The sequence below is a fragment of the Accipiter gentilis genome, chromosome 16, assembly GCF_929443795.1.
Source record: "Accipiter gentilis chromosome 16, bAccGen1.1, whole genome shotgun sequence".
Lineage (NCBI taxonomy): Eukaryota > Metazoa > Chordata > Aves > Accipitriformes > Accipitridae > Astur > Astur gentilis.
The window spans coordinates 1,417,251-1,478,198 of record NC_064895.1 but is presented as its reverse complement, the minus strand read 5'-3'; the positions used below and the strand labels follow the sequence as shown (position 1 = coordinate 1,478,198).

Here is a 60,948-nt window from a genome sequence, read left to right as displayed (position 1 = left end):
CATGCAGAGAGCCACGCGATCCTCCAACATCAGCTCAAGTATTTGTGGGAAAGCGATGTTCAAAACTGCGGTTAGCAACAAGACAAACATTTATGGTAGGTTTTGTTTAATCTGTGAGCAAAACAGCCTCTGGAAAAATCTGTGCAAGAAGGTGTTAGAAGGGCAGAGGTTGAATTTGCCTGAGGGTGTCCCTGTCTGAGAGCATCTTCCCCAGAAGGGAAGAGATGTTTCACTTGGTGTTACTTCTAAGCAGCAACAAAACTGTCTTGGTCCCTTGTGCTCCTGCTCACAGCAAATCAACCAGAGATTCAGGTTCAGGAACTAGGAGGGAGTGCAAACAGGGGAAAAAAAATGTGGGTTTTTTTTCCTGGAGGCAACCAGAGCCGGGCCTGTCCCATCCAGGGAAGCAAACAAGGAAGACACTAATGAGCACACACATTTAATAACAGTTTTCCTTGGGCTGTTAACTAAATACCGCAAAGCCTACCAGCAGGATAAGGCCACAAAAGCACAGAGCAGACAGACAGACGGATGATACCGATGATGCACATCCCAAAGAACGCCGAGTTATTTTTATGTGAGCAACTTTGTAAGCATTCAAAGCTGACTCAGTTTTCTGCCTCTCCTCCCTTGGAGCCGTGGGCCAAACTGGAGCCACGCCAACCCAAGGGACGGAGGAAAAAGGGGTCTCAGAAAAGCCAACACGCTGGGTCTTCTTCATACGGCTCTGCGTGAGAGTCCACGCTGTTGCAAACCGCTAGCATCTTGGAGCAAATTAGTAGCGCATATTCACAGCCCGGTGGCTTCCCACGGCTCCCAGCTGGTCCATGCTTGGCAGAGCAGTTATGAGCAACGTCTTAACACACACTTGGGTGGGATGGGAGAGGACAGAAAGGACCCTCCCCCAGCGTCTAGACCCATTAGCATCACCCTCCATCACCATCACCTCATGCCCTGGTCTGTTATCAGAGTCCCAGAGGGCCAGAAAGAGGAGGAAGGACTTTGGACAAGTGGGACTCTGAGTGCTGGAGCAGAGGGTGGTAGAGAGCTTGGAGGCTTCCTCACAACACTGATATTTTCTTGCCAGTGAGAACTAAACTCCATCTCTGCAACCTGTATAAACCACCTTTGCTCTCCTCTCAGCACAGTCGTGGGCAGAAAGCAGCCCCACCGAGCCCAAAGACCCTCCAAAAGCCTGGCAAAGCAGGGAGTAGCGTCTCTGCCTCCATCCCGAAGAGCTCCAAAACCTTTTAAGCTGCCTAGGCAAGAGACTTTGCAGAAGCTCAAAACTACCAGGAGACCCGTGGGACAGCATGTCCCACAGTGCTCAGGCCATGGACATCCCCAGCCCCTGATGCCCCTTGCTCTTCATGACCATCCGGGATGAAGATGGTTTATAGGAACGCCTCCAGCTGGGCATCTCCCGAAGGGAAGAACACTTTTCTCCCATGCTGCTTTCCACCCTCTCCTCCCTCCCGGTCCCAAAGCTGACACCACTCCCAGCCCCAGCAGCACATGTGGGAGGACCCTGCAAGCCTTCAAAGCCCTGTCTGGGGAGAGACGAAAGGCCGGTTAAACTCCTGGCTGGAGATGAAAGAAAACTCTCCCCTCCACGGCTGGAACGAGTTGCTGGTGCTTTGGAGTCGGGTTTGAGGCCCATTTCCTGAGCGCCATGGCAGGAGCTTTCATTTGCAGAGGGACTTTTGCTAACTAGCCACGGGGCTGCCGCGAGAGCAGATGTCCGAATCACCCACGGCACTTCGGCACGTCCCCGAGCACGCCGGGAGGACGCCGGGCTCTGCAGGAGGGGCAGCCTGGATGCTCCAGCAGCTGAGGCTGGTGCTCGCACCCTCTGTACTTCCGCAGGGGAGGGCTCCCGGCACAGCTCAGTGGGACCCCACCATCCTTTGGGGGTGAAAAAGCCATGGGCAAGGATGGGCAGTCCAGCCGGGGCTGGCAGCAGGACGGGGGTGAGCAGAAAGGGGAGATTTTGGCTCCTGCGCCAAGCGCAGATACACAGCCCAGGGCTGAGGAGCGGCTGGCTGGGCGGATGCGAGCGACAGATTTTACTCATTTTGTCAAAGGAAATTCTATTCCGATTAAAACCCGTTTGATCTTGATGGAGAAGGGGGGTAGGGTGGGGGTAGGATTGGGTTTCTCTCCAATTGTTGGGCTTTATTGGGCTAATGTATCAGCTAAAAGCTTCCAAGTAAGATTTAAAGGAGGGAAAGGCAAGGGCATGAGCTGCAAAATCTGGAGATGACTTCAAGGGGTTTATTAAAAAAAGGGATGAGCTGTGCAGGATGGAGGAGGAAGGGATCGAACCTCTCGTCCAGGGTGACACGGGCTGCAGAGCCAGTTGCCCTGGTACCCAAAAACACCCCAGGGCTCTCCCCTGTCCTCCCACCGTGTGCCTGTATGTCACTGCTGTGCTGGGACACGGTTACCCAGCGTCAAACCTGAGCTGAGCAGAGCCCAGGGTGTAGAGACAGTCAATATCAAATGGGTTTATGAGTGTGTATTAAGCTGTGTGACTGCCTGAGGGACAGAGATAAAGGCAGGGAAGGTGTTGGGTAATGTTTGGAGAAATAATGTCAGAGTTGGGGAAACACGCAGACCTGAACACACCGTCCTGGGCAAAGGCAATGGAAAAATCAGGGATGCTACGGAGCTGATTTGAGCATCAACAGGCAGAGCTGCAGGGAAAGGTGCTGGCTGGGAAGCTGGGCTGGCCACGGAGCCCCTGCAACCCGGCGTCTTCGGCAAGCGGTTCCTACACTGACGCATCCCGCTTCATCCACTCCCAAACCAGTCATGAGTTCAAACTCAGAAATTTTGGCTAGGATAAAAGGTCAAGTCATGGAAAATTGCAGCTGAGAGGACTTGGAGAGGTCGACCCGTGCATCCTCTGTCCCCAGGATGGATCGATTGTGCCTCTGCCATGTCTGCAAATCCCCATCCAGTTTGTCCGCCCAGCAAAGGGGACCAGGCAGTCCACACCAGCAACCTGCTACCCTCACTAATCCTTCCCAAGATCTAACCTGCATCTCTGCGGCAGTTTAAGCCTATTCCTTCTTTTCCCACCTGGACTGGACAAGAAGAGCAGAGCATTCCTCTCCTCTGTAAATCAGCCCCCAAAGTCCATGACCAGGTCTCCTCTCAATGGTTCCTTCTCCAGATCAAGCAACAAAGACACTTTCAGGATCACCGTAGGTTGTGCCTTTCTAGAAAAGCCATACCTGCTGCTCAACCATACCTGTCGTTCTCTGCAGGTCTCTTCGCACTGCTGCCGACTGCCACTAAGCACATTACCTGGTGAGTCCAGGCATGTAGAGTTGAGCAAGGACGGATGAAAGCTGGACAAGGCAAGGAAAAGACCATTTTAGTGGAAAAATTCCTAAAGGAGGAGATGCCACATTACTGCCTCACTGTGGGCCGGGTTGCTTGTTGGTTTGGGCTGGGCTATCTGCTTTCTGCTGGGGCAGCTGAATGCCCAGGCTGATTCTCCAAAGGGTTGATTCCTCTCCGTCGAGGAACAAGAGTCCTCCAGTTCCTTACCTTCTCCTCCATCAGCAGAAATAGAAGGGTTTGTCCAGGCTGTAATGTAAAAGGGAACGTGTCCTGGGATGCAAAGCACTGCAGGGTTGGGTGTTATCAGGGGAACCAGGAAGGTCTTGTTGAAGTTTTGGGTTTTCTGAGGGTTGGAGAGAGCATTGTGGGTTGGGGGACATGGGCAACGGACCGTCTTCCAAGGGAGGCCATGATAAAGCATAATCTGAAATGAGTGATCATGAGCTGACGTGGGTTAAGTTGAATGGATAGCTGAAGTATAAGTGTTTTGCTAAGTAATCACCCTTTTTTCTTTTGAGATAGAGAGAGGGAAAACCCCACCGAAAAGTTCCGTTAACAAGTAGAAAGAAAAGGAATCAAAAACATTTCTTTCTTGGAGATCCCTGTAGGGATAAAGTCAGAATTGTTCTAAGCCAGGTTGAATTAGACATGGCTAAAGAAGTTCAACTAAAAAGCCCTTTAGCTGTATACATAAAAAGAGGGCAAAAAAGATTACATCTGTGCAGTGCAGATAGAATTGAGCTTAGAGATAATTTAGACATCTCCCCAGATTACTCCACGATTCAATGAGAAGGACGAGGACACGGGAAAGGTGCATCACGAGGACGAGTTTATGGAGTGAGCACCTTGGAAGTGAAGGCAAATCTCCGTGAGTATTTTGTGCTGGAGCACTGAAACCCAGATCTGTAATAAATATCGTGACTTGGTGGAAAATAAAACCAACTGAGTAAAGATAGTAAATATGGAACTTTTATTGTCAGAAGGGCAAGAGAGGCGAGTGAGTGTGACCCCAGTGGTGTGCAGGGCTTGGAGGAAATCTGGAAGGCAAAAACTATCAAAGATAGGGAGATAATTGGATTAAAATAGCACAGAACAAGCTCACCTTGGGCTAACTCGATAATTGCCTTTGATCAAAAATTATTTTCTGAACAAAGGCTGTGCAGTAGATCTCCTCTGTCTGGACTTTATTAACACTCTTGATAAATTGCTCCATAGGTACTGGTAGGTAAACTGGAGAAAAGGGGGTTGCAACTGGGGAAAGAATGGGCTAAAAGGGGAGACACGGGCCTGTTGTGGAAGAGGGACGGCCACCAGCTTGGGGTCTCTCAGGGGCTGTTGGGGAGAGGCTTTCTTAATGTTTTCATTTGCCTAAAAAACAGGAGGGAGGTAAAAGCAATTTGCAAGTGATATAAAGTCGTTGCAACGCAGAGGCACTGGCAGCAGAGAGCAGGATCTGGGCATCTGAGTGCAAGACCTGGATGTAATAAAAGATGAGAGCAACAAAAAAAATGGAACCAGATCAAATATAAATTCAACATTTGAAAATATAAACCCCTTCTTGACAAAGTCTTCTTGCCACCGCTGGCACTTGCAATGTGGACATCCCATTTTTCCTAACCCCTTTCCTGGGGCAAGCTGCCTCCCAACCAGAATTTGGCTGATCCCATCCCACCGAGCAAATCTTCCCCAGGGTAGGAAAACTAACAAAAAAAGTCTTATTTGGAAAGGAGGAAGAGTGTGCATTGGTCTGGTGGGCTTTGGGCTGCCCATTCCAAACTGTGCATCCCATACTCTACACATGCCAAACCAACTCCATCTTCCAGGCACTGGGAAGATAGGGGAGAAATTTTTATTTTTTGAGGTTTGATCTTTAGCTTTGGAGCCCTTAGCTTCAGGCCCTAGCTACCAACCCGCAAGATTTTTAATATAATTATTCCCAGAATAATTTCTCCCCCCCAAGGCCTTTAAACCACTGAACTGTGTCAAGGAGCTGTGGGCCAAGAGACATGTCCTGGCACGGCGCTGGCTCAGCGAGATGTTTCCAGCCACATCAGGCGTGGAGTAAACAGGATCTGGTGGAAGATCTCACAGCCCAAGCGCTTGCAGGAGGAGGGGAAGGGCACCCGTTTCATTGCTCGCCTCTTTGTTTGCAGTCGTGTTTTACTCTGCAATGATTATTTCAGTTCATTCTTGCCTTTTTAGCCCTTTCTTCATTTCTTTGCTCTTTCATTCCTGGTTTAGGAGGAAGATAAGCAATGACCCTTCCATGAAAAGTTGCTGCCAGCCCAGCTGAGCTCCAAACCTGCAGCGTGGGCTGTCCCAGGAGAGGACCAGAGCCCTCCAGCCAGCTCCAAACTGCAGACTAACTTCCACGGAGGTGCCAGGACCATCCGATAACCTCTTTGCAAAGCTGCGGTTTGGCTCCTTTTGGCTGCACCTCATTGCTCTCCATAAATATTGTCTCAGAGGCTCTTCCTAGATACTCCACTTCAACCCGGCAATTTTCAGCCTGCTTGTTAAATATTGGAACCATATTGAACCATTTTACTCACTTGGTTGTTCTCCAAACTGAAAGATGTCCTAAAAATAACTATTCCCAGTTCTGTGTGTGATGCTCAACTCCCCCCCCCAGACCATGGCTGCCTCCCAGCTCCGTCTGCGCTTCAGTTAGCTTATCCCAACACTAAATCAGCTCAGCTGGGGACTTTTAATCCCACTGCTAGTTTTTACCAAAACCCACCTCTGCCTGCTGGCTTGTGAGAAGCACAAGGCAGGACCACGAATTCCCTTGGGAAGAGCATCAACCTGGCAGGACTTGGTGCTGAAGACGATGACCAGGAGGAACTGGTCTGGGCTCATGTCCGTGAGTCCAGCACCCATCCAGCTTGAGATATGGCATTTGGGAGGAAGGAGACGCCTCTGGGGTTACTTGCTCCAGCAAAGAGGTCTTAGGCAGGGACCCTTCCTTGCCATCCTCCCCTTGGGCAGGTTGTCCTGTCCTTTCCACCCCATCCAGGCCCAGAGCCACACTCAGGATTGGGGCTGGATGCAGGGCTACGCAGTGAGACCTTGCTGTCATCCCTGCCGTGAGGAGGGTACCAGACCAAAGACTGCCAACAGGTCCCTTCCAGCCTGATTTTATGCTTTACCCCACACTGACCGTGCCAAACACTATCCCTGCCTGCCACGTCCAAGGTCACCCCACCTTACCACGTCCACTGCTACCCTCTACCCATCATGTCCAGCACTGTCCCATGCCCAGGGCCACCCCATACCTGCCACCTCCAGCTCATCGCTGTATCGGCCTCATCCAGCACTGCCTCTGAAGCAGTGCTACCCCAACCTCTCATTCGTGTCCAAAACCACCCCGTGCCTGCTATACGTCGCTCCAGCCAGCGCATGATGGCATACAGCTCCCTCCTGCTCCGATCAGGACATTGCGTGCAAGGGCTGAAGTTATTAAAATGGTATTTGGGGGATTTTCTTTTTTTCTTACAAGCAACAGCCAGTAAACAAAGAGCAAATATGTGCTGAGTCGGCTCCCTTCTCGCAGGGCGGGCCGGCTCCGCTGCAAGGCTGGGGACTGCGCTTGCAGCAAACCGTGCATCGAGGCGGATCTGCACAGCAGGACTGCTCTGCCGAGTAGTGCCACCAAGTGTGGCTGAGGTCCCCCTTTCCCGCAAGGCTTGTAAAACCGTCCCCTCTCCCTTGCTCTGCAGACAGATACCCCTTCTCAGCACCCACACTGCCAGGCAATGGGTCCTGCAAGCACAGCTTTGGCCAAGCAGCAGGATGAGACCCAATGAGGTACCATCAAGGTGGACATCCCCAAGGGGACAGGAACCTCGCGTCTGGGCACACATTTGACCCTCCTGCCTACACGGCTGGTCCCTTCCAGCACCACGCTCCCAGCCCAGCCACGCTTGGGACCATCCATGGCCGCTTCAAGGACGGCTGAAGACCTCTGCAGAGGCTGCGCAGAGCCCCAGGCTCTGCCCCGTGCCTTAGAGCTGTTGGACTCCCCTAAGCACAACCCCAGAGCCTACTTAGAGGACGCACGGCCAAGATTTACAGACCCAACACGCTGAGGACAGTGTCACCCTGCACCAAGCATCCTTCTCCACCCAAACCCACCTTTGAAGGCCCATGTTCAGCAGCTCCAGCGAGGCTCATCTGCGGAGGCCTCCACGTCTGGCGGGGCTGAAGCGCTCGAAGCCTTTGAAACGCCGCTTCCGTCCTCCCCACATCTTGAAAGCAGATTGCTAAAATGCAAAAAATCTGTTGTTTTTGTTAATGTTGCTTTGAATATCTTCAAGCGCTGCTCAGGCAGGAAGGTGGGATCAGGGCCACCGATGCGGGCAAGCAACGGACCCTCTGGGATGGTGCCAAGACCCCAACAGCGGGTCCCAGTAAGCTGTCGGAGACCTGCACTTGTGGCGTGGCAGTGGGCTGCAGGTAGAGCTGTGCTTCACGGCGGGCTCCTTCCAACACCAAAGGTCCTCTGCAAGCCCCGACACACATGCCAAATCCAGCAGATGCTGCCTCGATTTCTGAAGACTTCCTTATGCTGCCAAGTGCCAGGTGATGTGAACATTGCTGCTCTTCCAACTAAATGAAAACTGGGCAATCGCATGAAAGAGGTCCTGTTGGATGGTAAAGCCTGGTCTACCCTGAGAATGGGGTTGGCATCGCCATGACTTTGGGCAGCCTGCAGGTAGAGAAAGGCTCTCATGGCAAGATGACAGACTCCAGTTTGCCCAGGGGGTTGCTCTGGCCCTTTAGATCCACATGGGACCACTGCTCCCCTAGTATCCCAGTGCCGGAGGGACAAGCAGGTAATTTGGGCTGGGGTGTTGCCCTGCCTGCTTTAGAGCAGGGGCTGGAAACGTTTCCCCAGGAGAGAAGGCTTTTCCCGTCCTGACCGGGGTAGTCAAAGGCTGTTCTACCCTCTCTTTGGAAGGTGTCTTGATTCACCAAGCTGCAAAACCCATCCCATAGCATGGGTGGGAGACTGCAGCTCAGGGGACTCGGATTCCTCACTGCAAACCAGGCAGAGAAGGGAGATCCCTCCCCTTCATACCTGCTCTGCTTTGGCCCTTACAGCCAGCCTGAGAAGCAGTTTTGTGGCTGTGAACCCACCGAGAGAGGCAGTGGGACCGGAGACCATCGCGTGACACCCAGCACCGCTATGTTAGCATCCAGGAGCAGCGTTGGTGATGCCTGGTGGGTACCTACATGCCCGAGCATCCTGTGATGGGAAAACCAGCAAAAGGCACTGGAGTGCATATGCATCCCTCGGGCTGAACCACACTGAGCTCCCCAGTGGCCTCCACCCAGTCCCCAGTCCAGGGCACATCCCAGATCACGGTGACACGGTGCTGGACCTGAGCTCTGAGCTCAGCCCCTGGACCCGACACAGGGAGCAGGGCTGGCAGAAGTCGTCCCCTCCGGTTTTCACCCTGGGAAGGGCTCACGTGGCATCGCCGGGTGCCTGTGCCACGGTGCTGTCAACCCTTGTCACCTCCTGATCAACGGCAGAGACTTGGTGGCTCCTCAGCAGAACAAAACCAGCTGGGATTTCATCATGAACGAGCCGGGAACGATGCCAGGAGCGACCTCCGGGTACAGAAGCAGCTCCCAGGGCTGTTTGCGACACCCCGGCGAGGGAAGGAGAGCCCCAAAATGTCCCAGGGTGGCTGCTGGCCACAGCTCACCGCTCTGCCAGATCCTCCTGCCACCCTGGGATGGGGCGTAGGTGTGAAACAAGGAGTTCTGCAGACCTTCTGGAAGGAAACGGGGGTCTTGGCTGGGACGGTGGGGTCACCATGGTGGGGGCTGGCAGTTCCCAAAGGGGTCCAGCCTCATCCCCCCCTCCCCAGCTCCAAGGAGACCCTCAGCTGGACGCACATCCCCGTGATGTGGGTGTCGTGGGGATGAAGATCTTGCTCCTGAGGGGGGCCCCAGCTCCAACCCCCCCCCCAACCACCACCCCCAGCCATGGCCGGGCTACTGCTGCCCTCCACTGGCCACTGCCCACCATGCACCCATGGGTGCTCCCAGCCAGGCTGGAGGCTCAGCCACGTCTCCCACATCCCTCCATCCCACCCTGCTGCCAAAAGCTGCTGGCACCAGGGCGGAGGGGACCCCTCCTGTCCCCTTCCCTTCCCCCGGAGGAGAATTCTCACCTCTCGCCCCAAAAGCCCCCAACGAAGCCGCTCCGGATCCCTATGGAGAAGGTGGCCAATGATGCCACCAAGGACGTGGCTGAGCCTGGCCAACTCGTTTCATTTGTAGTCGGAGTCGGAGCGGAGCTCACCGCGCAGCAATGCCGGCTGGCGCTCCCAACCACAGAGCTGCGGAGCCTTGGACTCTTCCCTCCTGCAGGAAAAGCATCAAAGGGGAGATGCCGTCCCAGCGCTTCCCAAATTTATTCCAAATGTTCTAATTACCGTGGCCTCCCACCAGCCGCCGCGCTCACTGGCTGGGCTACAGAAAACCAGATGATTAGGAATAAAGATGCAGGGGCCTCCCCCTACCCCAAACCTCGCTGACCCAGGGGACTCGGTCACAGGTGGGGGCACGGGGTCCTGGTCCCAGCGACAGGGACGGGACTCACGCCACCAGGCAGAATTGGGAGGGGAAGAGCCGGCAGTGCCCAGCTGGCAGCAAGGTTTGGAGAGGAGGGATCTCCACCAGCATCAGCCCACGACAGGGACACACGGCCACCTCTGTCAGGTGCTTGGTTGGAAGAGCTGAGCAGTGGTTCCCACCAAATTTCCAGCCAACCTTCAGCACTAAGTCGAAGACATCGCCTTGCGTTTCCCCTCCCCGCTCAGCTTCCGAAAAACTGCCTTCTCTTTCCCAAAATCCTAAGAGGAAGAAGAGATGCAGGATTCTCGTTTCCCCCTCATCTGCGCAGGCGCTGGACGAGCCGGCTCGGAGCACGCTTACCAGCTGAGACCACACGGGAGACAGGCAGCTTGCTCTGAGACCACAGCTGGCGTTCAGGCAAGAGCTAATTGCTCATCCAACCCCGGCAATTTTTAGACAGGCCTAATACCAGAAGCACAAGCACGGAGGAAAGCTTCTGTGCACCCAGAGCTAGAAGGGATTTGGGAATCTCACCTGCCAGTGCAGGGATTTATATCTCCCATGTGAAGCCAGGCGAGGTTGCTCAGCCGTTGGGAGCGGGTGGCGACAGTGCTGGGGCTGCAGGACGGGTGTCTCCACACAGGATGGGTGCCTCCACGCAGGACCTTAGCCCACTGCTTCTTCCCTGCTCCCCGGGGCAAGGGCAGATTTCTCTGGCAAGGGCTGTGCAGGAGACGCTCACGGTGCAGCAGGAGGCTGGGCAGTGCTAATTCACGCTTAGAGATGGCAAGAGCAAATACCATCATCCCCACCCGATTGAGCCTGGTTAGGTATTACCAAAGCACTAACCCTTGCCCCGTCCACGGGACCAAATCTGCTGCTTGGCAGAAGCAGCAGGCTGTTTATCCTCCGTCCAGCCCAGGTACACACATGTGCCTATTACAGGGACTCATTTGCAAAGGAACGATCCTACTCATCTCTCTCGGCCCATTCCTAGATGGGCACCAAGCTCTCACTGCAGCCAGCGACACCTGAAATCCCGCAAAGAGGGTCTCCATAGGCTACAGTGTCCTTTTTTTCCTCCATCCTTTAGGAAACCAATGGCTTAATCCAAACTCCTCTGCATTCAGATGGACACAGCCTGGCTGAAACGTGTCTGATCCACCTACAAGATTAGATAAGCGAGTGCCCGCACTGTCTCTCTTCAGGCTGTGGACAAGGCAAGAGAAATCCAAGGCCAAGAGGGGAAAATAAAACAAAGAGGTGCCTCAGATAGCTGGGACCACCACCAGGTGAATTAGCACATGCTGACAGCAAGTTCTGGCCAAACTGCTGAGAGGGTAAAAGGGACTGAGACAGCTAAAAGAATCATAGAATTGTTTAGGTTGGAAAAGACCTTTAAGATCGAGTCCAACCATCAACCCAACACCACCATGCCCAGTAAACTACGTCCTGAAGTGCCTCGTCTACGTGTTTTTTGAACACATCCAGGGACGGTGACTCAACCACTTCCCTGGGCAGCCTGTTCCAATGCCTGACAATCATTTCAGTAAAAAAATGTTTTCTAATATCCAATCTAAACCTCCTCTGGCACAACTTAAGGCCATTTCCTCTCATCCTATCTCTAGTTACTTGATAGAAGAGACCAGTACCCACCTCCCTACAACCTCCTTCCAGGCAGTTGTAGAGAGTGATAAGGTCTCCCCTCAGCCTCCTTTTCTCCAGACTAAACAACCTGTTTCCTCAGCCGCTCCTCATAAAACTTGTGCTCCAGGCCCAGGACTGTCTCATTCCAACAGCAAAAATAAAATCTGGAAGTCCCAAAGAGAGGAGGAAAAAAAAAAAAGTCAGCACCCTGTCCCCAGGCAGTCAGCATATGGTTTTTCACAGGAAGATGAAATATTCTCTCCCTATTTTGAAGTTGCAGCCAGGTTTGCTAAAAAGGTGGCCGAGTTTTGGCTTCTGCAGACAGTAGCGGTGGCATGCCCGAGATTGGGAAGACAACGGCTTGGCCATCAGGAGCGTTCCCATCACAGCAGATTATCCAGCCACATCTCTTCCCCTCGCCCGTTTACTGCGGGTACAGACTACACGCACATTGTAGTTCAAGTAGAAAGGGGCTGGAAACAACATCACTTGCTCAAAAATTCCTTTGTGCTGAAGTCCCAAAATGCAAAGGGATTTGGGCGAGGGGGAACCACATTAGGTATCACTGCCTGTGGAGCTAGATGTTGAAGGTGCTGACAAAGATGCAAGGGACAGAGCATGACAGGGTTAAATGCTGGGCCTCCACATCACCCCAAAAAGCAAAATGTTTTGTACAATTCACCCCCATCCTTCCCACAAAGAGTGATACTCCTGCCAGTGGTCATCAAGGGAGAGAGAGAGACAGAATTTTAATAGAGAAAATCACTCCAGACACTGATTTGGTGAGAAAGACAACTGTATTTCTGCTCTTACTGTGGTGTCACATACAAGTTATAGTGTGGTTTAGTACAAGGAGACACTGGGATACACACAAATGAACCCCACTGTGAATTACACCATCCCACCGCAGGACCAAATCTTACACCATCCCACCGCAGGACCAAATCTTACACCAAGCGTGCAAACAAAGCATAAACAATGTAAAAATATATTATATATTTACATACACAATCTTTTAAAAAGCTGAGATGCAAGTATAAATTCCAGAGCTAAAACATGTCAGGGAGAAAACAGGGGTTAGATTCAGTGAGCTGTTTGTAGGCAAATTTACAGTCACAAAAATAAACTTTAAAAAACTCCAGGGTAAGCTGATAGGACTTTGGGACATGTGCCCAAGAAAGGAGCCCCTGATGTGCTGCTATGAGATGCCAGTGGCGTGCAGACAGGAGGGCTCTCTAATTTAGTGACAGACAGTGGTTTGCTGTAAGGCAGTAGCAGAGCTCCATCAGCCTGACCAGTGTCAGGATTTCTGCATCCCAAGCACACCACAATCTGGTTATCAGAGCTGGGGCTTGCACCGGCACAGCAAATGTGTGGGCAGTGTTGTGTTGGGGAAACATAAGACAAGAGATGGCTTATTGAAATGACCAATGCTCAAACCACTTGCAAACTCCACAGTGGGTACCGCTTTGGGCAGAGAAGCGAGATGAGCTATTCTATCCCCTGCCAGGCATGCTGGCAGCCTGACCTCAGCAGTAAGGGAGATTTTAGGAGTTAAAAGCCTGAGTATTAATCTCATAAGTAAGCGCATTTCACGTTCCCAGCCTTTGTTCGAGTTTAGTGACTCCAGCAGGTCCCCTGGCAAAAGCTGGCTGTAACCTAGGTTTACACATTCCTTGATCTAGTTAAGTCACTTGAGGATCTTCCTACCCAAGAAACAGAACGCTAATCAACAGGTGTTGTCAAACACTTCCAAAATCCCCTCAACAGCTCAAATGAATTACTGTGTGCTTGAACCACTCATCTTCCAAAGCAAAACACAGACCAGCAAAGGTGTGGATGGAGCCTTTGAGTGTGGAGAGGGATTCAAACACAGCTCGCTCAGAGCACAACAAAAGCAAGCACACAGAAAGGACAGTCCAAGATACTCCCCAGCAGACAGCTGCACAAAACCAGACTGGGAGTTTTGTGTGGCACGAGGGAAAGTTGGGCTGACGACAGAGCACACGGGACCTCCCACTCGCACCCCACTTGTCACAAGACCCTGAGCAGGTCCTGTCACCCACCCTCTGCCACAGACTGCCGAAAAGGCACTTCAGGGAAGGCTCCAGCAGCACCTAGAGAAGTGGCCAGGACAACCAGCTCTGGGAGACTCCTTCAAACATCCGCCTTCATCTTCCATCAGTCTGCAGGGAAAGGGGGCTTTTCCTGCATCTCTTCTCACCCACCTATAGAATTATTCATGGAAGTTGACATTTCCACTTTGTAGTAGCCATCACCGGCTGCCTGACATGGCAAAACTCCAGCCTGGATTCTGCCAGAGCAGCAGCCCAAAACCTTTAGCTGGTCTGAAGTACATACAGTTAACAAGGAAAGATGTAAACGCTTGAAGGTTTCAAGCTTCTCAGGGTAAGCTGCTGGCAGGGAGCAAAACACAGGGATTAAAGAGGTCACTAAATCCACTCAGGTTTTAGGTTTGACAGAGCAGTGCCACGCATGGCTGAAACACAGAGAAAGCTTCACTGCCATCCGGCAAAAGATGTGCCAGTCAAGCCCAGCTGTATCTGGCACACCAGCCCATGAATACAGACCTGTCACCTCTTAACTCACTGCATGAAAGCCCAACAATTTATCTCTGGTTGCATTATGCTGGTGGCACTGGTTACAGAGGCTTGCTGAAAGCTGACTCTGGATACATTTCTTGGTTTTGAGTACCATGCCTCCTCCCCTCTCTCATCCTACTGACTTTTACAGGGAAGCTGAGTAAAGAATAAAGAAAAGGAAACACAGTATTGCCTACAAAAAGATTTTTTTTTTTTATTGTCGAAGAATCATATTCATGATTCTCCAGAGGTTCAGGTAGGTAAGCCTTTGCCCAGCACATCTTTCAGCCAAACACCTGATTCTACATGCTATAAATGTGAGTGTTAAATATAGTATTAAGTTCCTTTTTAAAATGATCCTGGATAGCAGCCAGAAACAACATTCTCCACCTCTGACAGTGCCTTGAGATGACTAGTGTTTCTCTGCTGCTGACCCATCCCTTCAGGCACATCCAGACCACAGGAGAGCTGACCTCGTGTACAATGTGTAAAAAGAAAATACTGGAAGATGTGGGGTACTGGCTGGAAGGTACGCAGGGACTTCCTGCCACAAAGGAAGGCTCATCTCTCCCTTTCTTTTTGAGGAGCAGAGCAGTGCAAAAGGATCTGACTTTCACCAGCTGCTACACACATCTGGGGCACCCACCTGAAGCAAGCTGATGATGCACGCACAAGGACAAGATGTCGGGGTGCTGCATCCATGAGGTATGAACCTGCAGCTCCTGGAGGGCCCAGGACTTTCTCCCCACTTGAAAGCTCCCCTGGACTTCAGGGCAACACAAAGAGTGGATCTAGGCCTGCTGTGTGTAAGCACGTAGAGTCTTTCACCTCACTACCAGACACAAGGACTCCCAGGGAAGTTACAGAAAGACTAGATTGACATCATTAGCCAAACTTTAAATGGTTGAGTAAAAGCAATTAGGAAAAACCCCTACTGCAGACAGACAAACCAAGCAGCACTGGGTGGGTTCCTTCTCCGCCTCTCGTACATCTCTTGCATCTACCATGCCTTTGGGGGGCAATTCAAACATCCAGCACCTTCAGACAGGATTGGAAGTCCAAGCGTTAGAAGTCACTGAGGATACTGATGTCTGCAAACTCATTCCTGTACCGGTAAGCGTACAAACTGAGCAGGAAGGCCCATTTCAAGGAGATGAAACTCCAGACGCATGACAGGTAGTAACTTCTGGGATCAGTCAGGGCTAGGAGAGAAAAGGATACAGATACATTTAAAAATCCATTTATCCCTCATGCAGTCTGGCCAGGAAGAACTCAACTCAGCCCCCTAGTTCCTGGGAGATTTTCAGCCTGCATCTAAAGATCTTGTTCTGCAAGCAAGGCTTAATCAGTGCCTTATTATTCCCAGCTCTCCTGACTCAGATTGTAAAATTTCCTCATCTCTGCCACAGGAGAGTACTCTGGTCACAGTCTGAAGAAGGTCATTAGTATCTCTTGAGAGGCAGATCCTCAGAGCTGTAAGGTCACCCACTCAGCCACCCCAAACTCTCCTTGCTTAGGGCCCAAAGGATGGAGTTTGTGCAAATTCCTGGATGGCAAAAACACGTAGCTCCAGAAAACAACCTCAACCTGCAATTCTTAATTTCTCTCACCCTGCCTTACTACTACTCCCTTCTCCCCCACCATGGCAGGGAGAGAGGAAATCTGCACATCTTGGGGGAAAACAGGAAATAAAATATATCCTCCTTCTAAAAATGCTTTTACCAATCGTTGTGACCAACATTTAATATATAATACTAGTGTACCTGTACTGCAGGTCTTCAATACAGTGCTGCAATAATCACACACTAGTGAATGACATGAACAGCCTATTTTTAGAGAATCTTTGCAAATGAACACCTTTCTTCTTTATCTATTATAAAACCATCTCTACTTAGGGATTACTTTGAAGTCAAGTGGGTATGGTTCTGCTTTTTGAGTGCATGTCAGCAGTCTTCATGCTTATTTTCAATATTTAGGTTTTTTTGTTCTAGAGATGTCAACAGTTTTGAAATACACTTACATAACCTAATGAGTAAAGCAATTCCACCTCTAAGTGCAAGCTGCTTGGCCATTATTAAAAAATAAAGATAGATTTTTTTTTTTTAAGAATACACAAAGCAATACTTACTCAGTAAAACCCACTCATTAAATGTACCAGTCCTAAACTTTCCATACATAAATAACCATTGCAGATGTGCTACTTTCCCCCCAAATTAGGGCTTTCCCTAAAATACCTCCATTTCCCTCAAAAAACCCCAATTTTCCCAAAACCTGTTTTTCATCATGTCTCCAAGAAAGGAGGTGATGAAAAATATTTGGTTTTCTTTTTACATTTGTATTTCTAACAATTGCATACGAGTATTTTCATATCCTTCCACTAGGCCGAAGCACTCAAATCTCCACAGGGAATGTGTTTAGGCTAAGCCAAGTGCTTTTGGTGGGTTATGACCCCAACACAGCTTGCCCACCACCATGAATACAATAACAACAGGACTCTTAGTGGCTATCAGCCCAAATGCAGCAAGCAACAAACACAGACAACTTCTAAAAAAAACAAACCCCAAACTTTCTCTCTTTGGTCTATTGCCAAGCAAATACTGGGAGTGATTACGCGAACCCTCCTTAGACAATGTTAAATATTTTATAGCAACACAGCTTTATATGCTGACTAAGTGTAGAAGGCATTTTCACCCTGCTGACTTGTGTTTGGATTTCAATATCCTCACCCACCTGTTTTATGAGTGCTGAAGAGACAACGTTTAAGAGCACTCCCTTCATTTGTCATAGAAATAAGTAAATTCCAGTTCCTATAGGAAACAACGCTGGAAAACATGGACTGCCTGCCAGCAGTCCTATAGACCAGGCCTATCAAGGCAGCTATCATGCCCTAAGGGAGTGGCACTCATCAGGCAGCAGAATTACTCGTGGCATCAAGATATCACAGCAGAAAAATGAAACGCAATGGCATCCTTGCAGCCCCTCCACAAAATTATCTCAACACTTCTCAGAAGAGATGGCAGGAGCACCTCCAGATTCGCACCCCAACTCTGCTTTGCCGGCTCTTCTGTTCCTTCACATCCCATCCCAGTAATCCCAGCATCACTAGTCATTTCTCCCAGTTGCCTGCTGCAACAAAGTACTTACACTGGTGCTTGGTGATGGCCAGAACAAGGAATGTGCAGAATCCCACCACTGAGAGAGCTGAGAAGAGGATCCCGATGAAGAGGAAGAACCTCAGCCCTTTTAACCAGGTCCTCCAGTAATCCTGCACATACATCACATGCGTGATTAGGGCCCAGAGCGCCAGAACACCTGCTCAATTAGACAGCAAGGGGAATCAGTTCCATGCATCACACGGCAACACAGAAAGGTGTCTAATAAATATACATCTCATTAAACCCCATATGACACACCAAGGAACACTAATGCTTCATGGCCATGTCCCCCCCCAAAAGAGAGGCAAAATATCAGAATAAACGGCTGCCTGCACAAGCATCACTCCCCAAGACCACCCCAGACCCCCTGCATTCCGCACAGGCTTTAAGATACAGATCTTGATTACACAAGATGGCTGTAAGTCCTTTCGGCTGGCACAGAAAGGACTTCATTCACTGAATGGATTCCCCATTTAATGCATACTCAGTGCAGTTTTATTTAATCCTCCATACAGCTTTCGTGACATTACACGTAGCAAGCCAAGCACTTGGCAAGAATTAGTGCACCTTTTCACAAAGGCCAGGCAGCTCCTTTTACATATGGAAACGATGATGAAGAGCACCACTACATGACCACTGGTTTTAGACACCTAAATCAAGATATACAGGACCTGTTCAGTACTCAGCGTTTCACATCATGCCCTTTAGCTCCAACCTATCTCTAGTTAACTTCATAAAGAGTCCATTTATACAAATCCCTTCCAAACACTTCAAGTGTTTCAAGTAAAGGGATGTAGAAGTTCAGCTCCCAGATGATTCGTACATACAATTCCCAGTTATGGGAAAGCATGTTCACTAAGTGTTTAAGGTGGCCTAAATCTAACGCCGTGCTTTTGGGTCTGGCCCAAAACGTCTGGATTACGTAACCAGACAAATACCTGAGCATGTATAGTTTATATATACATTTTTTAAGAACAGCCAAATTCACTATGGCTTTAATAGGAACAGCAAAAGGCATTTCCCTAAGCTTAGGTGACTAGTCCATAACCAAGTTTCAACTCCCTTGTCAAACGGGAAGAATCAGAAGGAAAAAAAGGGGATGAAAGCATCCAAGTAACAGCTGTAAACAGTTTCTGACAGAGGGAAAAACAATGCATCCTTCCCTAATCTTGTTCTAAAAACTGCTACCTTTTCACCACACTTCAGAAAAAAAATTAGAAGAGACACCCAATACAAGAACTGTCCATTCACATGCTTAAAGCCTGTCAAAGTTTTATAACCCGCCAGAACAAGGCTGCCTGTCGTTCCCCATTATACAATCCCAACTACAAGCAACATCACCAACTCCAATTATAGCAAGCTGTTCCTCTGTTTAAGTCTCAGCGCTGAAGAGTATGACTAAATCTCTTTAAGCCGCTAACTCAACCTATAGTTAGAGCCACTTTACAGACTTCAAACATTTGACTCATTTTGGCAAAGAGCTCGGCGGCACTTCTGAAATTTGAACCTCCAGTGGTGCAACTAACTGGCTTGTATTTCTCCTTTGCTGCCACCTCCTTTCCAGATTTTATTTTAAGGGCAGCAGGGGAAAAAAATAATAATAATAATAAAAAAAAATGACACCACTGCTAAAATACCAGGCTGCTTTATATGGTATCCTGCAATAACACAGACCTCCCTCTGCGGCTACTTCTCAACATCAAAGGAAGCGAAAACCAGCCTTGCCCGCTACAAGATAAACATTTTAATACTAAGGACAGCCACAAGTCTTGCCAGAGCTCATTTGTTATTGGATACGGTCATTATACCCAAAGCTTCCCAAGGCTTAAAAGAACGTATTATAGCACAGAGAAAAAGAACTGCGTCAAAAGTCATAGATGAGCACAGTCGAGACTTGCTGTACAAACCCACTGGACTCGCTTTTCAGCTCCCAGGCAGCTTTCAGCTCATTTCTAGCAGGTTTTCTGACCTTGCCGCCCACATGGACAACAGATGCACTGCAGGTGCACATCAAATGAAGCTGAATACACACAAAGTCAGTTCCAGGCTATACAGGAGAACCCTGGCAATGCTTTTTGCCTCTTCAATGTCTTGGGATGGGGCACAGAAAGTCAAAAATCCCTCAGTGGTGGCCCGCAAAAGAGGTGGGTGGAAAAAGGACAACCTTCAAAAAAAAACCCCAAAACCATAAAAGTGAAAGCAAAAGCACTCAGAGTGAACCAAAAACCCCATGGTGAAGTGCTGATATCCAGGACAGATGGAGCTCACAGACTTTTTATGAGAGTGAACACGAAAGGCAGAATCAGTTTACTTTATCTGGTTGGACCCGCTGTACCTAAGGGGTATATAAGCATGTTTTCTGGCTCCAGGCAGTCAGGATTTTAATTCAGAGACTCTCGTCAAGTCAGCTACAGATATTGCTTTTCCATGTCTGATTCCACACAGGCTACCACTACGCATGCGTGCTAGAGATCACAAAGCTGGCGGAAGATATTTCAGAGCTCTGCAGATGCAGAAGACCATAATTGCGTTGGCAATGCTGTTCAAAAAGCCTGCCATGGGATTTGGTGGAAAACCCTATCACTCAGCTTGCTAAATCACCACTTCCTCGACTTCATATTACCTTTAAGCTTGTGCTCTAGCAAGTTCAACTCACATTTTTTTAAAAAATGGGCAACTTGTGGTTTTCAGTCAGCAAAACAAGCTGCTTCCCCCTCCCAGCGCTTTCAGATGACTTGGCACAATTTATTTGAACTGCTGAGTCAAGTTGCTGGTGTTTCCACACCAAAACTGCCGCTGATGCTCTGAAAGCTCTGCGGCGCGGGGAGAGCAGAGGCAGCACGTGAGCTGTCACTTGATCTTGCCCCCACTGCCAGGCCTGACCCTGCAGCTCCCCCTGACCCTAAAGGCTGACTCAGTACTTGAAAGGAAGCTATTTGGCAAACTGTTGTGTTCGCTTAAGTCTTAACATCTAGAGTAACTGCCTCACATATGACTAAGCAAAAAAGCCTCATGACAACTTCACCATGTGCTGAAGGACGAGCTTGGTCACACGGTCATTAAAGACGGGGTATCCTTTTACAGGCAGCTCAGCCAACATCACGTTCTTTACCATGTGAAATAGAGGGGAAAGGAGTCTCTTCCAGCTCCAGCTGCATGTTTGCCTCCTCTCCCTTAGACTGCTACACCACTCGGAACCATTGGTGAGGCTATCCAGCTTGCAGAGCAGTTGACCTTTCTTTTTTTTCCTAAAGTGGTAGAAAAGCATTCCAACACATTAAATCAGCTCACAACACTGTCTGAAAAACATCAGCACTGGCATAATAAATACTGGTGGCGTGCATTCAGGGACAGGTAGGAGAAATGAGAACAGGACTTGCTTTTTTCAATTGCTTAATCTGCTCATCCTGAGCTTGTGAGATCATACTCAGGCCAGCACCTGAACCACACCAGTGCTGCTCAGAACTAGGGAACAGCCACAAAAGAAAGCAAAACCACCATCCAGATGTTGACAAACACATGTGAATAGAAGGGGCATCCCAAGTGGGATGAAGCTATGTAATAGTAGGGCATGGCAAATCCAGCTTAGAGCCTGAACACACGAAGAAAACACAATTATTGCAGGGAATCTAATTTAAGCAGAGTCTATTGCTAAATATAGTTATCACTAACCAAACGCTTAAATACAGGAAAACATGTACCTTTTCTAAAAAGCCTTCTTTAAACTAACTGCTTAACTACATACAGTATTCAGCAGGAAAAAAAACCCACACTATTTCTAACTAACTCCAGAGGAAAAGTCTCCATGAATGCTGGAATGGAGCATTTGATTCATGTTTAATTCAACTGAAATTGGCTTCAGGAAAAGAAACATCACCTCCTATTCACCAATATACATAAGCTAAGTGGCGAGAAGAACAAATTAGGTGTACTGATTTACAGAAAAGACTTTCGTTATCACACAGAGAAACGAAAACCATACTAGTATTTTTAATTAATGTGAAAATTCTCACTTTGCAGACCTTGAGAGCAAAAGGTTTGCAGGTTTAACACCAACTCATTAGCTACATGTAGGTAATAGAAGAGCAGCTAATTCATTCAGCTGTACAACTTGAAAAACACAGTTTTTGAAACAGTTTTTACTGGAATAGGAAATAAAAGTTTTGCCTCATTTAAAGCATGGAATGATTAACTGCAGGATCTTCAGGTTTTCTTTTTTACTTCAGGCGATTCCCCCAAATCCCTTCCTCCTTCACAAATGCGCTTTGCATTCATACACAGAAGCAATACCTGAACCTGCAGGTGCAGCCCTGGAGTAGCGTTGGTGCTTGTCAGCTCCAGTTACATCGCCTGCTTAAAATAACATAAAAAAATCTTACACCCCTTTCAGAGAAACATTTGTCTTGGTGGATTTACCCCACACATCATGGTTGGAATGACCCTAAATTGAGAGTGGCTCAGTAAGACACAATCAAGGGATTTCCGACATAGAGCAACGGGAAAGTTACCTCTAAATCAAAAACTAATTATCCCAAGTACACAAAGCTGCAGGAAAAGGAAACTGGCCCATCAAACAACCATGAGTACATCTGAAACAACAGTGACAGAGGCAGGTTTTTTTTAAACATAAGTTAACAGGTATTTTGACAAGATTAATTCCTATTTAAAATACAAAAACTTACAGCATACTTGGAACAAGTTTAAATAAATTCTAAAAGACAAGTTCAAAAGCAATCCCTCAATCTGTAACCTCATACAGAAAAACACCAATATCTAAATATTTTGATAAGCCCTTTCGAAAGTTTGGCATACTTTAGCTCAAGTGAAACAAACTTTCCCTTTCTCCAAACATAAAAACAAAAACTGTGACAAACAAAAGGTTTTCTCAGACCCCTGCTCATCACTGACCAATTCTTCGGTCCCAGCAAAACAAGTTGCATTGTTGACAGGGAATAACAGCACAGCTGCCTTCCCTGAGGTCAGAGCAGCCAGAGGCCAAACATGTCAGGCCACGTTTCCATGCTGTGGCAGGACACTGTGTACAACACTAATGGGCGTTGCAGATTCTAGGAAAAAACAACAAATGTGCAACAGAAGCCAAAAAACCAAGCACACACATTCACACAGAAGCTATTCTGCAAAGAGCATTCTTATTCCCACCTTCTGAAACTCAAAATGAATGTTGATAATGGCAGACCAAGAAGATGGCAAACAAAATGACAATAAAACTGAAAAACAATATTAAAAACTACTTGCATAGTCCTGGAAAATATGAAGCCTATGGTGATCAATTAGAAGATTTTCTTTCAGAGTGCTTACAAAGCCTTCAGTCATTTTCTGTCTAAACAATCTTCTTTTATAAACTCTATTACTCTGGCTGGAGCATTAGAAATACCTACTCCAAAAGGAGCCTGAGCTTTGCCAACCTAAGTTCGTTTTGCCATTTCTAAGTTTTGAAAACTTTGCTTTGTCTGGTTGACTCCCAGAAAGGGTAAAATGTTTTCTTCCGGGAGCTAAAGCCAAGCTAACTCAGCCTCAGCTGTTTTTGGAAGAGGTTAAAAATGGGTTTTCTTGAACAGCTCTTCTGCCAAAATAGCTGGGGATCAACACTGAAATATTTTAGGAAAACAGCTCTCGAAGGAGAGGAGTCTTTGGAGTATTCTAGTGAAAACTGGTTTTCACTTGGCAAAATTTCCCTCTGGACACGTGCAATTGAGAGCTTTAATATTACAGGACGTTTTGGTTCGGAGGAAAGCAGATTGGGTCGCACACGTGCAAGAAGAAAAACCTGGCATTTCAGCTTGTTGTTCAGCACCGAGTCGGTCTGCTCAGCCATTTTCAGAAGCAGGAAACAAGATGTACAGATTTCAGACGCTCTGTGCCTGTACCATTCACATTTAAGATGAAATCATCACATTTTCCAGCACATCAGCAGCACTTAGGAGGGACTCATTCTCTCCTCACAACTTAACTAAATTATGATTAAGCATAAGCCACGTGCAGTCTTTTCTGCATTTTCTTTTAGCATGCCTCCCTCCCTTTTCTCCATTCCCTAAGACGATGGACTAAAGCAGTCACGAGCCAAACCTTATTCAAACAATATGTAGTATTTTATAAGCAAATCCAAACATTTAAAAATGCTTTCCTCCATTGCTGCAATGCTTTTGGGCCATGCTATTCCAGCCCTGGATAGGGAACAAGCCAGTTTGCATAAATATGGAAGGTCGATTAGTTACCAGAGAATCACTACTTTTGTACGCAACAGATACCGTGTTCAGCATAAACTAGCTTCTACTACTTTCACTTACCAGATATTTTTAAAGTTTCAAGTGTCTGAAAAGTACATTTTGTGTTTCATCTTCTTTGCAGCTGCTTTAATATCTGGTCCACATTATATTTGCAAAGCACAAGCTCTATATTTTGCCAGAAATATCTGAGCAGCTTGGAAACAGCCAATAAAGTCTCTTTGGAGCGGAAAAAAACCCCCTCTCTTTCTATTAAATTTAAAAAGAGAAGATACATACACAAGAACATTAAAAGCCACTCAGGAAAGGGCTGGATACATCCTGAAAACATTTAATTGCTTTCTTCTCTTTTAAACTGCCTCTGGCAGAATGAAAACAGCAGAGATGCTTAGAGATTCATGGCCTACTTAAAAAAAAAAAGAAAAATATTAATTTAAGACAGTGAGGGGAGAAGGTCAAACATACAAACAAGCAGTAAATTATAGAAGCCACTGTGACTAGCTCAAAATTAAATAGAAAACCACCAAGACAGCCAGTATTAACTCAGGAATGACTTTCTGGGTCCTGTGATTAGTCAATTAAGTTGCTGTCCCTCAGGTTATCAGAAGCACTCAATGGGGTGTTTCTCTTTAAAACAAGGATATGATACAGAAGGTCTGTATCTGATTTAAGATGATTCCAAAATTCCCAAGTATGCATGCCCAGAGGCATATTTAAGATTTTGAGGATTAGTGAGTTGATTTTACTAGGCATTGTGTGTGGGGTTTATTATTATGAAAGCCAACCGGAAAGACTGGAAAGGTAGTTTGCTCAGCACCTTAAATTACATGCTTCTGGTTTCATAATGAGAGGTAACTGAGGGCTCTAGTTACAGACTCATCAGTATGTGGCAATTTTCCCTCCACAGAACTTTAATACAAGAACTTGGAGTAAATAAGTATCCAAGTCTTTACTTCAAATTATAGGAAATGTATCAGAGCAAATGAGAGTTAGTACAAGCAGCAGTGGAGGGCAGATTTCAATGCAAAATGTAGCAGGAAAGGTTCTCTAGAAGATAAGCAAAAGATAAATAAACTGATTACGGAGAGACAGATACAGACTCCTAATGATACAGGAATCAGTAGGACTTCTTACAGAGAGGAAGTATATGGATAAACATCCTAAAACACAGGTCCCTGACAAAACAACGGCACATCAACAAAAGCTGCAGCAGGCTGCAATCCATCTCACCAACACAGGCAAGAGAAAAGCAATGACAAACACACAGGAGGTGATGAGAAAACCAGAAAGATAGTTAAAACTAGATAAACATGTACAAACACACACTCACAGAGAAGGCTGGCAGGCAAAGCCTCAGCTTAATCAGAGGCATATTAACAAGGAACTGCTGCAAAGCTGCCAAATACACCAGCCTAAACAATTTTCTGCCCCACACACACAATGTCAGAGCTCCCAGCCACAACAGCCCAACCTGCAACTCACTCACAGGTGCTCAGATCGCTTTTTGAAGCTTCTGAATGAAAAAGGCACATGGGCCAAAACCCCCGTTTGTGCTAAAGACACTGAACCCACCCAGCACAGCAAACGCACCTCCAGCACAGGAGTTTGATTTCACAATGACACCAGCCACAGCAGCGCACACGCTGCACCCCAGCACTCAAGCTGGGTCACACATTTTGGGAGAGAAGCCATCTTTCTGCATTATGTTATCCTGTGCAACATGCAGAAAGTTGCAACAGGCTTATTAGTAGACTGAAGGGCACAAAACGATGCCTGACAATTAACTTTGAAATGTCTACTCGGCGGAAAATTTCAGAAGCTCGCCCACTTCCTTTCCTGCCATTCTCTGCCAGTAGAAGTAAGCACTAGTTAGCATGTTACGATAAAAAACGGGTGATTTAATGAAGCATGCCAGAAACAAACCAAGTGAACGCCCTGCTTACCTGAAACTGAAGTATCCATAGTGTCTAAGCATAATGCAAACCACCTACACACCATGAGTCTTTTTCCGAGAACAATCTTACTTCAGCAAGTAGCCTTAGCTTCAACACACAGAAAAAACCATGGCTTTTTTTTTTTTTTTTGGCTCCTCCACAACTAAACAAGCAACACTTAGCTCTCTACCCATGCAGGCTCCAGTGTGCAGGACATGAAATGTCGATTTGTAAAGGCTAGGAGTGAACAGAGGGCACAACTTGACTTTAACATTTGTCTAGCAACAGAATGAATCTAAAAGGTCCTCCCCATACACAAGTGGGTTTATTCCCAACTCCCTTCCGACCCCTCCGTCACGGGGATAACAACATTTGTGAGACAGCTCACTACATATCCTCAGTTCAGGGGTGGCAGCCTAAAATAAAAGTATCATCTCAAATGTCTGGAGCACACTTCTGGAGCACACTTCACGTATTAAGACATTGAGGGGGTAGAAAAGCAAAGCAGAAGGGCAGGAAAAAGCAGCCATGAATTTAAGATGACAGGAACCCCTTAAATCAGCTTTATCTCACACCAGAACATACATTTCTTAATCTGTTTCTGAGGCTTTGTGATCCTACTGTGACTCTACCTATATACATTTCAATAGATGTTTGAGAGCACACAAATTCAGAGTCCAACCTAACAAATGACTTTTTTTTTTTCCTAATTTTATTTCTTGCTTACCTTGCTCCTCATTACCTTAACTAGCTTGAATTACCTGGTAATTAACCAGCACACAAACCTCCTTCTCCTGGCAGACAATAATCTAAATAACTTCAGCACCGAAAGTACAGGATGGTTCCTCTCTCTGCTTTCTCACCAAGCTCCTTCTAGAATGCAGACTTCCAAAATTCCTCTGTGAACACAAAGACAGCACGCAGCATAAAATATTACTTGTTATTTTCTTGTGCATTTCTGGGGTACAGCACTCCAACTTTCTTTGTGCCACCTAGTAAAGCGAGGTGTTGGAAGTTCTCTGCTTAATTCCAATTCCAGCTGGAATTCACACTCTTTGGAGGGAGAGGAAGCAGAGAGACAACCACAACCCTGCACCTCACAGCTGCAGACAGCACAGTAAATACCAAGAGGTACATGGGAGCACTGGTGTTGCTCACGCAGCAGAAGCAAGCCAGATTCTTTACAAAGTTTAACTTCACTTTCTACTCTTCCTCCAGGTACTCAGCCAGAGAAAGCCATGAGTGGCTGAGCTGACAAACCAAGAGGACAATGTTCTGCTCCAACCCAATCATTAACTAAGGTCCACAACCAATGTAGGTATCTGAATCTCACTGATTCCAGTGGACGTTAAGATGCAGCTTACAGCTTCTGGCCTGTATAACAAGTAGCCCAAACACCTGTTTCAGAGCATCTGGCACAAATGCTTACAGGGGTATAAATGTTAGGAGGCTGGCGTTTTTCTTTTCTTTCCTGAAAATACAGAGCACACAAACACAGGTTGCCAGACCAAAATTTTACTAGGAAAGTCAACAAAGCTTTCAACTATAACTTTGAAATAAAATCCTCTTTTCTGTAAAAATGCTGGCTAGCCTGTGGATGTGGACATACCTACTCTGATGGCCACACACAACTTAAGCCTCAAACTTTTAGAAGTTTTCCCGCCATAACATAGCGAGTTGTACACCATCATTAACTAAAGCTATTCCACCACAAACAGCAATTTTACTAGACATCATTGCAAAAATCTTCTTGGGACCAAGGGGAAGAACAATTCCCTCTTCACCAGCAGAGAGGTTATAAAATACCTAAATTGACTTTCTTTTTTCCCCAAGGGATGACTATCAACAGATGCAGTTAACGTGTCCCACAAACCATGGGTTTGCATTTCAAGTTGGAAATACAACCAGACACTGTGAGCTACAGTTCACAAACAGTTTTTATTAAAAGTCACTCCCTTGCAGGCACAACAAGCCCCTCCAGGTCAGGAATTCCTGGGCAAATCGGGAAAGAGTCACCTGCAGGCTTCCCAAAACAGAGCATAGCCCACTCAAGTCCCAAAACCACATCCTGTTGTCATCTGCTCTAGCCACCAGACAGAGCTTTTTCCCCCCACACACACCCCACAAGCCCAGTTTTGCCACCTTCACCACCAACATGCCAAGAAAACCAATGCACACATCATGAAAGCAAGGGAGCTGCCACACACCGGCGGCCTGGCCTCAACACCATCCCCAACCACCAGCTATCGCTTCCCTTCCATTTGCAGGCCGCTTGGTCATTTTTGGCCAGGTAAGACCATGCACCCAGGATGAGGTGATGGCGGGGGGGGGGGGGCTCTGGGCTCACCCACCCTCACAGGTGCTTCCTGAGGGGGTCTGCACTCCCGGGGCAGCACTACTCACCCCCCCCTCCCACACCATCTCCCCTCACCCCAGGGATCACCCGCAGCAGCACTGAGGCAAAGGCACCCACTCCACAGCCCGTCACCCCCAAGGGAAGGCACCCCATGGCCCATCACCCCCAAAGGGAGGCACCCCACTGACCGTCACCCCCAAGGGAAGGCACCCCACGGCGCGTCACCCCCAAGGGAAGGCACCCCACGGCCCTTCACCCCCAAGGGAAAGCACCCCACTGACCGTCACCCCCAAGGGAAGGCACACCACGGCGCGTCACCCCCAAGGGAAGGCACCCCACGGCCCTTCACCCCCAAAGGAAGGCACCCCACGGCACATCACCCCCAAGGGAAGGCACCCCACTGACCGTCACCCCCAAGGGAAGGCACCCCACGGCACATCACCCCCAAGGGAAGGCACCCCACTGACCGTCACCCCCAAGGGAAGGCACCCCACGGCCTTTCACCCCCGAGGGAAGGCACCCCACGGCCCGTCACCCCCGAGGGAAGGCACCCCACTGACCGTCACCCCCGAGGGAAGGCACCCCACGGCCCTTCACCCCCAAGGGAAGGCACCCCACGGCGCGTCACCCCCAAGGGAAGGCACCCCACGGCCTTTCACCCCCAAGGGAAGGCACCCCACGGCACATCACCCCCAAGGGAAGGCACCCCACTGACCGTCACCCCCAAAGGAAGGCACCCCACGGCACATCACCCCCAAGGGAAGGCACCCCACGGCACATCACCCCCAAGGGAAGGCACCCCATGGCCTTTCACCCCCAAGGGAAGGCACCCCACGGCCCTTCACCCCCAAAGGAAGGCACCCCACGGCACATCACCCCCAAGGGAAGGCACCCCACTGACCGTCACCCCCAAGGGAAGGCACCCCACGGCCCATCACCCCCAAGGGAAGGCACCCCACTGACCGTCACCCCCAAAGGAAGGCACCCCACGGCCCATCACCCCCAAGGGAAGGCACCCCACTGACCGTCACCCCCAAAGGAAGGCACCCCACAGCACATCACCCCCAAGGGAAGGCACCCCACGGCCTTTCACCCCCAAGGGAAGGCACCCCACGGCCCGTCACCCCCAAGGGAAGGCACCCCACGGCCTTTCACACCCCTCCCCCCCAGCACCCCCCTCACACCCTCCCTCAGCACCCACCGGCGGGCCCCGCTGCGGGAGCTCCCTCAGGCGGCGCCAGCGCCCCGCCCCGCCGCCTTCCCCCCGCTACCTCGTACCCGAGAGCCCCCCCGCCGCCGCCGTAGCGGGTTGTCGGAAGGTCGGTGCCAGGCTCCAGGTGAAAAAGACCGAAAAGCCCATGAGGGCACCGACCGCCGCGTAGGCCAAGCGGATAGCGAGCGCCCGGCTCACCGCCATCGGAGCACTGCTGCGCCGCCGCCCCGCCCCGCCCACACCCGGCCCCGCCCTCTGCTAGCGCGCCCCCTGGCGGACGGGAGGACCGAGGGGAGGCGCGGGGTGGGGACGTGGTGGGGGGACACGGGGGGGCGTGGGGACACGGGGGGACAGCGGAGGGTATGGGGGGCGTGGGGACATGGGGGGACAGCGGAGGGTATGGGGGGCGTGGGGATATGGGGGACGTGGGGGACACGGGGGACGTGGGGCACACGGGAGGGGACATGGAGGGGGGGACAGACACGGGGGACATGGGGGACACGGGGGGTGCATGAGGGTGTGGGGACACGGGGGGACAGCGGAGGGTATGGGGGGCGTGGGGACATGGGGGGACAGCGGAGGGTATGGGGGGCGTGGGGACATGGGGGACGTGGGGGACACGGGAGGGGACATGGAGGGGGGGACAGACACGGGGGGACATGGGGGACACGGGGGGTGCATGAGGGTGTGGGGACACGGGTGGGGACACGAGGGGACACTGGAGGGCATGGGGGACATGGGGGGCGTGGGGACACGGGGGGGACAGCGGAGGGTATGGGGGGCGTGGGGACATGGGGGACGTGGGGGACACGGGGGACGTGGGGGACACGGGAGGGGACATGGAGGGGGGACAGACACGGGGGGACATGGGGGACACGGGGGGTGCATGAGGGTATGGGGACACGGGGGGAACAGCAGAGGGCATGGGGACATGGGGGACATGGGGGACACGGGAGGGGACATGGAGGGTTGGGGACACAGGGGGACATGGGGGACACGGGGGGTGCATGAGGGTGTGGGGACACGGGTGGGGACACGAGGGGACACTGGAGGGCATGGGGGACATGGAGGGCGTGAGGGACACAGGGGACATGGAGGCATGGGTGGGTGGGGACACAGGGACATGGGGGGACACGAGGGAGACACGGAGAGCGTGGGGACATGGGTTTGGGACACGAGGGTGGGAAGATGGGCACACGGAGGCGTGGGAGGGGACATGGGGATCGTGGGGGGGCATGGGGTTAGGTGGGGGGACACAGGAGGCGTGAGGACACGGGGACATTGGGAGATGGGGGAGCACCTGGGGTTGGGGACGTTCTCTGCGTGGCTTTCGCTTCCTCTCTCGGGCAGTTTCCCTTCTTCAACCAGCACCATCCTGCCCGGTTGTGGCATTGTGGCTTTGGGGGCACCGAATAAAAGTTCTTAAAAAGTTCTGGGGCTTTTCCGTTCTCTTTTTCTCCCCCCCCCCGCCTTTTTTTTTTTAAACCATTTTTTCATTTTCTGAGCTGCCAGCTGGGTTTGGCTGCGCTTAAACCCAGGAGGCAGAAACTTGCAGTGGGGGTGGAGACGAGAATGGGCTTTTTCTACCTATTTCGAATCAATTATTAATTGCACTTGTGTAAACGGTGCATCGTCTGCCGCTCAAGGACGGCAGGGACGGATGCTCTGCCAGAGCCTGGGAATCCATTGCTTGCTCTGTTCCAGCTCATAATGTTTTTTCTTTAATTTTCCGGGTTTAGTCTCTACCGAGATGATCTTTCCAGGCCTGGGAAATTGCAGGTTGGCCGCTGTGACCGCACGCAGAGGAGTCCCTGCTCTAGATGGCAGCAGCCTCCTTCCCTTTCAGTCTGAGACATCCCTGAAACAACATCTCCCCTTCCCTCTTTCACTTTACCCAGCGAGGTCTTGAAAACCACCAAGGATGGAGTTTCTCTGTACATCCCATGTGAATGTCTCTGACTTCAGCCTCCTGCTGTGAACCACCACGGAGAGCCTGGCTCCATCTTCTCAACAACCAACTTGGTGCTCAAGGCTGCTGTTATGTGACCCCAAGACTTTTCTGTTCGTTAGGTTGGACAAACCCCATTTCCTCAGCTTCTCCTCATGGAGAATCTCCAGCTTCCAACCATGCTCCAGCCTCCAACCATCTTGGTGGCCATTCATTGAATTCACTCCAGTTCATTGACATCTATCTCATACTGGTGGACCAAAACTGGTCACAGCATCCAGATGTGGTGCAACGAGTGCTGAGTGGAGGGGAACAAGTGACAAACCATCGGAGAACGTGGGGAGGATGTGGAGGATACTCATTTTTTGGAGGACATGATGATGAGGACAGTCACGGCAGGTCTGCAAATGTTGACATTCATTGGGGCCGAGAGATGTGGCTGAGGATTCAGCTCTGCCAGTTCAAGAGCAGGTCATGGGATCTGAGAGCGGAGAAAATGTTTATGCAGTGTGACCGACCCGTGAAGCCTTATCACATTCTTGGCTGAAGAATCGGAAAAATTCACGGGGGAGCTCACCGCAGGGCTTGGAGGAGAAACGGCATTTCTCGGACCGCGCCATGGGATGTTATTCTGTGCACACCTCATGCCTGAGGTGCTGAACGCGCATCGGTCACGGTCACTGGTGAAAACATGGATAATCTTGCAGCTCGTTTGAGTTCAGCAATGCCGAGTCTCAGCCTGACGCATCCCAGGGCTGAGCACAGTCCTCAAAGACTCGGTGACATTAATAAAATATCGGGTGCCCTTGGAATGGATGGCTGCAAAGATCTGCTTGTCTTGGGTGCCTTTGGCTGGGGGAAGGACATGCTGTTAGTGGTTTTCTAGCATAAAAGCCTTGAGACCTGCAAAAACCCCTCTTTCCTGATGCCTCCTGCAGCCACCACAGGAATTCAGATGCCGCGTGCACATAGCTGAAAGCACAATAAGCGGCGTCAGCAAACACCAGTCAGCTATTCTGTGTCAAAACAGGTAAAATCAGCTCCATCTCCATTCTCTCTGCCCAGACTTTTCTCACACCTACTTTCCGCCAATTACCCAGCAGAAATTTGGAGACGACTTCTATAGTGTCATGCCAACTCTGCTGAGTCTGCCTGAACGGCTGGTGCCAAAGACAAAAAGAATAATTTTTTTATGGGTAGAAAACCTCTCTGACTTGATCAGAAACCAGAAAGTCTGTTTTTGTGTGGATGATCAAGGCTCAAATAGATCATTTAGGGAAGATCAAGCCACAGCAGAAAATCATCCAGAAGGATTTGGGGAGATCTAATAAGGGGAGCGGGTTTTGGGGAGCAGGCCTATCACTTAGTTCAACCTCAGAGATGGTCAATGTGTCTTTTAAAAGGCTGCAGGAGGGATCTGGCGATCACAAGTGGGTAGATCTGTCTCCAGGGTGGGTGATGGGTTCGGGAGATGTTGGACTTTTCCCATAGAAAACAGGATGTCAATGTGGGTAAATACTGCGAAAGAGTAAATGCTGCTTTGGAAAGTGGAATAAAGTGGTCTCGTGGACGTAGCGTACATCGATTTCTAAAGAAATCCATTCTGTTGTGCTCCTTCACCTTTGCTGATGGGAAGGAAACGCTCTCCTGCATTAGTAACCATCCACCAGATGAAACTCAAGAGCTGGTGGGACACCGGCTGCCGGCTCTCCCCAGGCACCCAAGTCTGTCGGTGCGTCCCAGCTCTGTGCCGGGCACGGGGAGGCACGAGGAGATCATGGAGAGCTGCTGAGAATCGGGGCAGGTTTGGAGGATGGGTCCGTTGAGGAGCTCAGCTCAAGGGTGCAGGTACCAGCTCTGATGTGTGATAGGACTGAGGAGCAGAATCGACACGCAGAAATACCTTGGGCTGCAGCTGATACCCACCAAAAGCCGATGAAGAAGAGAGCGGTGCGTGCATCCCTTTGTCAAAAATGGGATGAGAGCGGCGATGCTGTTTGCGATAGGCACCCGCCGGGGTTGACATCACCCTCGGAAGGCTGCTGCCGTGCAGATGTACGTGTCCGGACCAGCAGGCAGGGAGAGAAACAGGCACTTCGGGGCATGAGTCACCTCGTCCCGAGGTAAAGATCTCAGCCAGCTCAGGAGAATCGCACCCAAGAAGCGATTGCACCTTAAATCCCTGCCAGTACTGTGAAGGCAGGTCTGGCAGCTGCCAGGAGCGTGCGCCTCGATGCCTGCAGAGTCTGGGTTTGGGCAGCAATCAGGTTTTTTTGACCAGTTTGGTGTTACAATGCAAAAGCACGTCGATCCCCAGGTGGAAAGGCAGTGCTACGTGGATTAGCATCCCCCCCAACACTCCCTCAGCAAATGGGATTCTCTCCATCCATGGAACAACCCCAAATCTGCAGGAGGTAACAAGAGGCTGGGTGTGCCTGGAGGTGCTCGGGGGTGATCAGTCTATAGGTCCTCCTCTCTTGCCCAGGAGACATATGCGATCACCGGACGAGAGTCCTGCACTGTGTCCAGCTGACCACCAGGTTTTTTTAGGATGCTAAGCTAGCGGAGATGTGGCTTCCATGATTCCCTGAGCCGCTGCATCACCCTTGTCCACGACTGTGTCTGTTCTTGGACAAGATGAGTTTGGCGCATCCTCAGCCAAGCGGAGGGGGAGGCAGTCACCCACACATTGGAAGCAATAGCAACCTCAGACTGGCCCTGGGATTAAGATGATTAGAAGCTGCTGGAATTTGCATGGCCTAATTAAAGATTCACTGAGCAGACACAATGAGCCAGAGCTGGAGCTGCTAGCCCGGCGCTCGCTCCCTGTTTCCCCATGGGCTGCTCTGGGTCATATTTCAGGGCAAGATTCACATCACATCATTAGGAAATCCCTGCTCTCACGGGACCGGGTGGGAGCTGTGTCCTCCAGGCACGTAGGGACACAATAGCCCTGGAGAAGGGGACAGCCGGGTGTTTTAATACCCAGCTTTCGGCGGAGCTGTTCATTTTGCCTTGGGAGCCATCCGAGGCTGAGTTAAACCCAGCTTCGCATCCTGGCTGACCGCAGGGAGAGCTGGAGACAGGGGAGGGATGGCTGCCAGCCCCTCTGCAGCCGGCAGAGACCTTTCCCGAGCAGTTTATGGCCGCTCTGCATTAGCAGGAGCCCACGGCAGCGGCTGCTGCCCACTCTGGGACATCCCCACCCGGGACACCCCCACGCTGAGTGGCCGTGGGTGGCCACGCTCCGAGGGGTGGAAACCTCCAGCAAGCGAAGGCGGATAAGATGGAAATGAGCAAGCGGGGGAAAAGGAGGAGTAAGCGCCTCAGATGCGAATACAGATGTTCCTGCTCAACAGCTCAAATTTGGCCTGCTTGCATTTCTCAACCTAATGATATTTTTTTCACCTCTCGACCCAAAATGGGCTTCCCGGCTCCTTGGCATTGCCCGCAACAGCAGGAAACCCCGGCTGGCATCTTAATTTTGCAGACATTTGGACCTTGGCCCTTTTCTCCACCACCAGCACCTGGTTGCCAGGTTGCCCAGAGCAGAGTCTTTCTCCTGGTTATTGCTCCTGCCTGCAAAGTCACAGCAACAGCTGGGAAACAGCCGGATTTACCGGATGAGGGATTGCCTTCCTCCTCCTCCTCCCTCCGCCCCGCACGCCGTAGGTGGGAAAGCTGGATGGTGGCTGGATCTGGGAACAAAAGGAGGAAAATCATTCGAGATGGGGGTAGCCCTGTTTGTTTTCAGAGAGCTGGAAACAGGCTGGTATTTTATCCTGCTCATCTCTTGAGAATTTGTCCTTGAGGCTTTTTTTTTTTTTTTTTCGTCCTTTAAAGAAGCATTTCACATATGGGAATAACTGGAAAAATAATGATTTAGACCTCGTGAATATTAAAGACTCAACAGCAAAAGGAAGAAGGAAAAGTTAAGGAAACGGGGAGGTCCCAGCCCTTCCTGGTTCAAGGGAGGGTTACAAATGCTGCCTGAAAATGGCCTTTTGGGAAAAAACTATTGTTTTTCTTTCTCCTCTCATTAATCCTTCCTTAAACCCCTGCCACAGGTGCCTGCCAGTTCCTCAAGGGCTCCCACCCAGCTCTTGTCACTGTGAAACCCGCAGTGGTCTGTCATTCAATTTGCGGGTGCTGGCTCTCAGGAACATTGTCCTTCAGATGCCACCAAGCCTCCTGAAAAATTTCAGTTTCCCAGTGATTCGGTGTCTGTCCTGGTGATTTGGTGTCTCGGTGACTCAGTGTCTCTGTTTTGGTGTCTCCTCCATGGGTCTAAAGGACTTTGTAAGGCAAAGCTTCTTAATTTGAACATTTCCAAGGGACTGCAGCCGTCACGTGGTTTGCATCCAAAAATTAGACCTGCCTGGAACCGTCCCGTGCACTGAGACCCGCTGGTGCAGGAGTGCTGACATCCATGTGTGATGAACTGGATTAGGTTTAGGCTTAGGCTTAAGCTTAGGTTTAGGTTTAGGGCTAGGAGAAGGGTTAGGGGTGGGTTTAGGGCTGGATTTGGATTAGCAAATGCCTCTTTGCCGCCTGTGCCAGGCAGACACACACCTTGCAGCTCTGCAGACCTGATGGGCACTGCAGCCCACGCACCCCTGCCTGCCCTCCCCAGCATCGCCCCGGCACCCGCCTGCCTGCAAAACGCAACAGAGCCGAGGATTTCCTTTAATCTTGCTTTTCCCAAGTGAAATCTGCCACTTCTAGAGCAACCGTAACGCTAATTGTTCGTGATTTAGAGATATTTTGTCTGCGAAGGGAGGTGAGAGCCATCTTTTTCTGGAGGGCTGATGATAAGCCCTTGCTGGATTCAGATCTGAAGTGTTTACAGCTCTTCGGAGACGCAAATCTGGGAATCATGTTTCAGGAAGAATTGTAAGAAGCAAACTGGGTATGGAAATACTGGGAGAACAAGATGCATCACGCTCACCAAATGATAATTAAAGGACTAGCAAATGCAACGGCCTGGGAAACTGAAATCTTCCTTCCTAAAAGAGCAGCATCACTTCATGACAGCATATTCCTGCTGAAGTTAGAATCCAATCAATGATCCTAAAATGGTTAATACGGCTATAGTTACGGCTAAATGACTATGGCTAAAATAATACCTATAGCTGTTTTATTTTCAACAAAAAAAAGGCATACGATAGCTTGTGTTAATTCCAGAATAGCTGCTAATTCTGTACCAATTAGGAGATAAAATGCAGAAGCAGAACTGCTTATTAAATTACAAATCATGCAGACTAAATCCGAAGATTATTTAACGCCAAGTGTTTCAGTAAGACACTTGCAAAACTGCGTTGGAATAATAATGTCACTGTGGAAGTAGTATTAATCAAAGTAATGAAAATATAAATTAGGAAAGGCTTAGCCAATAAAAAGGAAATATATATAGTTTGAGGAAAAGAAATACATAAAGTAGCTACATTAAAGAATAAAACAACATGCTTAGAGTGCAGTAATTTAGAGCCATTTTCCCTAGAATCGTATTTTCAACACTGATTTGTTATCTTGTCCTGGTAAGCCAAAGAGATGATAAATATAAAAGATTTCTTCTATAACCATCTGCCAGCAAATACACTCATCAGTAATACAAAGAGTTCAGCCATTTCTTCTTGAGTTTCTTCTAGTGCAAATGCACTAGACCCTAGCACTAATCTTTATGAAACGATGCCAAAATAGGTGGGATAATGGAAATATCAGCACTTAACTCTTTCTGACTTTGGGGACCGGTCACAGGAGGGGAAGCAGGTTTCAGCATTTTGCTGCCCCGTGTATCTGCGGTTCCTCTTTAGGACGGCCCCGGGGTTATTAACAGCCCCGACGCATCTCGCTATCTCTGCCGATGCTGCGATTCAGCATTTCTGAGCTCCGTCGGGCGTTTCCTTAAACAACCCGACGCTCGCAGCTCCTTATCTCATCTGCCGAAGCCCCTTCGGGTTTTAATGCCAGGCTCCGGTTTGCTGCAGCGACAGCCCGGCGTGGCAGGCACGGAGGCAACCGAATGCCCTGAGTTTGCAAAGAGGCTGAAATAGCAGCTCTGCAAACCTGTGCCCATCGTTTCGGGGCGAGTGAGAGATGAGAGCGTTGTTAATGAGACGTGACCCTGGTTTGCGAGAACATCACTAAGCCACTTGCGATTAAATAATCTTGGGGCGAGCATCACCATCTGTAATTTAATAAGCAATTCTGGGTCTGTAGCTTGGCCCTTAATTGCTGCAGAATTAACTTCTGTTTGGCAGCCAGCACAAAGCTGTGTCCAAAAGGTGAGGACACAGGGTCCTGCCATCCCGTATGTGCTTGGGGACAGCAGGAGGGACCTCGATGGGTCCTCGTCCCATGGCTGGGCAGGGGACGGTGCAGGATACAGAGATGGAGGAGGCGTGCAGCACAGTCAGGAAATCTAACCTAAACCCGTGACCATTTTTTCATCTAGGGGAAATAAACCCCATCCTTGCACGGCCGACAAGGCGGCAAAGTTGACTGCTCAACCCAAAGCCACGGCACCTGCCCGTCGAGGTTGCAACACAGCCCCGCGTGCGGTTTTCTGCCCACGCTGTCACACGTTTGCACGTGCAAACCCGTCGCCCCAGTCCTGCGAACACCTGAACCCCGGCAGCCGCCCACCGCCGTGCCGGGCTGGCACGGTTCCACCGCGCGCAGGGGGAGTCCCCCCGGGAGCTGCCGGCCGGCGTGGGTACCCGGTCCTCGGTGGGAAAGGCCAGCCCTGGAGCTATAAAGAGCATTAGCCTGACATCTCACGAGCTTTATTCAGTGCTGACACTGTGCATTTGCTGCTTTTCCCACAGAAAGCTGGGGCCGGCCCGCTGCGTTCCTGGAATGCTATTTTATCCCCAATTTGATTTACGAAAGAGCCCGAGAGGAGCCTGGAGATGGAGGGGGCTTTCAATTGGCTTCAGAGGTCTTGCAGGCAGAAGGGGAAAAGCTGAGAAAACACCCCAGAAAATGCCTGGCGAGGTTTTTGGGGTGGGCTTGAGGGGTCCGAGCTGCCAGCGGTCCCCACCGAAGCAGCAGCCCCCGGTGCAGGCACAGTTGGGGGCTCAGCGGGGACCCTTCCCCTTGGCAGAGCTGCACCCCAGCCCCACGGCAGCACCCCCCAGCACCCCGATTTTACCCACCGCCCATTACTTTTGCCCAGTCCACAGCGTCGCCCCAGGACAGCCTATTTCTGCTGCCACCTTTATTTATACTCGGCTATTTAAAGCTTCAAGCTGTAGGCAACGTCTGGGCACTCGCCCTGGGAATGCCGAGTCCCTCAACCAGGGAAACGACCACAAAATACGGCCGCTGCCTCCAGCCCCGCTGCCGATTCCACCACCGAAGGGAGGGAGCTTTGCCGTGGGCCGGGAGATGGGTAACCGGGGCTGCAGCGAGCCCCGGGGAGCAAACGCCAGCCCTGTCCGTCACCTTGCAAGCCCTGCTCTGATTTACAGCCCCTGGGAAGGGGCCAGGAAAGGTTTCCCAATCCCGTTGATGGGGTTTATTGTAGAGATGCCGAGCGGGAACGCTGTCCGCGAACTCCCAGACCTCGGAGAGTTTCTCATCTCCCAGGGAACAAACACATCTTGCCGGAGACTTGGCTCCGGGTAGCTGCCACCGCGGTCCCTTGGTGATCGGGGGAGGCGGGTGCGTGTCAGAGCAGCCTTGAAATTAGTGATTTGTGCTAACGAACAATGGGGAGGCGACCGGCAGCCGCGAGCCCTTGGCTCCAGCATTGCGAGGGGGGACTCAGCCTGCCCGTCAGGGCTGAGGTACCCACGCCGGGGGCAGCGCTGCCGGGCAGTAAATCACGGGGAGACGGGAGGTGACAAAGCAACACTAAATCATTCGTGCCTTGAACTCCCCATGAAAATGGGAATCTTATTTTTTTTTTTATTTTTTTTTGGCCAAAACATGGGCAATAACAGCTGTTCTTATGAATTATCTGAGTCCTGAAACACATAGATCAAAGCCTGGAGGGTTTTGTTAAGGGGCGTGCATCGCTCCCAGCCCGTGCCACTGAAGACCTGAGCACTGATGAGATTTGAGGGGTCAAACAGCCGTTTGCACTGATGCCAGCACTACCAGTCTCACTGGGAAAGATCTGGGAGCAGCAGCTGAAAACTCTCCCTTAGCAAAGTCACCTGGCTCCAGCAGGTCCCATAAGCCGAACACGCTCCGCACGAAAGGCGCATTTCCACAGGGCCAGGCCTGCCTGCTCCGCGAGATTAATTATTATTCAAGTGCAGATAAAATGAGCAAGTTAAATACAGCGATAAAGAGTTAGATAAAGCAGAGCTGCTCTGTTTGCATTTTATGGCAAGGCAGGAGCTCTCTGCTCGGAGCTAACCAGACTCGGGCAGCTGGTGCAGCCTGTTGGAAACGTGTCCCTGCGGCCGGAGCCGGTGACCCGGCACGCTGGCTGGGCACACGGTTACTGCACGGCAGCAATCCTCTGGCATTCCTGCACCTAGTTTGAACCTGGAAAAGCTGCAGGGGAAGTGCACGGGTGCAGCAGCAGCCGGGGTTGTTGGATGCTGGGTTTCTCCACAATTGGGATCCCACGCTGGTCATCGCCGGTCCGGAGAGCTCTGCCGTCGGATGAGCGACATCCCGCGTAGCTCAGCGATACCCCTGTGCCGTACGTCGCTGGCTCCGGTGGGCTATATTATACAGCGCTGCTGCGTGATGCTCTCACACCCCATCCCTAAAGCATCTTACTGGGCCAGTACAGACAGGACACTGAGCTGGATGGAGCCAGTTCAGGGTTTCCAGAGCTGCCATCCCTGGAGATGCTGGACCACGCACTGGCCCGTGGTGGGATGCTAAAGCCCGATTTCCCGGGGGATTCAGACTTCCAGCAACACCCACAGCACGCAGCGGCTGTGGGGTCCGTGCGGAGGATTGTCATCCCGGCTCCTCATGCACCATCCTGCTTGCCAAGCGAGCGGGGCCGCTCAGCACCATTCCCTGCCAGCCACGATCTTGGAAAGTTTTCTAAACTCTGCCGGGACTGGGAGCCGTTCCCAGGAATGCAGGGTGGGAGGAAGCGAGGAGACGGTGGCACAGGGGCAGGCAGAGCTCTTTGGCGAGGGTGACGGGGCACCCTTCATCGCTGGGTCTAAACTGGGATGGGGTGGGAAGGGGTGGGATGTGGTGGGATGGGATGGGGTGGGATGGGATGGAGTGGGATGGAGTGGGATGGGATGGGATGGGATGGAGTGGGATGGGATGGGGTGGGGTGGGATGCGGGAGGACTGGGGTGGTGGAAGCATCAGCCAAGATGCAGGGAGAGGGAGAGGAACCACCCACGGTCCTTGGTGGGGCCAAGGCAGGTGTCACGTCCTTGGCGTGTTGTGCCGCATCCGCACGCAGCCGCTCGGGTGGGGCTCCCCCGGGGAAACGCCGCTCCAAGAGCCTCCTGCCTTCCTCAGACCTCTTCCTCCTTCTCTTAATTGGCTCTAATTTGCATGGGGGGGGGCATGTCTGTGCAAGGCAGGGATCCCTCGCCCATGTCAGCAGAGATCCAGGGGCCTGTCAAAGGTGAGCGAATCCTTGATGTGCAAAGCGCAAGGCAGCCCAGAGCACTTTCCATCAGGCCGGGGAACTTTCCAAAGGTTCCTCCCTGCAGCGGCCGAGCCAGCATCCTCCCTCGGCGCGGCGGCGAGGCCGTATCCTGGCCCACTGCCCCGGGAGCGTTTCTATCACAGCACCAGCTCCTTGAGAGCAGGAGCAGCTCTCAAGACTCGATCCCAGATGGGCTTTGCCAGCCGGCGACAGCCAGCCGAGCAGGAGGGAGTTTGCTTGAACTCCGAGCTGCCTTGGCCGGTGTGAAATTCACTTTCCACGATCCCCTTCGGCCTGCGGCAAGAGCTGGCTGCGGCCGGGGAGGTTTCCTTTATAATGGGCTGCAGGGGTTGGGAGGGGCTGCAAAACACCGCGCTGGGAGCCCAGTTTCATTTAGCGTAAAGTTTGTGCATGTCGCAAACCCAATGCCACCCAGAGCGGATGGATGCCTGGGAAATGACAGCTTGGGAGCCCTCCCAGGGCCCTCGGTGCGGCCCAGGAGAGATGCACACGTGGGTGGAGGAGATGCACACGCAGGCAAATGCACACGCAGGCAGCAGAGCTGCACACAAAACTCCAAAGGACAAGCTGGGACTCGAAGCGAGAAGCCCCGGCTCGCTGGGACAAGGCGCTGGCACAGCACTCGCAGCCGTATTTTGGGGTGACCCCGTCCCACCACCTCTACATCACGTCCCCTCTATCGTCTGTGCCTGCAGCATGGGGCTCGGTCCAGGGCTGAGAGGGGAAAAGCTTTTGGCACTGGTGGTTTCCTGGGAAAGGGGAATATATTTAAAGTTGTAAATGCAGAAAACACCTCGTGAGAAGGGCCAGGAGGAGCCTGCACCTCCCGGGCACGTTCTGCGCATGCACCCCACCGTGCCAGGCTTCAAGCCAGGGCTGCAGAAGATGCATCTTTTGCAGCAGAATAATCAAAGGGGAACTTTTGCGCCCGTTTCTACAGCGTCCCAAGTCCCCAGGTCATGCCGCCTCCATCCAACCCACCCACGTCTAGCTTTGTCTGTGGGGCCTCAGCGGGGAAACTGCACCAGCAGCGCTACGGGGATGGGGAGCTCCTCCACCGTGCGTCTTAAATGCCACTCGTTGAAGGGTTTTCCAGGCAGAGCCCAGCCTCATCCAGCCCCTGCGTTGCTCCGTCTCTCCCTGCCCAGCTCGGACCAGTGGCTATACTGGGTTACCAGTGAAAGGGGCTGGGAGACTTTTAGCAAGATCCTGGGAGGGATTTGCACAGAGGATGGTTACGCAGCAGCTCCCCTGCTTTGGCTTGGAGATCCTGGCCCAAATAACCACACACGAGAGTGGACTCCGGGCACGGTGGAAGTGGTGACAGATCTCGGCGGGAGACTCTTCAGCGCCGTAATTGTGCGTGGGTGGTTGTTGTGATCCCCGGCTGCAGCGGAGCCCAAAGCCTCAAGGTCTCCAGGAAAATGCCTTTTCTGCCTCCGAGTGCTCGTGGGCGAAGCAGACGGTGGGAGGAAGGATTGCTGTCCCCACTGCTCAAGGATTCGCCCAAGGCCACGCTGAGAGATCCTATCTCCCCAGGCTCACGTGGGGTGGCCCTGAGGAGTGACAGTCCTGGGGAGCCTGGCGTGACCCCCAAAGTCCCTGGGGTGCCTGATCAAGAAAGGAAGCGGGGGTGCGTCAGGGATGCCTATCCAAACTACTTGTATCCAGCTGATGTTTCTCATCACTTTGCTGGTTGGGGTGGGGGCTTATTTAAATATATACATTTTTAAATCTTCTTTTTTTTTTAAATTCAAAAAATAGGATTTATTTCAAAAGTAAAAGCTCCTTTTGGCAGAAACCCCTTTCTTTTTAGCCAAAAGCCCTCCCAGGACCGCTGGGCCATGCTCCAGGTCCACTCCTCTGTCCTCCCTGGTCCGAGGCTTGGGGCCACCTCCCCAGTACAAAACGCCTCCCACTTTCCAGCACCTCTGTGCCCCGTTCTCCCCCCACCAGGCTGGGCCCTGCAGGACTGGCCAGAGCAGGGGGTTCCCTGTGATTCCCCAATCCCTGGGATCTCGGTGGGGTGCTCAGGGGAAGGGCAGGGGCTCCTGGAGGCACCCCCGATGCCCAGGGTCTGGGGTCCCAGGGGGACATGCAGGGCTCAGGCTGGATGGGGGCTCCCACGGGTGGGCCTCCGGGCTGTCCCCCCCAAAGATGGTCAGGATGGGGAGGAGGGGGGTGTCCCCAAAAACACAGAGAGTCCTGATACAGATGGTGGGTGTCCCCAAAAGGACAAAGGGTCCTGATCCAGAGGCAGGTTGTCCCCAAAAGGGCTGAGGGGCCCGATCTGGGGGTCTCGGTGGGGTTTGGGGGGGTGATCCCAAAAGGACAGAGTGTCCTGATCCAGAGGGTGCGTGTCCCCAAAAGGACAGAGAGTCCCAATCCTGAGTGAGGGGGGAATGGGGGGTGTCCGAAAAGGACAGAGGGTCCCAATCTGGAGGGCAGGGTGTCCCCAAAAGGACAGAGGGTCCTGATCTGGAGGAGGGGTGTTCCCAAATGGACAGAGGGTCCCGATCCGGGGGGCGGGGGGGGTGTACCCAAAAGGACAGAGGGTCCCGATCCGGAGACAGGGTGTCCCCAAAAGGACAGAGGGTCCCGATCCAGAGGGGGGGTGTCCCCAAAAGGACAGAGGGTCCCGATCTGGAGGAGGGGTGTTCCCAAATGAACAGAGGGTCCTGATCCAGGGGGCGGGAGGGTATCCCCAAAAGGACAGAGGGTCCCGATACAGATGGTGGGTGTCCCCAAAAGGACAGAGGGTCCCGATCTGGAGGAGGGGTGTTCCCAAATGGACAGAGGGTCCCGATCCGGGGGGCAGGGGGGTATCCCCAAAAGGACAGAGGGTCCCGATACAGATGGTGGGTGTCCCCAAAAGGACAGAGGGTCCTGATCTGGAGACAGGGTGTCCCCAAAAGGACAGAGGGTCCCGATAAAGTTGGTGGGTGTCCCCAAAAGGACAGAGGGTCCCGATCCACAGGGTGGGGGGGTGGGGGGTGGTGTCCCCAAAAGGACAGAAGATCCCGATCCAGAGACAGGGTGTCCCCAAAAGGACATAGGGTCCCGATCCACAGGGTGGGGGTGTCTCCAAAAGGACAGAGGGGCCCGATCCGGAGACAGGGTGTCCCCAAAAGGACAGAGGGGCCCGATCCACAGGGTGGGGGTGTCCCCAAAAGGACAGAGGGTCCCGATCCGGAGACGGGGTGTTCCCAAAAGGACAGAGGGTCCCGATCCACAGGCTGGGGGTGTCTCCAAAAGGACAGAGGGTCCCGATCCGGAGACGGGGTGTTCCCAAAAGGACAGAGGGTCCCGATCCACAGGGTGGGGGTGTCTCCAAAAGGACAGAGGGGCCCGATCCACAGGGTGGGGGTGTCTCCAAAAGGACAGAGGGTCCCGATCCGGAGACAGGGTGTCCCCAAAAGGACAGAGGGTCCCGATCCGGAGACGGGGTGTCCCCAAAAGGACAGAGGGTCCCGATCCGGAGACGGGGTGTCCCCAAAAGGACAGAGGGTCCTGATCCACAGGGTGGGGGTGTCCCCAAAAGGACAGAGGGTCCCGATCCGGAGACGGGGTGTCCCCAAAAGGACAGAGGGTCCCGATCCACAGGGTGGGGGTGTCCCCAAAAGGACAGAGGGGCCCGATCCGGAGACAGGGTGTCCCCAAAAGTACAGAGGGGCCCGATCCACAGGGTGGGGGTGTCCCCAAAAGGACAGAGGGGCCCGATCCGGAGACGGGGTGTCCCCAAAAGGACAGAGGGTCCTGATCCACAGGGTGGGGGTGTCTCCAAAAGGACAGAGGGGCCCGATCCGGAGACAGGGTGTCCCCAAAAGTACAGAGGGGCCCGATCCACAGGGTGGGGGTGTCCCCAAAAGGACAGAGGGTCCCGATCCGGAGACGGGGTGTTCCCAAAAGGACAGAGGGTCCCGATCCACAGGGTGGGGGTGTCTCCAAAAGGACAGAGGGGCCCGATCCGGAGACAGGGTGTCCCCAAAAGGACAGAGGGTCCCGATCCACAGGGTGGGGGTGTCCCCAAAAGGACAGAGGGGCCCGATCCGGAGACGGGGTGTCCCCAAAAGTACAGAGGGGCCCGATCCACAGGGTGTGGGTGTCCCCAAAAGGACAGAGGGGCCCGACCCGGAGGCCGGGGGTGGTGTGGGGTGTGGGATGTCGGACCGTGGGACCCCGGGGAGGGGTTTCGGGCGGGGTGCGCCCTGTGCCCCGGCCCCGTTGCCGGTCCCAGCCCGCTCGGGGGCGGGGCTGGCCCAGCCCGGCGGCGGCGGCGGCGGCGGCACCGAGCCCGTCCCGTCCCGTCCCGTCCCGTCCCGAACGGCCCCCGCGGAGCCTCCGCCGCAGCCGGAGCAGCACCGGGCTGCGGCCGCGATGGCTTCGCCTCCCCCCCCCACCGCCCCCGCCGCCGCATGAAGGTGCGCGGAACCGGAGCGGGCGGGGAGGCGGCGAGGAGGGGCCCGCGATCGGTGCCGGTAGCCCGGAGCCGGCAAAGAACGCGACGAACCGGGCTGGAGTCGGGGATCGGTGCCGTTCGTCCCCCTCCGCCTTCGTCCTCTCGTCTCCCCCCGTCTTCGTCACCGCCGCCCCCCGGGGGACCCGGGACTGACGGTAACCGGCTTTCGGTGCTCCTCAAGAAGATGCACTTATTCCGGAGCTCAAGCTACGAGATCCGGCTGGAGGGCGAGGGGAGCAGCCTGCCCCGCATCCAAGGCATCCGCTGGGTGAGTGAGGGTCGGGTGGGAGGGCGACGGAACCCCCCCAACCCCGAGACCCCCCAGGGGACGGTCCCCAAACCGAGGAACCCCCTTTACAGCCAGCTGTCCCCTCCACCCCTCTCAGCATCCCTCCTCGCACCGGGGATCCGCGCTTAGCCGGCCGCAGGGTTTCGGGGGACGGCTGGGCTGGGGGGTCGGGAAGCCCCTGCAAGGGCCAAGCGGGGTCCCCCGGGTTTATCGCTGCCTCCCAGCCCCGTTTCCTAAGCAGGACTTTGCAGGGCAGGGCTGGGCCCTTCCCTGCTTTCCCAGCTGGCCTGGCAGCGGGTTGTGATCTGTGACCCGAGCCCTGCTCCCCCCTCGTGTTTGCTGCCTGCGAGGCGAAGCGTGCAGGGAGCGAGGCGAGGCGTGCAGGGAGCATATTTTTGCAGCCGCCTGCCCTAACCCCTTCTCTAGGCAGAACTGGCAACCAGGCATGAAATGAGCCCGGTGTTATTGTGCTCCGGCACACGGCGGCCGGGCAGCGCACCCCAACCCCGAGCGTGTGAACGGGAAAGATCTTCCCTGCGGCCCTGCAACACACGGGGTTCAAAACGTTCCCTCCCTGCCAGGTCACGGTGTTTCGACAGGAGAAACTTATCGCTTGGCAGCGGGACGATGCTCGGCATCACGTCCTCCCTCCCTGGGTCCGTGCTGTCCCCTGGCCAGGAGCTGCTGGTCTCTTGGGGGTCCCTGGGGTGCAAAAGGCACCCGGTCCCCGCTCTGGGTCTCTTCTCTGTCCCATTTGGGCTGGGAGATGACCCTGGAACCTGTTCACCTGCCCCAGCTGAGCTTTGTGACTTTCCCCTTCCCACACTGCTTGAGCCGAAACAAACATTTTTAAGGAAAAAAAAGTGAAATTACTTAAAGGCAACAACCCCCCCCTTTCAGCATTTCTATGCAGCATGCAAGCTCCTTCACAGATAAGAAAGCTTTCCTCTCTTTTCCCCTTTTTCCTGATTTTTTTCTCCCCAGTACTCTTAGGAACTTAATTTTTGGGAGGGTTTTTTAAGTGGCAAAAAGCCAGGGAACTTGGGAGAGCAGCAGGCTGGAGCATTACTGTGCTAAACTGCCAGACTAGGATAAATCTGAAAAAATCTGGCAGCGCAGTGGCACGTGCAGTGTGGCAGGAGTGTCCCCTCCCCAGGTAGCTCCCCTGTGTATGGGGACAACCACGGGCCATTTGAGGGGAGTAGATGTGATCTTTGCAGGGAAAGGGGGTGTTTTCCCCACTTTTTGCAGGTACTCCCAGCGCACCCATTCCTCAGGGCAGGTATGGGAGAGGTGAATGGCAAGGAACCGTCTGGCTGTGCCTTGGAGCAGCAATATTGTCCCTTGTCCCCATCGCTGCAAGCGTACGGCTCCTGGAAGCTCCTCCTCGCATCCTGGCTCCGTCTCATCCCTCCTGGGGACCTGTTTGCCTGATCCCAGTGCCAGCAAATCCCTTCCAGCTCTGCTCCTTGCTACGAGGCTCCAGCCCAGGCTCCCGTTCGCTGGCATCAGCGGGATATCGCAGCCCGGTGTCCCCAAGCAGCTCCATCCTTCACCCTTCCCAGGGTACAAGTGCCATCGTGCCGGCTGTCACTGCGTCCCTAGAGAGGATGGAAGGGACGGAGTGGGTCCCCCAAGCCCCCCTCCCCGACGAGGCTCCCGGGGGGACAGCAAGCCCCTGGCTGGCTGCCGTGTCTTTTGAGGCTGCGGATGGGCGAGGACTTTCTCCGGAGCCGTAAAGCCTGAAATAACTCCTGTTGTTTTCCTTGGGATTCCAAACAAAAGCGGCGCGTGAGCGCGGAACGGTCGCTGCCGACCTTGGACGGCCGCCCGCCGCTGCCGGATTTCTGGAGACAGGCAGGATCTCAGCAGCCACATGTCCCATAAGCAGGAAGATGGAAAGAGGCAACTCCTTAGGAAGCTGTTTGGAGATGGCAGCCGTGTTGCTGTGACAATTAGGCAATGGGTGAGGGTGGGGAGGGCATCCTGTGGGTCTGGACCCAGGAGCTGGGGAGCAAGGATGCTTCAGGAAGGGGTTTTGGGGGCCAGCCATGAGATTTTTGCATGTGGTTCAGACCTGGTCTGGCAATAAGAAAACCCCAGGAGGGAGAAATCGCTCCAAGCACTCATCCTTAGGCAGGGTTTTTCTCAGTCTCCTTCAGTGTCCTTGTGAGCGCAGCTTGGAGCAGGACCATGGCATGTCCTGGCTCCCTGCCTCAAGGACAGACCTCACTTACAGGATGACAGAAAAGGCTCTTTGGGGACTGGAGCAGATTTTGCTTGCACCCAAGGGGGTGACATGGACCTCCAAGTCCCACGGGAGGTAGCTCCACGCTCTGGCCACAGCCTGGCTCCTATTTGCAAACATTTGCTCTGCAATTGCCGGTGCGTTTCCTGTTCCACAGGGCGGTCACGAGGCTCAGGAAAGTTTGCAGAATGAGTAAGTCACGGTGTCCCAGCCTCAGCGGCAGCACGGCCGGGTCGGGAGCGTCCCCAGGGACCTGCTGCGTTCACCGAACCGCTTGTTTTCCATCCGCTCCCCAAATCTCTCCTGCGCCAGTTGCAAACTGCTGGGGGCAGGTTGGTTTGCTCGAGCCATCTGGGCTGGCCAGAGGAGGATGGGGAAGCCCTGGGGGTATGGAAAGGGCTGGAGGAAATGAGGGAGCAGCCTGAACCGGGCAGGGTGTAAGCAGGCAGGGTTTGGGACGGGCAAGCAGGCAGCGCAGGGCAGAGCACCCACCTGAGCACCCACCGGGTGTCCACCTCCATCACCCTCCTGCCTGGGCCAGGAGGTGCCAGGGCTCTTTGGTTTCCCCTCAGCTCCTGGTGGGTGGGTTTGTCCTTGAATTCATTTGCAAGGAAGGTTTCTGCAGCTAATTACTCCTCCCCTTGGCTTCCTTAATTGAGGCTTTCATCCGGACCGTTCCTCTTGCTGGGGTTGCTCAAACCTTCCCAGCCAGCCCAGAGCCAGCAGATCTGAGGAGGATCCGGCCCAGAAGACGCCGTGTTTCGAGTGCCCGCCACCTCCACGGCCAGCCCGGAGTGCTGCAGACCCCTTACAGCCAGAAATAAACAGGGGGGACCACAAAAACTTCCCCTCCAGATGACCTCCGTGCAGGTGAAGACACCCCAAGGAAGGATGGCCCTCACCCTGTCTCAGGGTTAATGCTCAAAGTGCATTAACTGCCTCGGCCAGGGCAGCGCGTGGAGAACAGGTCTGACGGGTGCTCTCAGCTTCCCCCAGCCCATGATTTATGCAGCAGAGAAGCCGAGATGAAAGGTTGTTTATTCAGGGCCATGGCCATGCGGAAGCCCTCATCCCTCTGGGCAGCACCTGGATGGGAGCGCGGCCGGCTTTGCACCGGGATTAGGGCTGCAGCTGGGGTGGGTAATGGCTCATCCCTTCGTTGCTCCGCTTTTCCTTGGAGCAACCCCTCTGCAGGGGAAAAAAACCTGGGAGAAAAAATGAACACAAGGACTAAAAAGCACCTGCTGATGGGGAATATCCAAAGGAATGAGTGGTCGTGGAGAAGGTGAGGACTCAAGCGTAGCCCAGAAGGGATCGGCATCGCTCCTGGCGGAGCTGAACCTGATGCCGGGTTGTGCCGTGGTTGTCGGCAGCCGGTCCATCCCGGAGAGCGGGGACCCGCTGCGGGGCCGCGGCTCAGACCGCAGCGTGTGCTGCTGATGGAGACGGTCCCCAGCTATTCCTGATGCTCTGATGACGGATCGCTCCGGGAGGGACTCCCCGAGCCAAAAAGGGGGATGCTATTTTAGGATCAGTAAACAGTGAAGGCATTAAAGAGGAGCCAGCTTAGAAAACAGCATTGGATCAACTCACCACGTGCGGATTTAAGTTAAATAGAGCAAAAACTTGGTGGGTGAGGGGGGTTTTCCATCCCCAAAGGGACCGGGTTTGTACTTTAGGCTAAGGGAATACTGAATTGCCGGTGAACCAGCTGTACTGTGGATCAGTGAGGTTTCCTATTTTGCTCTTTTCCTACTGACACCCATCCCACTATTTGCATTTTTTTACATCTGTCGAGGCCTGAGTTCACATTTTCAGTCGCCGCCACAGGCTCCTGCTTGAGCTCAGAGCCTCTGACCACAAGCGAGGGAAATTTGGGCTTGTTTTCTTCTAATACGCTTTATTTTAGGCATGTCCCTATTGAATTTTACCCGCTGCTGTTTCCCCATACCCAACATGTGCCCAGTGACTTTTCGCCTTGCTGATCCATTGTTTCCAGGATCTCCCCTAAAATCCTTTGGAAAAACAGCTTCATATTCACCAGCCTTTCAGTACCAAGGGAAGCACGAGGTTACACATCACCCATAGCAATTCGGCTCTTTCGCTGCCGTGCTCCTCTGGGCACCAGGGACCTCACGTCCCGATGGTTTATTACAGCTGATTTTTCAGGATTAATTGCATAAGTTTTTCTGGCTGTGCTGTTATTTGAGACCAGTCCCCGGACACATTGCCTGCAGGGAAGGGTTTGGGCATGTGTTCCTCGACTCTCTGCCACCCTCGTCCTCTGCAAGAACTCTTGCTCCCCATCGTCTGCCGTGGGACAGGCTGGCCACGGGTCCTGTCCTTGGTGTCCTCTGCAAGCTGATCCTCCAGCTCTCCAAGCCTTTCTTGGGTTGTTCCTGTAACCTGATGGAGTTTGGGATCTTCTCTGTCCTCTTTGTTTGGTCCCAGCTTCAAAGCTGGAGGAAAATCCCCAGGCTTTAGACATCTCTCCCTCCCCTGAGGCTGTGCCAGCTTCCCCAGGTCTTTCTGAAGTCCTTCTCCTCCAGTGGCAAGCTCCATGTCTCAAATACGATGTCTCTGATCCCTGTTTGCAAAGATTTTACTTTTCACTTCCTTCTTTTATCTCCCAGCTCCCTTATTTGAATGCACTTCCCTTTCTGAAGTTAAACATAACCGCAGGGGGTTGCTGGGGGTTCGGTCCCCGGTACACATGTGTGTTCAGCAAGGATGGGGCAGAGTAAACGCTTTGCCGTGGTTTTAGGAGATGGGTGCTGGTGAGCATGCAGGGATGCTTGCCTCCTCGCCTGGTAAAGAGCTGAGGATGAACTGTGCCTTGGGGGAGGCAGGAGCTCCCCTGGGGTGTGTGGGGTGAGGGGGGGGCATGGCAGAGCCCACCCAGCCAACAGTCCCCTTCTTTTTGGTTTTCCAGACCCCACTTTTGGACACTGAATCCACCCTGGACTATGGACACAGCCTTACCCAGGTGGGTGGGCTGGGAAAACCCACAAGGACATGAGTTTGGGGAGGGTGGGTGGTGGAGAAACATGCCTTGAAGGCTGTGAGGGGTGGGGGGGCCAGAGCACCCCCATTCCACGGAGTCCTCGGCTCGGCTCTGGGCTGCTCGATCCCTTGGGCTCAGTCATTCCCAGGGGTGGGTGATGGAGATCCCGGGGTGCTGGGGTGGGCGTGCGGGTGTATCGCACCTTGGCAAGGCGTTGGGGGCACAGTTGACCGTGCGAGGTATGCCACCCGCTCCCTCCCCGCTTCCCCTGCAAGCCGTGTAATCCCTTTCCATCCCCAGGCATCCTCGGAGAAGATCTGGCGAGCCGGGAAGCTCCTCTTCATCCACCTCACCAGCACCCGCCCTGGCCTCATCCGGGACCACAAGCATCACCTGCGGCATCACAGGTGGGACGGCCAGCACCCCTGCCACGCTGGGGGGCACCGCGGGCTGCCGAGGACCCCGGCAGCCCTCCGAGGACAGCAGAACTTCTCCTGCCCATCCCAGGGAGGGGTTCACCCGGGGTGCCAGGTGCCGTGGCTCCGTTTCGGGGGTGATTCTCACGCCCTCTCCCCTTGCAGGCAGTGCTGCTCCGGGAAAGAGCTGGTGGACTGGCTGCTGAGCGCCGGGCTCGCCGTCCAGACGCGCAGCCAAGCCATCGGCATCTGCCAGGTGCTGGTGGATGGAGGTGTCCTGACACACGGTGAGGGTGGGCGGTGGCAGCCCCCTGCGCGGCGGCGGGGTCTCGCAAGGCGAGATGGGCGCGCTGGGGGATGCTAGGGTCTCCCATGGGTGCACGTGGTACCCCGTGGGTCTCCCGTGGGTTCACGGCCGAGCTCATGGCGCTCTCCCCTCCCCGCAGTGAAGCAGGAGTGGCATTTTCAGGACAAGGACACCCAGTTTTACCGTTTTGCCGAGCTGGAGCTGAGCCCTGAGCCCAGCGCTGGGCTTCGGGATGCGGAGGAGCTGCTGGAGGCACTGGCCTTCCTGGCCCAGCTGGGTCCCGACGCGCTGCTCACCATGGCCCTGCGCAAGCCGTGAGTGACTGGGTGCTCCCCAGGGGCCGGGGGGGGACACATGGGGCTCATTTTGACCCCGCTCCATGGGGGTCTGGAGCACCAAAGGGGCTGCTGTGGATGGGGTCACCTGAGCATCTCTTCTGCAACTGTCATATGGGGTGGAGAAAGAGGCTGCCCAGCCAGGGCAGGGGTGTCCATGCCTGGAGAGGGGTGTCTGTGCCCTGGGACAGGGTGGGCAGAGGGGGTACAGATGGCTGCTCACCCCCGCCGCTCCCCTCCCAGGCCTGCCCAGCGCACAGAGGATGAGCTGGAGCTCATATTTGAGGAGCTCCTCCACATCAAAGCTGTGGCTCATCTCTCCAACTCGGTGAGTGTGGCTGTGCCCTGCTTCCCCCACAGCGTGTATGTCCTCCCTAACCTGCTCCTGGTCCCCAAATCCTCCTGCATCCCATCGCTTCCCAACTGGGCATCCTCTCCTGGCCCTCTCGAAGCATCCCTGGGCACCCTTCCCACCTTGTCCCCCGTGCCCATGCGTGTCCCCTCCTTGCTCAGCTCCGGGCTGGGGTGACCCTAATGGCAGGTGACCCTCTTGCCGCAGGTGAAGCGGGAGCTGGCGTCTGTGCTGATGTTCGAGTCGCACCAGAGAGCAGGCACCGTGTGTGAGTATCGTGTGTCCCACGAGCCGTGCAGGGCTGGCCGGTCCCCCAGGAAAAGGTCCCCAGCCCGGGGAGGATGGCTGAAGCCTTTGCCATCAGTGTGGATGCTCCTGATGTCTCTTCGTGGACTAGGGATGGAGGGGACCGGAGCACTCGCTGTGTTCGCCTGGGCTGGGAGCTCAGGATGGGGGGGGCTGAAGAGGGATGCTTGGGGCTCCCCCTCTTCAACTGCTGGATGCTGCCATTTCCCCTGCAGTGTTCAGCCAAGGAGACAAAGGCACATCGTGGTACATCATCTGGAAGGGCTCGGTGAACGTGGTCACCCATGGCAAGGTAGGTGCGTCCCTGCACAGCGAGGGTCTCCAGACACCCCATGTCACTGTCCCCCAGCAGGGACGGGGGGGCTCCCACCCCATCCCTTACCATCCTTGCTCCCCCTGACCCAGGGTTTGGTGGCCACCCTGCACGAGGGGGACGACTTCGGGCAGCTGGCGCTGGTGAACGACGCGCCCCGCGCGGCCACCATCATCCTGCGAGAGGACAACTGCCACTTCCTCCGCGTGGACAAGCAGGACTTCAACCACATCCTCAAGGTGAGCAGGGGGCTCACACGGTGCCGGGTCCGAGCTGGGATGCACCACGCACCCTCTCCATGGCGTTTGGAGGGGAGGATGCTTTTCTGCATGCCAATATGGGGTTTTGGGGTGCAACCAGCCAGCTAGGCGTTTTGTGATGGATCCGAGCTGGGCTGATGGCCGGTTTTTCTCTCTAGGATGTGGAGGCCAACACCATGCGCCTGAAGGAGCACGGGAAGGTGGTGCTCGTCCTGCAGAAGAACCTGCAGGGTGGCAGCAGCCAGTCAGCCACGGCACGGAGCAGCAGGTGACAGCAGCCTGTCCCCATCCCTCCTTGCAGCCATGCCGGCAGCGCTGCCAGCCGATGCTGCCTGTCCCCCCTGCCTCCTCTGCTGCTTTCTGGCTTCCCTTGGAGGAGTCTACTGGGAGGACCACGACCCTGGAGGGGAAACAGGGATGCCAGGCCATGCTGACCACTTGTGTTGGGTGGCCCGGCATGGTGGCCAAGCCCAGAACTGGGGTGCCGCTTCCCTGATGTGGCCGGTGCTCTGCCCACCAGGTACTTTGTGATGGCTGGGACGCCGGAGAAAATCCTGGAGCATCTGCTGGAGTTCATGAGGCTCGATGCCACGCTCTATGACCCCATGGGTAGGTGGGGAATCTCCTCCCGGTTTTGGGGACCATGTCCCAGAGCCACTCTGAGATGGGCAGGGGGCTGCGGACAAGGTGCCAGAGGAGGGACCAGCACCGAGTGGGGCTGCCCTAATCCCAGTGTTCAACCCCAAAAAGCTTCTCCTCTCATCCTAAAATCCCCCATTGGGACTGGGAGAGGGAGGCAGCTCCAGGGCTGAGAGCATCTCCTCTCCCACATCCCGCCATCTCCCTCTGCCTTTGGAGAGGAGCAAAACCGGGTGAGATGGGAACCAGGAGATGTCCCCAGTGGGTAAAAAATCAGAGCTGTCGTGCTGCCCTCATCACCGGCTGCGTTGGAGTTAACTCACTGTGAGGGCTGCACTAAAAGCGATTTAATTTTCTTTCATCCTCCAAAGCCTGCAACCTCACCAGCCCTCTCCATGGTGTTTAGGAGCAAAAAATTACCTGCAATGAGCATGGTCACCGTGGTGGGGGACACCACAGGGCAACCCCACGCAGGGCATGGGTGACCCTTTCCCGGTCAGCCACACTGCCTGGCTGTGATCCTGGCTGTCCCCAACCTGCCGGACACCACGAAGGGTGAATGATGGTGGCCTGATCTCTTGCAGATACACTGCTGGGGGATTTCCTGCTGACTTACACCGTGTTCATGCCGACCTCGCAGCTCTGCAGAGCTCTGCTGCACCAATATCCTTCTGCGGCTGGATTTGGGGGGGGACCGGGCTCCATCCTACGTGATGCATCCCCCCCTGCCAGGGACCAGAACGTTCAGTTTGGTCCCTGTCACCCTGGTGGGACCTCAGGGGTTGGCCAGGGGACCCCCAAATCCCCCAGGCTCTTAGGCACAGGGCATACCCCTACCTCCCATCCTATCCTGGCAGCACACGTACGGGGGTCCCCACCTGCTCCCCACCAACCGTTGTTGGTGCCCTTGACTGGTCCCAGTTTCCGTGCGGAGCCGCTGGAGGGCTCGGAGCAGGAGAAGGCCACCTACTCCCTGCACAAGCGGCGGAAGATCCTGAGGCTGGTGAGCCAGTGGGTGCTGCTCTACGGGCGGCTGCTGCAGGGCGACCGCAGCACCACGGCTCTGCTGCAGGTACCAGGAGTGGGGCGGAGAGGGAGGGGAATGTCCCCAGGGGGATCTGGCTGTGACCACCCCATTCTGACCGCTGGGCATCTTCCTCCCACAGAACCTCGCGGACCTGGCGAGCCGGGACCCTCGCCTGGGTGGGCTGGTCCAGGAGCAAGCACAGGACCGCCGGCGGCCCCGAGCGTGAGTCCCCCAGGGAAGGAGGGACGTCCCCATCCGAAACAGAGCCCGGCTCTGTCCCCCCATGCCACTGCTGATGCCCATGTCCCTGGGTCCTGAACCCCTTGTAGCTGGAGGGGGGAGTTTGTACTTTTCATGGTGCTGAGCTTTCAGCCAACAAAACAATGATTGCCAAGACCGGGGGGATGCCAGCAGCTCTCAGGCCACCTTGTCCCCAGCATGGGATTTTCCCAGCCATAGGGAGGGTGTCAAACACCGCCAGGACTCCCCTGTGGGGCAGGGATGCTCGGGGGGGCTTGGGGGCTGCAGGACCCGGTTCTGTCTCCAGCGCAGATGTGGGCTGCGGGGTTCTAACACCACCTTGCTCCTCTCTCTGCAGGCTGGAGAATGGAGACGGCAGCATTTCTCCCCAGCCCAAGGTAGGGGTGGCCCTAGGGGGGTGCCAGGGTTGGGGGGGCGGGTAGTGGAAAGATGGGTCACCCCTGCCCTCTGGGGACCCCCGGCAGGAGGGGTGGCTGGTAGGGAGGCATCCTCCCTGCTCTCTTCCACCTTGGCCACAGGCTCGGAGCTCGGGGAACTGGCTCACAAGCCAGGAGGAGGCAGTTCTGAACAGCAGCTGTGCCTTAAGAGCCCAGGACAAAGGTACGGCCGCTCACGGTGGGGACTGTCCCCTCCCCGGCAGCTGGGACACTAAAACCTTCTCCCCCCGCACCGTAGTGCCCTACGAGATCTACAGACCGGACCATTCGTGCCTGATCACGGTGCTGCCCGTCAACGCCTCGGTGCGGGACGTCTTGCGGTCCCTCGCCCCCCGGCTCGGCCGGGATGGGGAGCACATCCTGGTGAAGGTGAATTCGGCCGGAGGTGAGCGGGCTCTCCCAGGGATGCCACCACGCATGGGCTGCCACTGCGCCATGGTGACAGTTGCCCCGTGCCCAGCCAGGATCTGGCCCCTTCTCCATCCCGGCACCGACCGTCCTCTCTCCCGCAGATAAAGTGGGGCTGCAGCTGGATGCCGTGGGGGTGTTCACAGCGCTGGGGCTCAATGAGAGGCTTTTCGCCGTCAGCGTGGAGGAGCTGGGCAGCCTGGTGAGCACCGGGTGGGGGGGTCCTCAGGATGGGCAGGACCAGGCTGGCCCCCTGAGCGGGGTTTGGGGCTGCAGTGCTTCCATAGCAGCTCAGGGTTAGGGGTGTCCATCCCTCCCTGCTCCTCTCCCCTCCGGGGAAGGGGCTGGCGTTTCCCTCCCTGCTGCTGTGGCTAATGGCAGGAGGGGTCAGGCATCCTCTCCTGCACACAGACCCCCCACCCCGAGCAGCTGGGACCCCATGTCGGCTCCTCAGAGACCCTGGACCTCATCAGCTCCAAGGACCTGGCCAGCCACCTCACCGACTATGACTGGAACCTCTTCAAGAGCATCCACCAGGTAGGGCCAGCGCCCAGACTGCAGCGGGAGACACCTCCGGGGTGGCTTTCGGGATACCCCTCAGCTGCTGCCTTGGGCTTCGCAGGTGGAAATGATCCACTATATTGTCGGACCGCAAAAGTTTCACGACGTGACCACGGCCAACCTGGAGCGGGTCATGCGGCGCTTCAACGAGCTGCAGTACTGGGTGGCCACGGAGCTTTGCCTCTGCCCCGAGGTGGGCAGACGAGCCCAGCTCCTGCGCAAGTTCATCAAGCTGGCTGCACAGTGAGTGCCTCACCGCCTGCATCCCGGTCCTGCGAGGATGGAGCTGGTGGTGACCTTCTTGCCTGACTCTGTCCCAACCTGCAGCCTCAAGGAGCAGAAGAACCTGAATTCCTTCTTCGCGGTGATGTTTGGTGTGAGCAACACGGCCGTCAGCCGCCTGGCCAAGACCTGGGAGGTAACCGCCTTTGGGCTGCTGCCAGCCCTGCGAGGTCCCCCGAGGTCTGCAGTGATGGATTGGGGTCCCCTGGCTTGGGCAGCGGGCGAGGGTGGCCCAGGTGCTGGGGTCCAGGCAGAGCCTGCACCCATAAGCTCTGAGCAAGGGAGCTGGTAAGGGCAGGGAGCGCATTTCCCACCAGGCAGGGGGCCAGGATCAGCTCCTGGGTCTGGTTAGACCCAGCCAGGGGCCAAAATACCCCATACTGGAATGGCAACAGGCTCCGAACATGTTGCTCACGGGTACCCGGAGCAGGCGGTGTTGCAGAGCCCACAGAGGTGGAATGAGGCGGGTGGAAAGCAGAAGGTTCTGGGAGAACTGGGGGGCGGTCTCTGGGGGTGGGAAAGCCGGGGTGCCGGTGCCGGTGACCCTCTTTCTGCGCAGAGGTTGCCCCACAAGATTCGAAAGCTGCATTCGGCGCTGGAGCGGATGCTGGTGAGCGCAGCCCCTTCCCTCCCCATATCCCTCTTCCCAGTAGGGTTTGCCCCTGCTTCCCAAAAGTTGCAAAGTCACAGGGGTGCCGTGGAAGTGCTGGCCCCCCACTTTTTTCCCCTGCACCCGTGGCAGGCAGCAGCCAGGGCTGTGTCCCCTGCCTGCCCCACGCTGAGGTCCCGCTCCATCCCCAGGACCCGTCGTGGAACCACAGGGTCTATCGCCTGGCCGTCGCCAAGCTGAGCCCCCCCATCATCCCCTTCGTGCCCCTTCTCCTCAAAGGTGGGTACCTCAGCTTGGAAGCTGGTGGGCCTTTGCTGGGGGTGCCGGTGGGAATGGGTTGGGCTGGGGTGGCGGGGACCCCTTTGGATACATCCAGCCCTCCCCGGGGAGCAGGAAGCCAAATCTGATCCCTAAATCCCCCTCGCCAGACATGACGTTCATCCACGAGGGCAATCGCACGCTGGCCGAGAACCTCATCAACTTTGAGAAGATGGTGAGTGGGGCGGGTTGGCTCCCCACGGACCCCCACTTTAGGGGACCTGCTGTCCCCCCATCCCCTGGGATGCAGATCCGGAGCATCCCCGCGGCATTAGCGCAGACCCCCCGGCAGCCAGGATCCCTGGGGGGCACGGGGCAGCCGCAGCTGCCGCTGAAGCCAGAGGGGACTGTGTTTTACCAGCCTGGGAGCAAAGTGGGGCCAGGTGACAGCAAGTGACCTTTGTGCATTGCCCACAGCACATGATGGCAAAGACCGTGCGTGTCCTGCAGCGCTGCCGGGGCCACGCACATGGTGAGTGTTCCCGGGTAGGGGCAAGGATGGGGCTGGGCACCAGCGTTCCTTTGGGATGGGGCTGAGCTTCTGCTCTCTGTCTGCACCCAGCTCCGCTCTCGCCGCTGCGAAATCGCTCCCCGCACCGGCCAGAGGACCCCAAGGCCGTCAGGATCTCCACATGTATGTCTGGGGTTTGCCCATCTGTCCCCAATCCTGTGCTGGGAGACCCCCACCCCTCGGGGCTACGTGGGGCTGGATGAGGCCAGCCCAGGGGACCGTGCACCCACCATCCTTGTGGGGATGGGGGGGGGGTCCTGTGGGGACATCCCGAGGGCATCAGCCTGGCTACAGCGGGTGAAAACTGGTCCAGATGCTGTCGATGCCTCGGAGTACCCAGGGATGGAGGCTGAGCTCCCTCTGCTGAGTGGTGCAAGCCCGTGGGTCGCATGCTGCTGCCTGGAGGCACCAGTCAGCAACTCCTCGTCCTGAAGAGAGTCACGGAGTGCTTCCAGCATGTCTGAAGCACTCTAGCTGTTAGGGAGCAAGTCTGTCCCTGCTTGCTCCTGCTCCTTCAGCTCCAGTGGGTTCCTGGAGGTGATGGAAGGGATCTGTGAGCTGAGGGAGAAGGGATGGAGGGGATCCATCAGCCAACAGAGGTGGGATGGAATGAGAATTTGTGAGCCAGGGGAGAGGTGATGGAGGGGATCCATGAGCTGAGCAAGAGGCGATAAAGAGGCATCCTCCAAGCTGGAGGTCATACAGAGGTTCGATGGGCTGAGCTAGAGGTGATGGAGGGGATTGAGCCAAGCCAGCAGCAGTGGAAGCAGATCAGTGCGTCAAGCAAGAGGCAGTGAAGGGGGATCCATGAAATGAGCCAGCGGTGATGGAGAGGGTTGGCAAGTTGAGCCGGAGGTGATGGAGGGGGATCGGTGAGCCCAGCTGGAGGCAGGAGCCCAGCCCTGATCTCAGCTCTCCCTGGCAGGCTCGGAGCAGTCCCTGAGCGTGCGAAGCCCCGTCTCCACCTGGGCGTACCTGCAGCACCTGAAAGCCATCGACAGCCAGAAGGAGCTGCTGCGGCTTTCCCACGACCTGGAGTCCTGACCGGGATGGATGGCCGGAGGGGGACCGGAGGAGGGATGCGGCAGCCTGTCTGCCGGTGGCAGGGGCAGCCCCGTGGCTCTTCTCCCAGTAGCACTGGTCACAGGGCTGTGTTGGAGCCGGCCAAGAGCAGCTTCTGCTCGGCCGTGCCACCGGCTGCGGGCACCAGGTCTGGCACCGCAAGGCAGCCGGCAGCCCATGTCGGCTGCGGGCAGGCGAGGGCCATGGACAGCAGAGTGAGCAATAGAGGTATTTTTCTATGCAAGGCTGCACTCCCTTTTCTTCTCCATGCAGCAGCCTGGATTCACTCCCTGCACTGGCCCCGGGGGGAGGAAGGAGCCCTGGCTGGCCCCTGATGCTGCCCACCCTGGAGGTGCCAGGCTGGAAGATGCCCCTTCCTCCTGGAGGGACGCAAGCCAGAGCATCCCTATGAGCAGGGAACGCCACGTCTGTCTCCAACGGGGTGCAGACACCCAGGCTGAGCTCAGGGTCTGGCTCATGCCCCACGGATCCTGCAGGCAGCCCCAGAGGGGACCTGCCCTTCCCTCTGTCCTGTGTGTCCCATGGGACGTGCTGGCTGTGTCCCCTGTCCTGGCCTCTGGATGCTGCGTGACCCCAGCAGCCACAGGGGAGGTATCTTGATCTTCCCCAGGACTGTTGGGACTTAAACCAGCCCATGCTGCCAAACCTTGGGCTAATCATAACCTTCTCCGTGCCTCAGTTTCCCCACATGGATGGGGGCAGGACTAGCCACGTACAGCCATGACGCGGAAGCAGGACAGCACCCCTCATGGAAGGAAGCTGTGGTGGCCTCGTGGTGGAGATGGTGATCTGCTCTGGCGGTTCCCAACCCACGCCCAGTTACTGCTGGGCTGCGAGCAGGGGTTTGGGGGCGATGTCTTTGAAGAAGGCAGGGCTGACAGACCCCAGGGGTGAGGAGCCCCATCCCTCCACCCAGAGCATCTCTGTATGCACACAGAACAGTTTTAGCAATGACCTTCCCAACGCTCTGAGCGGGCCTGGATGAAGCTACGGGGTGCAGGGGAGATCGCAGCCCCTAAAAGCTCCCACGTTTGGAGGGTACCAGTGTGGGGGAGGCTCGGAGCCCCCGGCAGGTCCGTGCCCCAGCTGGGACACTACAGAGCCACAGCATGGAGCCACAAGCCAAAGGCCCCCCAGCCTTGCCCCAAGTACGGCTGGGCTACGAGGGGCCAGAGCGCTGCTGCGTTAATTGCTCTTTTCAGTCTCGCCATGCAGATGAATGGGTTGCTTAAAATAAAAGTCCCCATCATACCTAAATAATGTTTCAAGCTGTGCAGCCAGCTAAGAGATGGGATGTGGGTTCCTTGCAGCTCCCAGCACCACGTCCATCCCAGGACCGCCAGTTGCCCCGCAGCGCAAAGCCTGGCTTTGTGGTTCCCTGCAAGGCAGTGGGTGGCCGTGCTTGGTGGGGACCATGTTTTGATACCTGGCATCTCCCAGGTTTCTAACTCTAGCCCCATGCACGGTCCCAGCAGCATGTGTGTCCAGGCAAGCCAGGGCAAAGCAGAGAGGCGATGGCGATTCCTTGGCATCTGGACCCAGCAGCCCAGACTACCTGCAGTCACCTTTCCCAGGATGTTTGCCTCGAAGGACCAAAGGAGCCTTGAAATGAAAGAGCTCGTACATGGGGAAGGAAGGGTTAAACCAGAGTTGCACATTTTCTGGGTGTTTCTGGGCCTGCAGATTACTTTCAGTCTGCAGGTTGGCTGGCTGGGTCAATGGATGTGTCTTGGGGCTTTCCCTTCCTCGGCTGCAGGCGGAATGCTGGCCCGGTCAGCTAGCTTGGCTGGAGAAATCTCCAGTTGAATGGAAAAGTTGACCCTTGTCTGGTTTTTCCAGTGCAGGCTGTGAAGAGCACCCCGTTAGGGAGCTC

General features: G+C 54.1%; 2 protein-coding genes across 4 annotated transcripts; one reads left to right on the top strand and one right to left on the bottom strand.

The window, feature by feature from the left end:
* Window positions 1–12,373: 12,373 nt before the first annotated feature.
* On the bottom strand, window positions 12,374–29,314 carry SLC48A1 (solute carrier family 48 member 1). Of its 3 annotated transcripts, none has more exons than XM_049818744.1 (3): window positions 29,161–29,314; window positions 17,337–17,504; window positions 12,374–15,394 (listed from the first exon to the last, which is right to left on the bottom strand). In XM_049818744.1, the coding sequence occupies exons 1-3, from the start codon at window positions 29,297–29,299 to the stop codon at window positions 15,258–15,260; spliced, it is 444 nt and encodes a 147-aa protein (XP_049674701.1). In that variant the 5' UTR covers window positions 29,300–29,314; the 3' UTR covers window positions 12,374–15,257. The 3 variants fall into 3 exon arrangements, with proteins under 3 accessions (XP_049674701.1, XP_049674702.1, XP_049674703.1); XM_049818745.1 differs by lacking the exon at window positions 29,161–29,314 and adding an exon at window positions 23,872–23,995; XM_049818746.1 differs by lacking the exon at window positions 29,161–29,314 and adding an exon at window positions 20,460–23,811.
* Window positions 29,315–44,959: 15,645 nt separating this feature from the next.
* Window positions 44,960–60,313, top strand: RAPGEF3 (Rap guanine nucleotide exchange factor 3). Its single transcript, XM_049819021.1, has 27 exons — window positions 44,960–45,376; window positions 50,578–50,631; window positions 50,950–51,056; window positions 51,231–51,352; window positions 51,512–51,686; window positions 51,951–52,035; window positions 52,267–52,327; window positions 52,581–52,657; window positions 52,771–52,917; window positions 53,097–53,206; window positions 53,459–53,547; window positions 54,162–54,240; window positions 54,499–54,649; window positions 54,744–54,826; window positions 55,203–55,242; window positions 55,384–55,465; window positions 55,541–55,687; window positions 55,815–55,912; window positions 56,122–56,247; window positions 56,333–56,514; window positions 56,599–56,689; window positions 57,113–57,163; window positions 57,355–57,442; window positions 57,592–57,656; window positions 57,899–57,953; window positions 58,044–58,115; window positions 58,918–60,313. The coding sequence occupies exons 1-27, from the start codon at window positions 45,065–45,067 to the stop codon at window positions 59,034–59,036; spliced, it is 2,868 nt and encodes a 955-aa protein (XP_049674978.1). The 5' UTR covers window positions 44,960–45,064; the 3' UTR covers window positions 59,037–60,313.
* The last annotated feature ends 635 nt before the right edge of the window (window positions 60,314–60,948 follow it).

Coding starts and splice junctions, on each gene's coding strand:
- SLC48A1 (XM_049818744.1), bottom strand. CDS start 29,299: ATGGCGGTGAGCCGGGCGCTCGCTATCCGCTTGGCCTACGCGGCGGTC. Junction 17,505..29,160: donor GGCGGCGGGGGGGCTCTCGG/GTACGAGGTAGC, acceptor CTAATTGAGCAG/GTGTTCTGGCGCTCTGGGCC. Junction 15,395..17,336: donor GGCCATCACCAAGCACCAGT/GTAAGTACTTTG, acceptor TTTCTCTCCTAG/CCCTGACTGATCCCAGAAGT.
- RAPGEF3 (XM_049819021.1), top strand. CDS start 45,065: ATGAAGGTGCGCGGAACCGGAGCGGGCGGGGAGGCGGCGAGGAGGGGC. Junction 53,548..54,161: donor CACGCTCTATGACCCCATGG/GTAGGTGGGGAA, acceptor GATCTCTTGCAG/ATACACTGCTGGGGGATTTC. Junction 56,690..57,112: donor GCCTGGCCAAGACCTGGGAG/GTAACCGCCTTT, acceptor CTTTCTGCGCAG/AGGTTGCCCCACAAGATTCG.